General features: G+C 36.8%; 2 protein-coding genes and 1 pseudogene across 3 annotated transcripts; all 3 read right to left on the bottom strand.

Moving 5' to 3' along the window:
• Positions 1-8,664: 8,664 nt before the first annotated feature.
• Positions 8,665-36,042, bottom strand: LOC121977479 (uncharacterized protein YnbD-like). 2 transcript variants are annotated; one of them, XR_006110863.1, is made up of 4 exons: positions 35,729-36,042; positions 24,289-24,861; positions 24,124-24,196; positions 8,901-9,022 (listed from the first exon to the last, which is right to left on the bottom strand). XR_006110863.1 is itself a non-coding variant. In XM_042530031.1 (3 exons), the coding sequence occupies exons 2-3, from the start codon at positions 24,824-24,826 to the stop codon at positions 8,844-8,846; spliced, it is 717 nt and encodes a 238-aa protein (XP_042385965.1). In that variant the 5' UTR covers positions 24,827-24,861; positions 35,729-36,042; the 3' UTR covers positions 8,665-8,843. The 2 variants fall into 2 exon arrangements, 1 of the variants encoding a protein (XP_042385965.1); XM_042530031.1 differs by lacking the exon at positions 24,124-24,196 and having other exon boundaries at positions 8,665-9,022.
• A 26,669-nt stretch (positions 36,043-62,711) lies between these two features.
• LOC121977480 lies at positions 62,712-64,797 on the bottom strand (annotated as a pseudogene).
• Positions 64,798-66,001: 1,204 nt separating this feature from the next.
• On the bottom strand, positions 66,002-66,394 carry LOC121978182. The gene has a single exon (XM_042530557.1). The coding sequence runs from the start codon at positions 66,392-66,394 to the stop codon at positions 66,002-66,004; it is 393 nt and encodes a 130-aa protein (XP_042386491.1).
• Positions 66,395-72,089: the final 5,695 nt, after the last annotated feature.

Raw genomic sequence — 72,089 nt, forward strand, 5'->3', positions numbered from 1 at the left:
TATTAACTTAGGACAGTTGTCGTTGCAGTTGCACAAATTAAGTTTGATTTTTTTTCTCTTGTAAAAGGGCAGCATCGATAGGGAGTTCTTCCTGCTAAAGAATGACAGGATCATTAAACTTCACAAAGAAAGATGTTTTACTCAGTCATTTGATTTATAGCATCCTCTAATGCTACATTAACTTGGGGCAATTATTGTCATAGCTACACAAGTTCAGTTTGATTCTTTTTCTCTCATAAAAGGGCAACATCCAACTCCTTCCTCGCCTAGTTCCGTTGTTCTGTGAGAATCTTAATATATACGTGAGTTATATAATTATCTATGGCTTGACTAAGATACTTGTTTGAATAAATTTATACAGTACATAAATTCATAAGGAAAGAAAGGTATAATAAAAGGATAATACATACTGAGAAGCAGACGAGTTTACTAATAGAGATGGTCTTTCAAAGACAGAAGACATAGAGCTTGAATCCTCATCGATAAGGGGTTTTTTAACACCACCCTAGTGGATTTCATCTTCTTGCTAAAGTAAGACATGATACTTAAAGAGTTATACTAAAACTACTGTATAAGAGGAAGAAGGGCTAGGCAACGTGAAAGAGCGGGTTAGGTTGATAGATGATTTATAGGAAAAAAATAGTTCTAACAACATTAACTCTTGATAAAGACAACTCAAATTGAAGTGTCTTTCCGAGACTATAAAAAGCGTCATCAAAAGACTCACTACAACTCCTCAAAACCTGTGAAAAGATAAGATAGAGAGTAAAGACAAGGATAACTAATCATCGGCCCTTAAATCCTACCATGCATCTACTATGACCATGATCTTTCGGATCATATCGATGGGCAATCTACTAAAAAAAATTTCTGAAACCATCGAAAAAAGGAATCGAGTACAAGGAAGAGCTTGACCAAGATCTAGTCAAGATCTCTACTTAGACATCTGAAATAGCTCTAAGTTAGACCGCACCTAAAGTCCCACCAGGACTCGTCCTCACTAGATCACTCTCTCCTAGTGACTTATCTTCACTTACCATTAGCAGCAACTTGCCTTTCCTTTTGACCCACCAGAACTTTCCACTAGTTGTCAGGTTCGTAGGCCCAACTGCACTTCAGCCAGCTGTCTAGTCCCGCAAACTCAGCTGGACTTCCTGCCAGATATCGGGTCAGTCCTTGACCTATCTAAATTTCATGTCAGTTATCAGGTCCTCAGACCTAATTGGGCTTCAACCTAGTGTCAGGTTCTCTAGACCCATCAATTCCTACACACTCGATAAAGAAGTTAGACAACACAACATATAACTTTAATCTATTTATCATTTATCAAAATCTAAGTTTGACCATTGATGCTAACTGCACCAGCAGCTGCTACATGTTGTAGCAACTAAATATCCAAGTAGCTGTTACAATGTGTAGTAGCTAAATGTCCAAGTAGTTGTTACATGTTGTAGCAGCTAAATGTCCAAGTAGCTGCTACACATTGTAGACTTGTACATTATAGCATAAATCATAATAATATATATTAGGATAGAGGGAATTACAACTTAAATTGAAATGACTTACCATCGAATGAATTATGGGAAATGATGTTTGGCAAGTTTCTTGCAAATTATATAACCAAAAAATGATAAGAAAATATTGTTTGGATTGTCCAAGTAGCTGCTATAACGTGTAGGAAATAGCTGTCGAAGTAGCTACTATAACGTATAACAGCTAACTGTCTAAGTAGCTGCTACACGTTGCAGCAGCTAGGGATTTTATATTGTAGCATAAATCCTAATAATATATTAGAATTAGAGGGAATTACAACTTAAATTGAAATGACTTACCATTAAATCAATTGTAGGAAATTGAAATAACTTAAATTGGCAAGTTTTCTCAATTGTGGGAATTATGACTTAAATTGAAACGACTCTCGATGTAATGGAGGTAAGTGTTAGATTTTTATTAAAGTGTGCTTCAAAATCTCTTATTGCATCCTCTTTACTCTCGAAGGGCAGGTGTATAATGTCCTTAAAATGATTAATTTGTATAGATGCTTCTATCCAGGTGTCATAAACACCCGGCTGACGCTCAATAAAGACTATATATTTTCCCCTATATTAATTAAATAGATCATCTAGAATCATGTATAAATAATATACTATGATTAGAGGAAATTATAACTTAAAATAAAATTACTTACAAAGTAGCTACTGCACATTGTAGTAGCTAAATATCCAAGTAGTTGATACAACATATAGCAGCTACCTGTCCAAGTAGCTGTTATATTTTGTAGTAGCTAAATATCCAAGTAGCTTCTACAACGTGTAGCAGTTAATTGTCCAAGTAGTTACTACACGTTGTAGTAGCCAAATGTCCAAATAGCTGTTACAACGTATAGCAGCTAACTGTCCAAATAGCTACTACACGTTATAGTAGCTAAATGTCCAAGTTGCTGCTACACGTTGTAGCAGGCATCAAGTTTGTACGTTGTAGCATAAATCCTAATAATATATTAGGATTAGAGGGAATTATAACTTTAAATGAAACAACTTATCATTGGTTATGAAATGTGAGAAATGATATTTAGCAAATTTTCTACAAATTATATAACCAAAAAATTATAAGAAAAATATTGTTTGGACTGTCCAAGTAGTTGCTACACGTTGTAGCAGCTAGGGCTTGTACGTGTTGGTGTAATTGACCTCCAAGGTTTTAATGTCCGACAAATATGTTTAACTATATTTAATAGAGCTTGATTATGGAAAGTCCTAGTTGTAGGATAGGCAAGGGAAATCTCGGTAGATAGTAAAAGCCAGGTAGATTCGATAGGTCTGGAGGACTTGATCCCTGGGTAGCCGAATACTGAGTCTTAGTTATGCATGGAAAGTCCTAGTTGTAGGCTAGGAAAGGAAAATCTCAGTAGATCGTAGAAGCCAGGTGAATTCGATAGGTCTGGAGGACCAGATCTCTAGGTAACCGAATACTGAGGCAAGGGAAATCTTGATAAATAGTGGAAGCCAAGTGGATTCGATAGGTCTGGAGGACCTGATCTCTAGATAGCCGAATACTGAGTCTTGGTGAGTGAAACCAGGTGGAGAAAACCCTAGGGGGTGGTAACCTTAGGTTCTGGTGAGTGAAGTCAGATGATGAAAATCCTGGGGGGGATAACCTTAGGTAGCGAGAAGTCTTGGAGGAGTGAACTCCAAGCAAGGTTGATCAGATGGGTCGACCGGACCAACGAATCTCGGTAAATCTAAGTTTAGGTTTACCATAGTATTCTTTATTACTATTATTGTTGTTTGCTAATGTAGTATTACAAGAAAAGTCTTAGTGGATCAGACGATCAGACACTGAGCATGCAAAGTCCAAACAGGTCTAGAGGACCAATGTTTGGCAAGTAAGTTGAGGTAAGCAACTGGAGGAGCGACAGTGATGTCGTGTTCCTGAAAGAAACAACCTAAGGTTGCTTATCCAACTGAAGAACCGGGAAGGTTTCCAAGTTGAGATCAAGACAGTTGAACTATCTATTATTCTTACTCATGCATTAGATATATTATTATTGTACTAATATTTGTTTTGCAAGATTATTGTCTAACATTGTTTTACAGGTTCGGCCTGATCGGTCGATTGAACCCGGTGATCGGTCGACCGAACAAGGCCAACTCAGAGCAGATATTAGTTTAGACCAAAACAGAGCAAGGTTCGATCAAAGCTTGATCGGTCGACCGAACCAGAGGCTCGGTCGACCAAACCCTGATGACTTAGCACAGTTCAGATCGAGCAAAAGCAAAGAAGGAAGAGTGACTAATTGGTCAACCGAACCAGGGGATCGGTCGACTGAACAATCATCACTTAATTGCGCATTAATTCCATATCTCGGCAAACAAGGAAGGATCTATGTTCGATCGATCCAACAAGGGTATCGGTCGACCGAACACTTTAATGCCATTAAATGTCGAAGATCGAATCAGCATTAGATCTCGGTGAAGATGGAAGGGAGCTGGTTCGGTCGACCGAACCCAAGGATCTGTCGACCGAACATTGTCGGCTCTTATAAAAGTGAGCTCGAGGTCTAAGGCTGGGTAACGAAAACTGATCTGTTCGAAGTTCATCTCTACGCAAGTTGTTGTTCATCCTACTACTCTTCTACGCATCCATCAAGCAAGTTGTTGTACCATCCAAGAAGTACCGATCGAGCTGCATCTTCTATCTAAGTAATCGATATATTTATTTATCTTATTTTGTACTTAATCTAAAATAAGATAGAAGATTGTTACTATCTTACTCATTTCATTGTACGATCTGCTTCTCTCCGAGATTTTCGGAGAAAAGAGTTTTAGTAGATTGTCCAACGGTACGATCAAGGACCGCGGGCCTTGGAGTAGGAGTCGACCTAGGCTTCGAACCAAGTAACTGAAGTGTGTTATTTAATTTCCGTTGCATGACATTGATTTAAACGAGTAAAAGAAAAGTTTTTAAAAGCGTGATATCCCCCTCTTTCGCATTCTTTTGATCCTAGAGTATGTTGTAGGATAAATCTTAATAAAAAATATTGTACAGAGTTGAAAAACAGACAGTGGAGTGGAAAGGCTTACGATCAAGAATGGAGAGTGTGTTAAGCAAAACAATGTCGGTTATGTTTGCGGTGGCAATTTGGGGAACTTTTAGCCAGCTCGAGAACAGGCATGCGACTGCTTAGCTTGTAACGCCTTTGTTCTGCTTGTCAGCAGGAGCGAGATGGAGCGGAAGATGACAACGAAGGAAGGAGCAAGAATGAGGGAAATTTAGATTTGAAAAAGTCGAGAATAAGAGTTGAGGATAGGATTTTGAATAGAGGACGAAAGGGAAAAGAGAATAAAAGAAATTTAATAAGGTAAAAAAATCAAGTTGGCAACGGCACTTAAGCATGTCCCTCATGGTCACGCAGGAGTCATCAAGCATCATATACTATTAGAAAGCAGTTTTTGTTTTGTTTTTTTTATATAATTTTTATTTTAGATTATGATGTATGATATATTTGTATATATATATATATATATATATATATATATATATATATATATATATTAAAATTAATTTTAAATCTAAAGATAGTTTTAAATTTTTATAAGTTTAAAAATTAAATTTAAAATTAAAAAAAAATTAAAAATTAAAATTTATGTTAAAAGCTAGTTATAAATTTAAAATAATCTATTTTTTTCAAAAATATAATTTTAAATATTCCAGCAACATTTTCAAGATTTTTTTTAACATATTACAACATAATTTTTTAAAAAATATATATATCTTTGAATTTTTAAATAATTTTAAAATTTTACCTTTTGTTTTAAATAATTTTAAATTTTATTTATTTTTAAAACAATTATTTTAATAATTACTTTCATATTTTTTAAATAATTCCAATATTTTATTAATTAAAATAATTTAAATATTCAAACATATTCATTTATATTAATCAAATATTAATAAAAAATTTAATTAATATATACTTTATTTTAAAAAAGAAAAAACAACAGAGAAGATACGTACCAAAATCTTATCGTTTTGTTTTAAAATCGAAACTCTTATCGAAATTTTAAATTTTGTTGTAGTATAGAAATGGTAGATAGCTGTTAAGTACCCAGCAAAAATAGATCACACGAACAAATTTCAATTTTAAAAAATTATAACATATTTTTAAATACCCAAAATTTGGTCAAATTGTAATTTTCTCATATTGTTTATATTATATAACGTAACCCTACGTGTGACCTAAAAGTCTCTCTTTTTCTCCTGAGTTATTGGTGGCAAAAGGTGAATACGTTCACTCTTAGCGTCCCCGTCAACTCGTCCCAGGGCCAACACAGAAGAGATAAATCACGGACAGCTACTAGTCTTTGAAATAGTGACTAGCACATGAGGGAGGTATTTACCTCGACTTTATCGAGATTCGAACTCCAGACCTCATTTGTGACAATACCTCATGTGCTAACCATTAGACCCATCCAAAGGGACATATATCTTCCGAAAATAGAGCACATCCTGAGTTATGCTGATCTGCAAGGTGGCAAATCAGGGATGGATAGTGTCAGATATCTTGCGGCTGGAGTTCTCATTGACGAGCAAGTTTCTTTACTTCCTCTTTGATATCATGTTCCAGCGTGGTTCTCTACTTGATTTACTCTAAGGATTCTGAATTTTTTTTAGTCAATTTTAAAGGGACGGAAAGTATCAGATCCTAGTATCATCTATTTGTCTCGGTCTCAATCGTCGACATCGCTCTAAGTCTCAATCCCAAATCCCAACATCATCTACCTGATTTGGTCTTAGCCGCCAACATTGATCATGCTCAGTCTCAGATCTCGACTTCATTTACTCTCAAGGCCTCTCCACAATAATTTTATTTCCCCGTCTCCTCATCCTCGGATCCAACCCACACCTCACATGGTCCGCTTAAAGCATGTGAGGGGCAGCATAACCTCCTCATCATTGAGATTATTCCTTCAATGTCCCAAGGCACGTGGTGCTGGATGAATAGAGAGGCAGTTACAAGTTTGTTAGAGCTGGTCTCTTAAATGCTATCCTTCAAATACATGGTGCTTAACGAATGGAAAAACAAACTAACAATTGTCAAATCTAGTCTCCTCGCTAGCTCATACAAAGAGGATGGTAAGAGAATATGCAACGTCCACGTGGAGATGCTCTTTGGACAATTATAAAAACTCTAGAGACGGCCAATGCAAAGGGGATTCAAACTCTCTATAATTCCACTAGGTCATCCTCTTCTTCTTTTTTCTTCTTCCAACATACTACTTCAAGTAAATCCTAACTTGAACGATGGAGTGGCCTGTTGGAATTTCCCGACTTCAATCTAACTCTTTTTTGGAGTATCTTTGAGGTCTTTGGAGTGTCTTTAAAAAAAATTATCTTCTCTCTAAATTAATTTCTAAAATTCTTGTAAAATTAAGTTGGACTTTTTAAATTTTTGATTAAATTATAATTAACTCTTAGTTAATTATAATTTAATTCTTCAAATGCTAATCTCTTATATTAATCCTTAATTTTGCAATTAATCTTTCTGATTAAAGACAAATTAATTAATAAGATAATTAACCCTTAGTTATTTTAGTCCTTCCTTAAACTATATGCTAGATCTCGAGTCATATGCACATGTCATTCTAAAATCTTAAATACAGTAGTAGTGTACCTATGAAATTAAATTCTTTGATAGAAAAGCAGTCCAACCTTATTTTATTCTATAATAGGTTATTTTCGTAACTCAAATCTGTAACCTTCAGGTCACAGGACAACTTTACTATTACGTCAAGTCTCTTCTTCCATGAAAATCCTTTTCCATCAATTTAGGTAAATAAATTTTAAGTATCCTTTAATAATGCAATGAGACTACCTACCAATATCATGGCATTCTTAGGACTTGCATTAGTGTGTAGGACATCTAATTGTTATTTAACACAACTATGACTCATTGAAAGGAACATCAATATTAAGAATCCTTGACCAACAATTTCCACTATGTATAAATTTGATCCAAGTGGTTATTGGATCAAATTGGTTATTACTTAACTTCTTTCTCATTTCTATAGTGAAGACTAGCATAGTGCAGCATTACTTATTTGAACAATGTAGGTTCATTAACAACTTCTAGGTAAGGGTATTTAATGGTCTATATGTAAAGGGAAAAAAAGCCAACTAAGCATATGTGAATACTAAAACCTTAAGAAAAAAACATTCATTGTGCGACATTAAGGGAGATTACTTGAGGTAGTGTTATATAATATATCACTCTTGCAAATCACTTCCCTACAAGGAACCAGAGGTTTTTCGAAGGGTAACTCTCTCTAAGAATACATAGTTGTGGAGTAAAAAAAACAAGAGGGTTTCAAATTAAGAATTCATTGTGCAATATTTATTTTTTCTTATTTTTTACATTTGGCCTTGCAATAGAAAGAATTTGAATTTTCAAGTCAAACGTTATTCATTTCCTCCCTCCTCCTAGCCATTAGGTCACTCTTACATCAACCTTAACACTTATTACAAGTTTTATCAATGACTATTTACAACAAACCTAATTACATACTTGTTTAAGCATTACCATACTTATAGGGGTGAGACTACTATAATTATTGCTATCTCATAGCAAAATAAAGCTTGTATTGATCTGTCCATAACTTCAATGTCTAGTCTTTATGCTACTCCCTCTAAGGACTTAATAATATTGCTTCAAGTCTTAGTTGTCATCTAAGACATCTAATACAATCAATTGCTAAGAAGACAGTGTTTTATGAACTTCTATTTACAGTCCATCAACTTACACAATATAACAAGATGGCAAATAAAAGATTATTTTTATTGAGACATCTTGGACTTCCAATGAGTATAATTATCTCTAGGTCACCCTCACTAACACCTCCAGAGTATGCAAATTTGATAGTCAAAGCTTCATCTAAAATTAGGAAGAATGTTGCTTGGAAGATAAAAAAGAGACTTGGTTTCTCACTTAGATTTGATGTGTTCCTCTCTAGTCCAATCTTGACCTTGTATAGGCAAGTTCACATCCTTCGGTTGCGTTGGATCTCTTGAACAATATCTATCTAGGTTTATTCTTAGCCATCAAATAGTTGAATCGTATAAATCACATTATTTGGAAATATCGATTCCCTCAGACTTGTTAGTTTATTTGGTCAACTACTTGGGATGAAATTGAACTCAAACATAAAGAAATGGTACAGCAGAGTCCATCATTTAGACAAATAAATCAAACATCATGTAAACAAGATTAAAGAACTTTAGGGGGAAAATAAGGTACCTTCACTCACTCTCAATGAAACTATATTTGGCCTAATACTACCTCCCAGTTATTTAGTTGGTGATACAATGCGGCGTTTTGACCATTCTTCTAACCTTCTCCTGTGATGAGCATTCATTCTAATCAAAGGACGCTTCACGCGTATCATCTTTTCCGCATCTTTCCAACTTTCAGCCACTCCTAACTCAACGAGGAGTGCGCACATAACACAAACACTTCTGCCGTGGCCTGTTGTCGACCAATCATTAGCAAGAATCAAGTGGTGAAATAAGGTGAGACAAAGATTAACAATTGACAAACTGAACAAATATGCAGCATTTTTGGATGTGCTCAATATCTTCAAGCTGATTAGCACAAGAATTCACATATTCAAAAACTAATTCTCAAATCCAGGCATTCCAAAAGATGAAAGAATAGTAGTATCACTAGTTTTCATCAGTACTATCCCTTCTAGTAATTCAATCATTCCTGGCCAGAAAAATATCAAATTGTTATAAAAAAAATATTGTGAATTGCCAACTAAATGCGTTAGTCATTCTTTCATCATTTGGAATTTTATAACCATCTACTACTTTAGCTACATAGTGAAATAACTACTTTAGGTTATGATGATCTTCCTTGATGATATATTTCTTTCTAACATAGGCAGTAAATACTTGTTACCTTTAATTTGTGTTTCTTTGAGAAACAAAGGAGAAGAGAGGAAAATGAAAGGGGGGGGGGATTTTTTCCTTCACTTAGCAGAGGAAAATTTGGATAGAATAAAAAAGTGGTGAAAAATTATCATCCTTGTTCCCTCAAAATCTGCAGAAATTATCATCAGAAGCAATAGCTATTACCTCTATCTCAAACTAACCCAACTACAAAAGTGTTGCAACTAGCCCCCCAGGCTATGGTGCAACGGCAAGATGCTCAAGCAATTTCCCACTTGTCTGTTTGTCATTTGATCTTTGCATTTAGAAGAAGATGAGGGTATTCTATAACTATTTTTCTTCCTTCTTGTTTCGATACCTCCAAGGAAATAAACTACAGAAATACTATTTGTCTTTCCTTTCCTTCATTTTCTATCCTTTACTCTTTTCCCGCATGTATTTTTATCTTTCGAAGGTAAAACAACATAAGCAATGTGGGGTTGACGTTTTAGTGACAAAAATTAAAGTCGCAATCAATGGTAGGTTGAAGGTTAGGCATTCAAGTCTTTATATGGCATATTGGTGAAACCATAAAGAAAAACTCTACAAATATCATCTTTACTGATCCTGTCCGAAATCTACGAGGTGGTGCGGTGACTCCGGTGAACGGTAGTTTCTGATGAAAATACACTCCTGGGGATCTTGAAAAGCTTCTTAACAGTCCTGCGTACAGTGAGACGAGCCAACAAAGCATTAATCAACTATGACCGGAGTGGGGATCCCTGGCTAGGCCCTCCGACGCTCAAGTCAGTTCTCCTCTCTCGAAGGTGGAAGCAGAAGAAGAAGTACAGTAACGAAAGTACTTAGAAACAAAGTTTTAGATGCTATAGTTTGCGTACTTTGCCAACGGAGAGGATCCCCCTTTTTATACTACCTCATATAACTTTCGTAGTCATGAGGTGGTCCCCAGTTTGTTAGAGTTTGTTAGAAGATGTAGTCATCCTCTAGACTTCGTGTAATAATCCTTTAAGGAATTTTTTTTTACCCCAGATGTACTTTTTTTGTCGTTTGTGACTCATATTCATGATAAAGTATGCATAAGAACACGTCACTATAACTGAAGAAGCTTCTCGAAGATATTTCCCGCCAAATTTGTCAGGCTATCATACTTATGTACTTCTGTTAAATATGTCTCGACCGGTCATTCAAGTCGATCGTATATATAATGAGAATACCCTCTGTTAAGCATGTTCTGGCCGGTCATTCAAGTCGATCGCATATATAATGACCCTCTGTTAAGCATGTTCTGGCCGGTCATTCAAGCCGATCGCATATATAATGAGAATACCCTCTATTAAGCATGTTCTGGTCGGTCATTCAAGTCGGTCGCATATATAATGAGAATATCTTCTGTTGAGCATGTTCCTGCTGGGAATGTACTATAAGCTTTATAAGGCTGAGCACCTTTACGCTCAGTCGGGCTTCGTTCGGCCAAGCGCATATAAGCACATTGGTGCTCACTCGATCTTTACTCGACCGGTAATATACTAAAAGCTTTATAAGGCCAAGTGCCTTTGTGCTCGATCAAAATTTATCCAACCAAGCGCATGCAAGCACATTGGTGTTCGCTCGGCCTTTACTCAGCCAGTAATATACTAAAAGCTTTATAAGGCCAAATACCTTTATGCTCAGTCGGGCTTTGTCCGGTCGAGCGCATGTAAGCACATTGGTGCTCGCTCAGCCTTCACTCGGCCGGTAATATACTAAAAACTTTATAAGGCTAAATACCTTTATGTTGGGTCGAGCTTTGTCCGGCCGAGTATATGTAAACACATTGGTGCTCGCTCGACCTTCACTCGGGCGATAATATACTAAAAGCTTTATAAGGCTAAATACCTTTATGCTCGGTCGAGCATTATCCGGCCAAGCATATGTAACCACATTGGTGCTCGCGCGGCCTTCACTTGGCCGATAATATACTAAAAGATTTATAAGGCCAAATACCTTTATGCTCGATCGGGCTTTGTCCAACCGAGCACATGTAAGCACATTGGTGCTCGCTCGGCTTTCACTCGACCGGTAATATACTAAAAGCTTTATAAGGCTAAATACCTTTATGCTCATCGGGCTTTGTCCGGTCGAGCACATATAAACACATTGGTACTCGCTTGGCTTTCACTCGGCCGTTAATATACTAAAAGCTTTATAAAGCTAAATACCTTTATGCTCGGTCAGGCCTTGTCCGGTCGAGCACATGTAAGAACATTAGTGTTTGCTCGGCCTTCACTCGACCGGTAATATACTAAAAACTGTATAAGAGTAAGTACCTTTACGCTCGGTCGGGCTTCGATTGACCGAGCGCCTGCAAAAAGCCTTTTATTTGGTTATTCATTTTCCTATTAATCATACATTCACCAAGCTATATACCCCTTCTATCTTTCTCGACCATGACTTCTACTTCATTCGACAGGCCGGTCTATCATAACCTATATCACTCTAGCCTCCCCTTCAAGTCTAGTCGAAGGAAGTATGACCGACTGACTAGACACGAGTCTCAATTTTGTTTGTTTGTTCTACTCGTCTAACTTATTGTTTTATGTTTTCCTTTTCTCTTCTCTCTTGACTATACCTTGAGAGTCGAGCGATTTTTCAAAATTGTTTCATTGGTAATTGATCCTTCAACGGAAAGAGAATGTTGGAGATGCTCGAAGATATGACATCTTAGCATATGATTTGGTCTGTTCTGTCCATCATAAATGCCTCTGCATGGGTGAGCGCCACGTAGCATTTTTTCCTATTTCTTAAAGCAACCTTTAACATGCTTCTTTATCAATGCCCTATCACATTCTTCTTAGCAAATCAATGCTTCTCCTATCACGAGCCGTTTCAATTTAACAGTGATCCTTATACCGCCCTAAAACCCTAAATCTTTTTCATTTCTTTACTCTTCGTCTTCCTCAACTCACTTTCTGGCGATTCTCTTTTTCGACTTTTTCCAACAACCCACGCTTCTTCATCTTCCTTGACCTTCTTCTGCTACCTCCCTTACTTAAGGACCTAGCAAGTCGTCTATCCCTTAAGTATTTCTGTTTTTCGCAATGGCTGAGGAGTCACTAGTTCCTTGGTACGCTGAAACCCATTCCTCCTTTGATACTGCTGATCGAACTTCCATTCGTTCTCAGTATGAAATCCCTAAAGAGTATCGTATCAAGGTCCCTCAACCTGATGTTTATCCTTATCTTCCTCCTGATAATTATGTTACCTTCTTCAAGGATCAATTAGTGGCAGGTTTACGCTTCCCTATTCCTCCATTCTTAGCGAAGATAAGTCAATATTTTGTTATTCCTTTACAAAAATTTGCCCCAAATGCTTTTCGATATCTATGTGGGCTATACATATTTTGTCTTTTCAGTATCCCTCCTACTTCTCAAAATTTCTTCATGTTCTCCTACCCTAAAAAATCAGAACCAGGAGTATTTCTTTTCCAGTCTTGTCCCAAGATTGTATTCTTTGAAGACATGTCTTCATCCAATAAAGGTTGGAAATCACGCTTCTTCTTCATAAAATTTCATAGATCTATCACATGGTCTACCTCATGGCAATCTTCTTTCCCCCCTCTTCCTAATATAAAAGAACTTTATCAACAACCAGTATTCTCTAATTATTCCAACAGATTACTTGGTCATCGCTTTTACATTTACAAATGGATACGTAGCGATCTTCTATACCTTTTGGCCTGAGCCCTGTTCAAAAGAAATTGTGATGTTCCTTTGGTAAGTTATGATATTTTAACCATTACTTTTTTACTAACTAAAATACTATTTATTTGTTGTAGTGGATGTTGTATTTGAAGCTTTGGTTGACAAGGAAATCGGCCTAGAAGAGGAGGCATTATCGGCCAAGGAACAAGAACTCAATGCAGAGCTTAATGCCGAGTAAGATCAACCTTCTGCTGCTCCTTTGCCTGAACCCTCCATCCAGCTTGCAGTCGCTTCTATCTCTCAAACCATTCCCAGGGAAACACCTACAAATTCACCTCCATTGCCAGAAGACACTCCTTTGGAAACACAAGAGCAAATGCCAGAAGCTACTCCTAAGGAAAAATGCCCCGGGCGCAGATTAACCTTAGTGCCCCTCCCCAAGAAACGGACTATTTCTGTCCCTGGAAATATATCCAAAGGAGATGTTCAAACCACTTCTCCTAAACCCATCTTATATTCCTTATATCCTATTCTCTCTCCACCATCTATCCAGCCACAGGGGGACCCCCTAACTCATAGTATTAGCTCGGATCCTGAGTTTGTCATGACTTTCCCAGAACAAATTCCTCTACCTCTCTAAGAAACTCAGGATCCTCCTTTTCTTCTCTTCTCTCCGCCCTCACTTCACACTTCCTTATCATCCTCATCCACATCTTCTTCCACCATTTCAATATTATTAGGAAGTTCTTTAACAAAGGTTTGGGCAGAGACTCGCCAACTGCTTGAAAAGCTCACTTCCGCTGAGTTGGCCGATAAATTCTCTTTCGAGGAAACTAAGGAAAAATGCTCTTCTTTCAATTATTTTCTCACTAATGCACTTTACTAATAATTTTTCATTCTATAGCGCTGGGTCACTAATATGAGTATAGCCCGTCGACTATATGACTTGGCTGAGAGAATGATACATTGAGGCAGCAAGCTCCTGAAGCATCTTCTTCCCAAGCCTCAATAGAGATATTTGAGTTGTCCACACAGTTACAAGAGACTCGCAAACTACTTGAGGAGGAATCTAAAAACCTGAGTCAATCGAGAACCTCTGCAAAAAACTTTGAGTCTCAAGTTAAATCAGAGATCAATCTTCGCACTGAGCTGACATCAAGACTAGATAAGCTTACTACAGAGAATGCTTAGTTATCATCTCAGACACAAGCATTGAAGGATACTCATGCTTTAGAATTGGCTGCTAAAGTTTCCGAGTTACACTCTAAGGACACAAAGATAACCTCTCTACATTCATCCTTAACCGAAGCCCAAGCAAGCATCTCTTCTAAGGAGACTGAACTGAAAGCTTCTCAAGATAATCTAACAGACTATCAGGAGGGTGAAGATGACCGATTCGAAAAGAAGAAAAAAATACTTCTCGAATCTCCTGAATTCAATGCTCCTATCGCTGCTTCCATCGTCAAGGCTTTCAATCATGGGGCTGATGAGGTCATAGAACAATTAAAAGAAAAAGAATATCTGGCTTCCGACCCTCCAGCTAATTTCCTTGATCGTAGGAGATTACTTAAGACCTGACCTCCTGATTTGTTTCCTAAACTGATCGAATCCCCAACGTATCTTTGTAATGCAGAATCTTTTTTAACAATTTTAATCATTAGCCCTTTCTTATGATGTTTCAAATAGTTGCACAATTTGGTTTTATCCTTATCCATTAAGTATCTAGAAATTTGTATACTTAGATGAGGTTATGTTGATTTTTTCTGCAGTTGATTTGATTTTATTACTGAAGAATTGAGTTAATATTTGTTTTTTAATCAGAATTGGCATTCATTTAGCTTTTAATATTCGCTCGGATTTGTTCCATTGTCTTTAGGTTTATTATTCATTAGTCTTCTATAGGAGGATTACCTTTATTTTAATCCATACTTATTATTTCTCGATAGTAACCTTTGTCTGCCTTTTATTAACCGACCGGGTTTGTTTACTTCTGTATTTATTTTCGCTCAAACTTAATACTCGTCTGGCCCTTATCGGCCGACCGAATATATATATATATATTTTGAAATAACTTTAAGACTCGATTGGCTCATAATGGCCGATGGAGTTTATACGTATATATGTTTTGAATTGGCTTTAAGACCTGATCTACCTATTATGGCTAACCGAATTTATAATACAAAAAGCATATAACTCATGTTTTATATTATAAATATTTGGTCGTTCTTGGGATTTTGGAACTTTTAAGTTTAACCTTGGTAATGGCTCTAATATCTTGGGAACATAATCTTTTGTGTCGATTACCAATACTGTTTTCCTATTGGTGACACGTGTGTCCATGACATCTGAAGTGTACCCATCTCGTTATATCCGCCGCTTTATCAATTCATCCAACGGTTCCCCTTGCCCCCACTTTTTTTATCACCTCGATCTAACATTCCTACTTAAAACACCTTTTTCGATACCTTGCTAAGGCTTTTAAGAGCAAAAAAGAGGAAAATTCCTAACAATTCGTCTTCTTCCTCCAGTTTGCCTATTTATTATTCTTCGCCTTCCGCTAGCTTTTCTTCTTGTTCCTACTGATCCTGTTAACAATATCGACATCCGATGAATGATACACTCAATGTTCTTCCAGATTTACTGTACAAGAGGCCTATGAGCTTCAATGGAACTATAGTTTTCCTCCTTACCTAGTCGCTCCTACTTCAAAGGATCATCCTCACCTCCCTCCTTCGGAGAATGTGCCAATCTTCTGGGAACGGGTTTTAGGTTTCCTATTCATCCCTTTTTTATTGATGTTAGTAGATATTTTGACCTTCCCCTGAATAACTCATCCCCCAATCATTTTCTATTATGGTTGGTTTTGTTGTCATTGTAAGTGCAGCGGAGACCGACAAGAGGGGGGTGAATTGCTGAAAACAAAAATAAAAATACCCTCCTCGGATTTCAACTCAGAAATTAATGCAGCAATAAAATAATAGCAACTAAATTCAAAGAAACAGAAAAAGAAATAGAAACAGAAGAGACTAAGGGATTTAACCTGGTTACAACCAAGGAGGTTGTTAATCCAGGACAGTAGAAAAAGCGCAGTAAGAAAAATCTCCTTCTCTGAAGGCGGAGAAGCTTTTTACACTTTGGAAGCTCACTAGTTGCTTAGGAATTGCTTACAGATTGAATGCTTGAGTTGTTGTTTAATTCCTAGCTCCAGGGGCCTTTAAATAGCCTCTGGAAATTCTATCCCGAGGGTCCAAGGCGCCTCCAACAAGGTCCAAGGTGCCTCCAGCTCGGTGAGTGGATAGAATTCTATCCGGTGCTCGAACGGTCATTCTGACCTGGCTCAAGGCGCCTTCAACAAGCAATGAAGGCGCCTTCAATTTTCAAGGCACCTTCAAGCTATAGTAACTTCTGCTACAATAACTTCCTGCTACAGTAATTTTCAACCTCTTTTGACTCCTTTTTTTCTTCGCTTTGGCTTCCGAAGCTCCGTTCTTTTGGGTGATTACGGTCAACCGGAATAGGGCTCACCCGAACCCAATTCCCGGTCTTCTCCTCGAGCAGCCTTCCGTCCCGGTTTAACGTCCCTCGAACGCCGCGCACGCTCTTCACGCCCACCGGAGTACTCTTCCGTAGCTTTCTCGTCCTTCGGACGCACCGAGCCCGTCGGCTCCCTTCCTGTGTCGTCCTTCTCACTAGCTGCGTCTTCCGCTCGACTTCCTGTGCTCCTAAACTCCTGCACACTCAAACACAGGGATCAAACACAGCAGGACCTAACCAACTTGGTTGATCACATCAAAATTACCACGGGGTCCAACAGTCATTTCTCACTTACTTGACTTTCCTTTATCTCCTCGCCTGTTCCACCATTTCTTCATTCCCCATCAAGTGGAAGATAGCTTATTTAAGTTTTAATCACGCCTAAAGCCACTCTATTCCATAGAATTCCACCTCAAGGAGAATGGCGGGACAATTTCTTTTTTATGCACCTTCCTTCTCATCCACCATATTCGATAACCTGACAGCGAAACCTTCCCCCCTATTCCCCAATTAGGCAATATTTTTGAAGATCCCGTCCTTCGCTCTTCTATGGGAAAATTGAAAGGTGCAAAGTTTAACCTACCAGCCTTAATCGCAGAAGATTTATTATTTGTCTTTGGTCTCAACCCAGCCGACACAGCCTTAGACGTCCCCTTTGATAAGAATATTCTCCTTATATATATTTTTTTGTCATTTTCATATTGTTCCTAACATGAGTTTCTCTTTTCTCTAGCCGATGCTATCCTTCCCGCTTTCATGTACAAGAATATTCGTCTAACAAGAGCAATCTTGACTAGAATGGGGGAAGACTTATTAAGGGATCGCTGTCTCAATCATCCTTCCTCTTCTCTTGGTTTACTACCTCCATCTGCGCAACTCAAGGAATTCTCAAGCTCATCAGAACAGGAAGATCCCTTCATTGTGAAGCATAAGAAACCCCGTACCTCATCCTCATGTCCACTTATCTCCACCGTAGCTACTTTTGAGCAGATTCCTATTACTCCCTCCGAAATCTCCTATACTAGAGGTAAGGAATCTGCGCCTCCTACATATGCTCATTCCAGTTCTACACTCAATATGATAAGATCAGGGCTTCTCATTCCTATGTCTCATGGTATTCCTCCAGTTGTTCCTTCACTTGAGGCGACCCCAATTGTACCTGTGGCTTCATTGCCCCTTCTTCAGGCTTTAACTTCTTCTCCCACCAGACCCCATGCCAAAAGAATCCCTTGCAGGAGATCAATCATTCTTGGCCCTATTGAAACACCCATTGAACAAGATCCTTCATCGAGTGACCTTACACCTCCTTATCCATCTTCACAAGCTTCCTTGGCCACTTCTGAACTCCCTCCTTCTTCTTCTTCACAACCCTCAATTTCCACCAGCTCCTCCATACTTTTTAAACAATCTCATGGTTACCATCCTAGCTTCGTCAGACACCCATTCCTGCCTCAAGTGGGATACTTCGGCTAAAAGGTATCTTAGCTGAGTCATGGATGCATTCTCAAACACATATGAGGGAGTGCACCATTTCTAAACGTGCTGATGATCACAACCGCCAAGCTACTGCAGTAAGTTTGTAATTGAATTTCCTTTGTCCATGGTTATAAAGTGTAACATCTATGGTTATAAAGTATAACTATGCTGCTATCTTATTTTAGTTCTACACCTCGAGCTTACATTTGGGTCAACTAGCTGCGGATTTGGAAAGGACTAATCGAGTTTTAAAAGACAAAGTGGAGGAATTACACACTACCTCCAACCTCCCTAATGATGAACTCAATCAGCTACGAGGCAAAGTAAATTCACAAGCTGAACTCAACGCTTGCCTAGAGAAAGCCTTATAAGATTGTCGTCAATTACTACAATCTCGAGAAGAAGAAAAGAAAGACTTGGAACTTTAATTACAGCGGAATACATCTCAACTCAGGGTAGAGAAATCTCTGAAAGACAAAGCTCTCTCAAATTTATCCTACAAAACTACTCTTTTTGAATAATTACAAGCATCCCATGACTCTATGTCTCCTGAGCTAGCTCAAGAATTAATCTCTAAATATTTTACCTTGTTTCAATAACAGGAAAGACTACGAGCCCAAGATTCGCAGATAAGTTCACTTTTGAAAGAGCTAGAGAATGTTAAAGCAGAGAAAACTACCCTACAGGGAGAAAAGGATAGCCTACAATCTGAACTCCAGACATATAAGGCAAGTGAGGAGGAGCGCTGGGAAAGCAGGTGCAGATCCTATTTAGATTTCCCTGAGTTTGGTAAGGAATATACTCAGCCCATCGTAGGAACCCTTACCCATTCTGTTGAAGGGGTAGTTCGACAATTAAGAGAGGGGGGCTACCTATCGAGAGAACCTCCTCCCTTATTTGTAAATCACCGACGACTAAACAAGGAGCTCCCAAAAGACTTCCTGAGTATATTTGAATGAACTTAAAATCTTGTATTTATACTTTCTTATCATTTTATTACTATTGTACACTACTTGTTATATATCAAATATTAATAAAAATTTGCAATTACCTGTCTTTCCTTGTGTAGCTTCCCATGTCTTCGGAACCACACAAGTATCCATATAAATCAACTCCTTCAATATATTCGCCACATATATCTTGTAGAAAAATCCCATAAAGAAATTATAATCAAAAGAAGTAGACCTCATAGTTATCTCCTGAGTGGTATATAATGCTGAATGAATTCTTCCTCGTGATCTCCGGGCTTCTATGATAGGCTAAACGCTTTGTTCATATAAAGAACTCTCAACCTGTCTAATAAGTCGGTCAAGCATATATTCCCAGACAAAGTAACTATACATGATGAATCGATCGGCCTTATACCACCGAAAGAAGTGAGATAAATATAATATTCACAATCCATATGCTTTGATTAACTTGTTGAGGGTTTAAAGTCTCCGGTTCCCTGCCCGATCACCCCTTAAAGTCCTCGATCGACTAACTGGAGGTTTAAAGTGTCTGGTTCCCCTTATGGGAGTCTATCCAGTCACCCCTTAAGGTCTCCGATCGACTAACTGAAGGTTTAAAATCTCTGGTTCCCCTTAAGGGAGCATGTCCGATCACCCCTTAAGATCCCTGATCGACTAAATGAAGGTTTAAAGTCTCCGGTTCCCCTTAAGAGAGTCTGTCTGGTCATCTCTTAAGGTCCCCGATCGACTGCATGAAAGTTTAAAGTCTCCGGTTCCCCTTAAAAGAGTTTGTCCGGTCACCCCTTAAGATTCCCGATCGACTGCATGAAGGTTTAAAATCTCCGGTTCCCCTTAAAGGAGCCTGTCCAGTCACCCCTTAAAGTCCCCGATCGACTGCATAAAGGTTTAAAGTCTCTTATTCCCCTTAAGAGAGTCTGTCCGATCACCCCTTAAGGCCCTCGATAGACTGCGTGAAGGTTTAAAGTCTCCGGTTCCCCTTAAGGGAGCCTAAGTCTCCAGTTCCCCTTAAGGGAGTCTGTCCGGTCACTCCTTAAGATCCCCGATCGACTACATGAAGGGAAACCAATATATTTGTTCAAGAAAATGTGTATATTTCCTCATAATAGCATTCGTGCTTTCCATTAATTACACCAGAGAACTAAACACCATGTATAAATAGATCACAAGCATTCTTGTTATGTTCAATAAGGCTGTAAATGGTTAACACTCCAAGGTTGTTCAAGATTTCTTCCATCTACATCTTGGAGATAATATGAGCCCAAAGTAAGTTTTTGTATCACTTTATAGGGTTCTCCTCATTGCGGCTCTAATTTGTTAACATACCCGACTGGTTTGATACGCTTCCAAATTAAATCACCTACTTGAAAGAACCTGGGACTAACCTTTTTGTTATAATTTTGCCTCATTGGCGGTAGGATATAAGCCGAGTTGCTACCTTGTCCCGCACTTCTTCTACCAGATCGAGCTCCATAAGGCGTCGCTCTGAATTATCTTCATCATACAAACGCCTTCGATCAGATTCAACTCTGATTTCAATTGGGACCACTGCTTCACCACTATATATTAAATGAAACGAAGTTATCCCTGTCAATTCTCGAGGAGTCGTACGGTATGCTCATACAATAGAAAATGGTCCCACTATATTCATCCCCCACTAATCAAAGGGACATGGTCTTCAATAATTCAGTGGGATGATGACGAATATTCTAATGTTTCTGACAAAATAAACATGTTCTTACAAGTTGAGCAGCATCCGCTTGTAAGTTGGCTAAAAATATCCAGCTAATAATATTTTTCTAGCAAGAGATCGCCCTCCCACATAATTACCACAAGAACCCTAATGCACTTCATGTAGAATATACTGCATATCATCTAGTCCGACACACTTGAGTAGGGGACTAGAGAAAGTCCTTTTATATAACTGATCCCCTACCATAGTATATCGACTAGCTCTCTTCTTAAATACACGTGCTTGCTCTCCGTCAGCTAGCAAGATACCTTACTATAAAAACATGATGATTGATGCCCTCCAATCACCTTATATCTCCACATCAGCTTGTTGCTCAATACAAGATACCAACACTGTTTGCTCCACAGGTCTGTATTATAGAGGAAGCCAATTTAGCTAGTTCATCTGCTACTTGATTACCTGATCGGGCAATCTTCTGTATATTTACTTCTTAGAATCCAGCTTTCAACTTATCAAATGCTTCTGCATATAATTTGAGTCTCTCACTATTGATTTTAAAATTGTCTGTTAGTTACTGTGCTGCCAACTGAGAATCAGAATAAATCAAAACCCGAGTGACTCCTACATGCCTTGTAGCTTGTTAATAGTATAAATTTGAGTCTCTCACTATTGATTTCAAAATTGTCTGTTAGTTACTGTACTGCCAACTGAGAATCAGAATAAATCAAAACCCGAGTGGCTCCTACATGCCTTGTAGCTTGTAATCCTACTATTAACGCCTCATACTTTGCCTCATTGTTAGTAGCTATGTAATTTAATCGAACAGATAGTTGCATTCGATCTTCCCTTGGTGATATAAGAAGAATTCCTATTCCATTGCCTTGCTGGGTAAAAGACCCATCAATATATATTTTCCAAGTCTCTACTTTTTTTAGACCTTGTATTTCTGTTATAAAATCGGCTAAGGCTTGAACTTTGATTGTTACTCGGGGTTGATACTGTATATCATATTTACTAAGTTCAGTTGTCCATTTAATAAGTCGTCTTGATGCCTCCGGGTTAATGAGCACTCGACCCAAAGTGTTGTTAGTTAGTACTATGATTGGGTGTGATAAGAAGTAAGGACACAATCTCCGAACGGCCAGAATCAATCCGTAAGCCAATTTCTCGAGTGCGGTGTAGCGACACTCGACTCCTTTTAATAAATGACTTAAGAAATACACAGGTTGTTGTTCGTTTCCCTCTTGCCTCACAAAAACTGAGCCAATAGCATGCTCATTAGCTGACAGATAAACCCATAAAGTCTCTCCCACTATTGGTTTGGCTAATACAGGCAAAGTAGACAAATAATTTTTTAATTCTTTAAACGTCTTGTCACAATCTTCATCCCATTGGAACTTAGTAGCCTAACGGAGTATCTTGAAGAAAGGAAGACTTCGATTGGCCGATCAAGAGATAAAGCGTGATAGAGCAGTGATCCGACTGATTAACCTCTGTGCCTCCTTCATGTTACGTGGTGGAGCCATATCTTGAAGCGCCTGTACTTTGCTCGGATTAGCTTTCTATCCCCCGCTCAGTCACCATGTATCCTAAGAATTTTTTACTTTTGGCTCCAAATAAATATTTGTAAGGACTGAACTTAAGTTCATACCGCCTAAGAGTTCCACAGGGGAAGTCGCAATACTCTCAATATATGTTGATGATATATCAATGCAAAAAGATGATGTGATTCACTATAAACAAGGCATCTTTATCTCCCAACATAAATATGTTACTGTCCTTAAACAGATAGACAAGATAGCTCACTCTAAGCAAGACATCTTTATCTCCCAATCAAGGTTTAAAATGTCGTGTCATGTCACCCGATAAGGGAGAAATATTTCGTTTTGCCCACCGACCAAAACCGGTATCAGCACGCCTGAGGTACCACGACAATGGAGACGTCGCACACTCATCGCGCACGCCTCGCGGCCGCTATAGAGGCCTTGTAATGGTTGCGCGATGGCCTTGAGGCCACCGCGAAGGCCACAACGGGCCTCGCGCCCGCTGCAAATGCCACACATGGGCCTCTGGCCATGCAAAACATGGCACGGAGCAGGACAAAGAAGGTTGAACAATAAACTTAGCTTTTAATTTAAAAAAACTTAAGTTAATAATTTCAGTCAACTCCTAACTATAGTTGGAATAATTTAAATAGTCTTAATCAAACCCTAATAAAATTATCCCATTAATTAATTAATATATATATATATATATATATATATATATATATATATATATTAAAAAATATTTAGATTAATTGTTTATTTTTAGTTTATATATTTTATATTTAAAAAATATCAAAACTATATCGGCATAATACAATACGGTATCGAAAGTGTATCATTCTAGTCCAGGACCAAAACTTTGACACGGGTCAAGATTTTAAACCTTACTTGAAATAGTAGAGAAAGATGTCATAGGAGATAAGGAAATGTATCAATGGTTGCACCAAGTATTATATTATTTTAAAGGAACAACAAGAAAGGCTTTTCTATTCAAAAGACATGAAGGAGTAAGATATAACATTTGGTAGTGCGGTTTAATACAAAGGCAAAATTGTGAGCAATGGCTCAAGGTGTGTGCAAATTATTTTGCTTAGAAGACTTGAAAATCTAAGTAAGATGACCCAATGAAAGTTTATTGAGATAATAAGTCTGTGATTCACATAACTCATAATTTAGTACAACATAATCAAACAAAACATATTGAAATTGATTGTCACTTCATCAAGGAGAATAGAGAGTAGACCTTTTACATATCTACACATGGACAACTTGAAGATATAGTTACTAAAGGGTTAAGTAGATTAGTGTTTTAAAGTAATATATCTAAGCAAGGAATGATAAATATCTATTTACTAGCTAGAGGGGAGTATGAAAAACATATTTTATAAAACCATATATAGGCTGAAACATTTCATAAATTATGAGATATACTAGAGTAATAAGTTCCGTTTATTGTTCTAAAATAAGTTTGTTTAGAAAAGTATATTATTTTATGGCAATAAGTCATCTTATCATTCTATATAAAGGGGTTAGGATCCCATGTATTAGACAAGTTTTCAACTAATATAATTTTCAACAAGTTTATAAAGGCATTCAATTATATTGAACTCTACAAATGCTTCCAGATGGTTGTGACTAGTTTAGGAGGCCATGAAACTTAAGGCTTTGATTTAAAGGAATTTGTGAAACTTACCTAATATTATACATTAGATAATATATGCACACACATACTTAACTGCTTTCATTTCTCAAATCAAAACATTCCAAGGAAAACTCACCTAATGCCTGCCCAGTACATTTTCATATTGTTTCTCTTGATGAACGAATTTCCATGCTACAAACTAGCGCGCTCTATGTTCAACTAAAGCATTATTAGATAGATTTCCTACGTGAAAGAAATCAGCATTGCCAAATAATTAAATGAAAAGGATGCAATAACTGACCATTTGCACAATGGATGTAGACTGGTTTCTTTTCAGATCTCTTTTGGCATCCCCAATGGACAGCACATTCAATTTGCGTTGGATCAGGAGACCTTGAATCCCACAAAGGGATGCAAAGATAAGATTCTGCAGGAACAAAATAGGTCCTCGGTAATTCACATGTGCAATCGATAACCACGGGGTCACCCGGAGGCAAACGACTCAATGAAGTAGGCCACCCTCCAAGATAGAGTCCCTCAACAATTTCATCATACAATGACTCCCTCCTCTTCATCCTTTTGAAAACAGTATATACTCGAACTGTCAATAGATATGGGGCAAAAAGAAACTTTGACCAAAGAGGGAAACTCCCATGGGAGCTCTTTCCAAGGATTAAAGGCAAATTTACAGCCGGATGAGATGCAATCGAGACTGTGTACCCAACCAAAGCACTTAGTAGAAGTGGCACTGCTGTGTAAGTTCTGCCGGATTTCTTGAGGAAGACAGATGTAGAGAGGAGAATTGTTGACACACATCCCATAACCTTCGATATTCCCATTTTCTTTATTGAGCAACAACCTTTGGTATTTTTACCTAAATAAAAACAAGTGTGTGTAATTAAGTAAAAGCAATCACATGGAAACAAGAAAGATATCTTTTTACTCATAAAAATAATAGGAAATGAAAATTATGACAGAAAATCCCCATCGATAAGTTTGCTAAGGAATTTCTCTACATTACAGCAAGTAGAGATGAAGAAAATATTACAAGACAAAAGCTCAGTTATAAAGAACATATTCGATCACAAAAACCAAAAAATTGTGGTAATTTTTGAAAGCAAAAGCCTCAAAAGGATTTTTGAAACAGGAAAAAGAAAAAGAGAGTTCATGAAGCACATGGAAAACTTGCACGTGATTTGTCTCACATTAGGGAGATTACGTGATTTGCCACAAATTAAGTGAGATTATAATATTTAAATATGGATGCACTAATAAAGTTGTTCCACATATAATGGAGGCATGTGCATCACACACGACAGATACAACACACATAGCGCTCACAGTTATACATGGTAAAGGCCTACGTGGTGCACATGTGACGCAATATAGCTTCATTGACATACTCTTCACTTTGTATCTCTGCAAGTCAGGTTGAAGCACACATTTAATTTATTTCCACAAACATTGACCTTCATCTAGAATGCCATGTAGAATAATCAGTTGGCCAATCGTTTGCACACGCTAATGGTCTAGTTTCGGCCCAATTGATCTCAATGAATCAATTCTTGATCTAGTGTAATTTGGATATCCAAGTAATCCAAGTTGTCAAGATCAAAATAAAAGGGTGCAGCCAAAGATATATAGTCCCACAAAAGAGTTTGAATGAGTCTATTTAGAAACTAGACTGGGTTATGTAGATTTCAATCAAATTAAATTGATTCACAACAAGCAACAATCTTCTGCTTCACCTCTAGTCGTCCTCTCCTTCCTTGCAGAGTTGCAGATGAAGCTTTGCCCAGTAGATTTGCACATTCCAACGGCTGGATTTTAGTGATCTTATTTCTTCTCCATGTTGACTATGAGCTCATACTCAATAGTACAAGCCATAGAGGGTCGAGTGAAGAATCTAGTCCTATCCTAGAGGTTGGGGTGAGCATCTATAACTCCAAACCAATACACCAAATGAATCATTCAGTTTTTTAATTTGGTTTTTGTTGGAAAATTAGGATCCTAATTGCATAAAATTAGAAAATAATTTCTGGAAATCAGGAAATAATCTTTGAGATAATGATTACATAGAATCAAGAAAGAATCTTGGGAAATCAGGAAATAATTGATTTTAGCAATTTTCATTTCTTATGTTTCCTTTCTTTTATTTGTTCCTATTTCAACACTTTGTATCTTCTATTTATTGATGTAATGTCTAGTTAAAAATGAAGAATAACAATTTCTCTTTTCTAATTTTTTTCTTCAATCGTCCCCGTTTTCTTCATGGTATCAGAGCCCTAGGTTCCATCTAGGGTTTATTTTTTTTCATGGCAAATCAACATTCATGGAAGACTGCCTTAATCGGCACCACGAGTAGAGATTTGATGGTGTTTGGAGAAGAAACGACTGTCAACTCAAATTTAAATCCACTAGTATCTTTCAATGGTTCGACAGAGATATTCTCTAATTCACTCCAAGTTAATATTCAACGTCTTAACAGGAAAAACTATATAGAATGGTCACAAATTCTGCGCCTGGTTTTAGAAGGGAAAGGTAAACTTGAATATGTTACGGGAGAAGTGATAAAACCAACTGATGGAGACTCTAGATTTAAAGGCTGGAAATCTTAAAATTCACTCCTTATTGCATGGTTAGTCAATTCTATGAAGCCCCCTATCGGAAAGTCATTTATGTTCCTACCCAAAGAGATGTGGGAGGCAGCTAGAGACACTTATTCAGATTTGGAGAGCTCTTTGCAAATTTTTAGCCTAAAATCAATGCTATGGCAAGCAAAGTAAGGGGAACGTGATGTGACTTCTTACTATAATGAATTCATGACATTGTGGCAAGAACTAGATCTATGCTATGATAATATTTAGAATTGTGTTGATGATAGTGTTCGTTTTATGAAACCGCAAGAGAATGATCAGGTGTTTATTTTCTTGGCGGGACTAAAAAAAGATCTAGATGAAGTAAAGGGTCAAATCTTGGGAAAGACAACTCTACCAACGATCCGTGTAGTTATATCAGAAGTCCGAAGAGAAAAAGCTTGACAAATGGTTATGCTTAACAAATCTACCTTAGTCTCTACTAATTCATGTTTGGAAAGCTCTGCCCTTGTTACTAAAGGTTTTCAAGAGGACGATGGCAAAAGTTTTGGAAAACCATGGTGCGACCATTGTAAACACCCATGGCACATACGAGAAACATGCTAGAAAATCCATGGGAAGCCCAAAAATTGGAAGAAAAGAACTGATAGTGAAGGTCGTGCACTTCAAACTATTATCTCCTTGAGTCTTAGAAAAACCATTCTTGTTCAATTGCTCAAAAAGGTAATTGCATGACAACAACCTTCCTTAGTGTTAATTCTAATTGTGTCTGGATCATTGACTCAGGTGCAACTAATCATATGATAGGAATGTCAAACCTTCTCTCTTCATATAGACCTTGTGCAGGTAACCAAAAATTAAGATTGCAGATAACTCTCTTTAGCCATTGCAGGAAATAGTTCTATTGTAGTATCGCCTATGTTCACTCTAAATAATGTTCTTCATGTTCCAAAGTTGTCTTGTAACCTTTTATCTATCAGTAAATTGGTTCATGATCAAAATTATCAAGCTAATTTCTTTTCATCTCACTATGTATTCCAGGATTTGACCTCAAGGAGGATGATTGATAGAGTACTAAACAGAGTGGAGGACTCTACTTCCTTGAAGATGGATCTGAATCAAGAAAACAATCTCAACCAAGAGGTTCCTGCTTTAAATCTATTTCTATTTTGAATAGTAATATTATGTTATGGCATTTTAGATTAGGGCATCCTAGTTTTCTATATTTAAAGTACTTGTTACTTAAATTGTTTCACAATAAAGATTCATCATTGTTTCATTGTGAACTATGTAAGATTGTAAAACACCAGCACACATTCTTCCCTTCATAGCCATACAAGCCATCAAAACCATTTACCATAATTCACAGTCATGTTTGGAGTCCTAATAAGATAAGCACCCCCTCTAATAAGAAATGGTTTATCACATTTACTAATGATCATACTCCGACTTTGCTCGGTGTATTTATTAAAGGAAAAACTAGAAGTTGAACAAGTCTTTAAAAAAATTTTCAATCTAGTGCAAACTCAATTTCAAACTAACATATAGATTTTTAAAAGTGATAATGGGAAGAAGTATTTTAACATGATCTTAGGAAATTTTTTCCTTGAAAAGGGAATAGTTCATCACAGTTTGTGTATAAATACATCTCAACAAAATGGTATTACTGAAAGAAAAAATAAACACATCTTGGAGGTAACCCGATCATTACTTTTTTCAACCAAAGTATCGAAATATTTGTGAGGTGAAGCTATTTTAACTGCTACATATTTAATTAATAGAAAGTCATCTAAAGTTCTATAATTTAAGACTCCATTCAATACATTTACAACATGTTTCCTACTATTCATCTTTCAACTAATTTACCATTAAAAATATTTGGTTGCACGGCTTTTGTTCACAAACATAGGATAACCGGAAAACTTGAGCCAAGGGCAAGAAAATGTGTCTTCGTGGGTTACTCCCCTACGCAAAAAGGTTATAAGTGTTATGATCCGATATAAAAAAAAATTGTGACAATGGATGTCACATTTTTTGAAACACAACCTTTTTTAAGGACATTCACTTTCAGGGGGAGAGTTCAAGGGAAGATTCATTTACTAGCTTTAATGATATAGTTTTGTCAAATGATATGTTTAAATTTGAATCTACTACCTCTGCACAAATAACAAATGGTGAAGAATCATTCTTTGAAACTCCTCTCATAATGAGCGATGTTTCTACTAAATCCAGGCCTACATTTGATAATAAAAAAATCTAAAAAATAAAATTGTGAAAACCTAGTACAATGCCACAACATGTGGAACTGCCACATCAGCGGCCCCCTAGAGCCAACCCCACGGATATGGAGGGAGGTAAATATAGGTACACAGCTGAAAGCGTATGGCCAGGACGCTAACCCTAGGTAATGGCACGCTGAGGACCGAGCCCTGGACCTCTCGGCCAAGAAACCATATGCCCCCAGCTGTGCTATGCCTTGGGGCCTAGTACAATGCCACAACATGATATGATAGGTAATAGATTCAAGGAAGGAGAACAAACTTGTAAGGGAATCGTCTACTTGAGAAAGAAATCATCAGAAAGGAAAAGATGAATCATCTCTACAGCATAGCCGTGATTCCGAGCCATGATTCTGAGCCAAGGAAGAATCTGCATCCTAGTACTGATAATTCTCTTCCAAAGTCTGATAGTCAATTTGAGTCTAACATCAATAGCTCTTAAAAAAGGTGATAGATCTTGTACCAAACATCCTACATCTAAGTTTGTGTCATATTCCAATTTGTCTTCATCTCTTGTCACTTTTTGTTCTCAATTATCCTGTATAGACATTCCTAAAAATGTACAAGAAGCCCTACAAGTTCCAAAGTGGAAGGAAGCTGTGCTTAAGGAGATGAGAGCTCTTGAAAAGAATAATACTTAGAAGATTGTCACACTGCCAACAGAGAAAAGAACTGCGAGATGTAAGTGAGTTTTCACTATGAAGTATAACTTAGATAGATCAGTGGAGAGCTATAAGGCTAGATTGGTGGCCAAAGGGTTCACTCCAAAGTTTAAAATTTCGACCCATGCCGACGTTTCGGTCCTGGACCGGAACGATACAGTTTCAGTATCATCTACCGTATCGTGTCGTGCCGATATAGTTTCGATATTTTTTAAATATAAAATATATTAATTAAAAACTAAAATATTTAATATAAATATTTTAAAAATAAACAAGATAAAAAATAATCTTTTAAAAAAAAAGAAAATATATGAAAATAGATAAATAAATAAATAAAAATTTTATTATAATTTTTAAATTAAAATAAATGAAATATAAAATTAATTAGATAATTTCATTAGGGTTTAATAAAGTCTCTTTAGATTATCTCCACCATAGCTAGGAGTTAATTAAAATAATTAACATTAGTTTAATTAAAAAAATCTGAAATCCGACACTACTCGCGAGCCTGCACGACTTCGGTGTTGTCGCAGGGTTGCGCGACCAGCCATGGCTGCGGGGATTGCATGACTCCTTCGGTGCGACCACATTGGTCGCGTGACCCCTCTGCTATGATCGCAGGGTCGCACGATGTCTCCACGGCGGCAACGAAAGACATATATTATATATACACACAAGATTACTCTATATAGATCAAATGTTGGGTCACTGTACAGACACGAGAGTTAATCCAGGCACCTGAGTTGGCGGAAGGTTTATTTATTTATTTAAAGTATATTATATGTATTTAACTTTTAAGATTTTAAAATTTATGGGTTGAATTATAATATATTTGAGTTAATAAAATTTCTCTTCTAATAATTTACGATTTTAAAATTTAAAAATTAGATTATAATTTGTTTAAGTTAATAATTTTTTTAATGTTTATAATATTTTTAATGTTTATAATATTTAAGATTAATAATTTGGATGGTGACGTATAGTTTTTTTTTTTTGAGAAAATATTAATTTTTAAAAATTATTAATCCAGACACCTGCATTCAAACCGCGTCTAATAATTTAGCACGTACAATCTCACGTAAATAGATTTTTTTTAGAATAATGAGACTATTCCAATTATAATATTCGTGGAGAATGAACTACAATAAATATAAAAAGAGAATATTTTAGATTCAAGAGTGAATTATTTGGACCAAGATTTTTATATGGACGAGATAAGGTATCAGTATATCGGATGGATAATTTAAATGTAATAATTTATCCTCTAAAAAAATGTATTGAATGATTAGATTGTAAATTGTGAGATTTTGATATTTCTTTTTCTTCAAAGGAAGATATTAGCTGCAGTGTAAATGGAATTTCTACAATGACCACAAAAACTTCATATAAAATATGAGAAAAAAAATTAAAATAAAAATAATTGTTATGCGACCTCTCCGCTACTGTTGCAGGGTCGAGCGACCCCTCTGCTGTGACCACGGGGTCACGCAACACGTCGCACCTGTTGTGGGTCTGGTGTCGGGGTCGTGCCGGTGCCGGTCGTCGAGCGGAACGAGACGTTTCGCCCGTTTCGACCGTTTCGGCACGGCACTTTAAACCATGGTTCACTCAAACCTATCGTGTTGATTACTCTAAGACATTTGCTCTTGTTGCAAAACTAAATACGGTGAGAGTACTTTTATCTATTGCTGCTAATCTAGACTAGTCTTTGATGCAATTAGATATATAAAATGTCTTCCTCAATGGTGATTTAGAAGAGGAGGTGTACATGGATAGTCGACCAAGCTTTGAGGAGAAATTCAGCTCAAAGGTGTGTAAATTAAGAAAGTTTTTATACGGTCTCAAGCAGTCTCCGAGAGCTTGGTTTGTGAAATTTACTTAATCAATCAAGAAGCAAGGATACACTCAAGGACAAACAAATCATACATTGTTCTTAAAATTTTCCACCGAAGGAAAGATTTCTATACTGATACTGTATGCAGATGATATTATTCTCACAGACAATGATGTGATTGAAGTGGAAAGACTGAAGAAAAGCTTAGCAGTTGAATTTGAGATTAAGGATTTGGGAACATTAAGGTATTTCCTTAATATGGAAGTCACTCGCTCTAGAGAAGATATTATTGTCTCTCAATGGAAGTATATCCTTGATCTCTTGGAGGAAACAGGAATGAGCAGTTAAAGACTCGCAGAGACTCCCATGGATCCTAATATAAAACTCTAGGAAAAAGGAAGTGTTCCTGTTGATACCATTAGATACCAAAGGTTAGTTGGGAAACTAATTTACCGATCTCATACTCGGCCAGACATTGTTTTTCAGTCAGCATTGTAAGTCAGTTCATGCATGCACCATTTAAAGAACATCTTAAGACTGTTTATATAATTCTGTGATATTTGAACACTACTCCTGGAAAAAGTCTAATTTTCATAAAGGCTAATCAAAGGAGTGTTGATGTATTTACTGATGTAGATAGGGCAGGGTCGGTTAATGATAGAAGATCCACTTTAGGATACTGCACCTTTGTATGGGGAAACCTAGTAACATGGAGAAGTAAGAAACAAAGTGTTGTACTCAGAAGTAGTGAAGAAGCTGAGTTTAGAGCAATGGTTTAGCGAGTTTGTGAGGTGTTGGGGATATACAAAATCCTTAAAGAGCTCAAGAAACCTATAGAACTTCCATTGAAGTTATACTGTAATAATAAGGCCGCAATAAGCATTGCTCATAATCCAATCCAACATAATAGAACGAAACTCATTGAGATTGATCAACATTTTATAAAGGAGAAAATTGAAGCGGGAACCATTTGTACCTTCTAACCAACAAATAGCTAACATCTTGACGAAGGGACTTGCAAGTCTCAACTTTGAACAGTTAATAAGCAAGTTGGACATGATTGATATTTATGCACCAACTTGAGGGGGAGTGTTGGAAAATTAGAAGATCTTGATTGCATAAAATCAGGAACTAATATTTGGAAATCATGAAATAATCTTTGGGATAATGATTGCATAGAATTAGGAAAGAATCTTGGAAAATCAGGAAATAATTGATTATAGTAATTTCCATGTCTTATGTTCCTTTCTTTTATTTGTTCCTATTTTAGTACTTTGTATCTTCTATTTATTGATGTAATGTCTAGTTGAAAATGAAGAATAGCAATTCCTCTTCTTCTAGTTTTTTTTCCATTTAATCTTCCCGGTTTTCTTCAATTTTGTTCTATATACTAGTAAAATTATTAGTTTCAATTTGTTTTTGGTTTCAACTCGCACAAATTGTTATAATCAACTTGATCAATCAGTATAGCTTTTATAATGTGTATATATATATATAAATAAATTAGTATGATCATTAATATGATTTCAAATTGTTATTTGCTTTTTTATATTCCAAATCCTTAAAAAATCTTAAATTATAACAGTTTTTAGTATTAATCCCAATAGGCTTGGTGCTCAAAATTAGTTTTTGCTTCATTTATATTTATTATTTACTTAATGGTTTGAAAATAGACAAAAATGAAACTAAATCAAAGATTTTGGTTTCGTTTCAAACCGAGTCAAAATGGTTTTAATTCAGTTTGAAATTTTAAAAAAAACAAATGGTTTGGTTTGGGGACAAGATCATAGCATGTGCGAGCTAGTAGTACTCTTCATGGTTTTAGCTTTATCATAATATGTTTATACCTTAATGATATGTTTACTAATGCTAATGTTAAAATTTTAAGAAAACTAAATTATCTTTTCCATTAGCTTTGAAAAGAAACATTTAAGAGAAGATAGTGTCAGATTTGGCATTAGGAGAAAATAGTAATATTATGTAGACTAAATGTTACACTCCGCCAAGGACATGCTTTAGAATCTTCATTTCTTTAACTGCACACCAATGAGTAGTTTGACAAATCCAGCAATTAAGCTACTTCATAATAATGGAGTGGAATCAAAAGATGAGCATTCAAAGGTGTTTAGTTATTTGATGCCATGACATGAACTCCATCGAATATCATGTTTACAGTAGGCAGTTTAATAACTATACTAGAAATTTTGAACAAGTTCATTGAAATGCTATTAAAATAATGAAATCTCTAAAGAGGAAATTGGACTATAAGATGTTATGGTGAGGTTTCAAAAGCATTATAAGGTTACTCGAATGCAAGTTAAATAACCAATTTAGAGGATCGTGGGTGAATTTTCAACCTTGATAAGGACCCCAAGTCAATGGCCATTTGAAGCGGGGATGGGGCCGGGGATGGGGATTTAATCCCCGCGGGGTTGGGGATAAGAGTTTCCTGATTAGAAATCATAAGCTTTTCCTGTATTGGGGCAGGTTCGAGGATGGGGATAGCATTCTCATACCCGCCCCAAACTCGAACCTATACCAAAAAATTTCCATGAACTCGAACCCATACCCAAAATGTCTCCCCGAACCCGCCACCGTTTTGGGTTTTCCCCACGGGCCCCAAGCCCGTGGGGAAAATTGTCATCCCTAGTCATGATATTGATGTTTGTGGCATTATTAGCAAATGAAAGGAAACATAATGGCTAAGAGGTCTACAATTGGATATTCCAATTTACCCTAATCTTATATAACATATCTACATTTTGATAGCTTACCTATATTATCTACAACTTATTTCAATGTATATAATGGTAAGTCTAAGAATATTAGACTAAGACACCGCAATGTGAGAAATCTAAACTAGGATAATATAATTATCATTGATTTTGTTAGGTTGGGCTAAAATTTGATGGATCCACTAATAAAAGGTCTTACAATAAATGAAATCCAAATGACTTGTGCTAGGATAGTGATGAAGCTCACTGATTAAATTTGTCAAACAAAGAAATCAACTTATAAAAACTTCATATCTTATAAGTTCAGTAAGTGGAAATAAATCAAAAGAGTGAACACAAACATTGAAAAAATATCATCCAAACTAACTTGCTTGGGTATTGTAGGATAAAGAAAGATCAAGTCGTTCACAATGAAATTCAAACAAAATGTCAAGTATAAATATCTACAAGGATAGTTTTGGTATAGCTATATGAACGTAGAAGTGCATCCACTTCAAAGATTAAAAGGCTTGATCTTAATCAATCATGAAAGGATGCTGACACATAGTCAATGGCATTTTAGGTGTCTAATTTAGAGCGTCACACTTTGTGTAAGTTCTCAAGTTAGCCAGAAAGAGTAACTAGTTCAAGACTTGTGCACAATGCAATTCATCTAACTTTAAGCTAGCTAGCTGTAACATATATTCAAGTTGCAAGGCATTTGTGCCTGCACAAATAATAAAGAAGTCCAACAAATGTCTAACGACAAATTTTAAAATATATATGTATATGTATATGTAGATTTAGAAAAATGTCCGGGGATCATCAGAGTTTTTTGAATTAAAAGATTTTTAAGGCACGGAGAAGGAAGAAGGGAAAAAAAATGGTCTAAGAGTTGTTTATATACGATTTTTTTGTCATAATTAAATTGCTATATTTTAAATTCTTTTGACGACTAGTTGAATTGAACCGAATAACAAATTAGATTTCGGTCGTCAAGTTGAAGTTGAATTGCATTTAAAAGGCATGGTGTTTAGAGTTATATGTGTTTAAACTGGGAGCAATTTGGATTTGTTTGGGCCAGTTTAGAGTTGAAGCAAATTTTTAAATGGGGATAATCTAGTTTAGTCATGTTGAGACAAAATAGGGGAATTTTTAAGGAATTGAGGGTTATATTTATTAGTGTAATCATGCTATATGTGTTTGAGATCGAATAATTGAATAATACTTGGGGAGAAAAAGGCATTGAGGAGATTGTTGGTACTATCACACTCAAGTGCTTGAGTCCGACTTAGTAGTTTTGATGTTTAGACAAAGGTTTAAGTTAAACTCAAATAATCATTTCGATCTGCCAAAAATTAATTTTCAAAAATGATTGGTACTACCATTCAAATGGATAGAATTAGTTAGCAGACAACACCAGCTACTTCGTTTTGACAAAAACAATCCAAGTTCAAAAGGTAGATTAAATCATTACAGGCTTAATGCATTCTTGTTTTCATCCCATATATTTTGATCTAACAACAGAATACGCCGAATGACAAGATCAAGCTGCTTATTTACACACCGACAAAATGAAAACCTGAATCAGTCAAAACAACAGAATGCACCCAATCTCAAAATCAAGCTGCTTATTTTTTGAACTTGTAGCGTACCTGAAAAAGCAGTTGAAAATCACGTCGACGATTGAGCCGGAGTAGTTCACTTGGCGAAATGGGAAGAAAAAAAAACGAGCGATTGAATGGCTAAAAGCAATTTACGAGGAGGAAGAGGAAGAGGAAGTTGAAGAGGAGGAGGTGAAGAGTAAGCCGTGGATCCCTGTGTAAGTGCCGACAGGCGTGGATCGCCGTCCGCAGCACCGGTCCACCGCGAGCTCCCCTCGTATGCTGTCGGATGCCCAGAAACGGTGGACGTACAAGTGGTTGCCTTGCCCTGAAGGCACTTGGATTCTTCTCCTTTTTTGTTTTTTTTTTTTCTATTTTCACGATGAAGGCAAAGATATGCTTGGCCTGGCTCCATTTGTTGGATTATTATCATCATTTCAAACATCCTTCAAATAATAACAATTTAAAGCGAACTGCACAGGGGCAGTGATGGATAGGACGCATTCTTTAATTTCGTTAAATTATTTGTTTTTAATAGACCATTTATTTAAGAATGTTTTGACTGATCCGGCTATTCATCGTGAGTATTATTTAATTTATCCTAATAATGGATCAACCTACATGAACTAGGAAAGTAGATGGACTAATGCCACAGAAATCGCCCTTCAGGATATATGGTGTAACGATATGGCACTTGGTGGATACTTAGAGTACCACAATTTGATTCTCGGCTAAAGCACACATATACTCTATTTGAATGAAAAATGGTGGGAAATAGCAAAATTCGATTACCTAAATGGAACGAGGTGACTCGGAGTAACCGTATTTGCGGCCCACGATTCTAGTACCTAGGTGGAGTATTACGGCCTACGATGATGGATTGATTGTGGAGATCGGTTATCGGTCGTCTTTAACTCAAGTATTTTCTAGATTTATTTTGATGGTCGATAGTAAATTTTCATGGAACTAGATCTGTCATCTTCAAAATTAACCGATTCAAAGAATAAAAAATGAAAAAGATTAAAGAAAAAATTGAAAGGAAGTGACTCAAGAGGAGAGGAGAGGAGAGGGAAAGAAATTCCCATGGCCACAATAAAAAATCTAGCTAATAACGAATTATTCGGCAATAATTGAACTATAGCTTTGCGACTGTCACACCATCCTTTTGGCTATTGTAGCCTTGTGGTCATGAGCGAAGCTTACCTAAGCCTAGTGTGGGCAGCTGCCCACACCGGCCCAGACAAAATTTCAAGTTCAAATCTTAACTGGTTGTTAAGGAATTCTAACTCCTTATGAAACTTGGCCAAGCTGTTAGTTAGAGTCCTAGAGCCAATCATATGATAATTGTTGTATGGACTCATTGTATCATATTCCTATGTATATAAAGGTATTTGTTTTGGTTATTATACTTACTTGTATTGGTGTCAAATAACTAAGTATAATAGCGTCCTTGAGTAGAAGGTTCTTACCTATATCAATCGATTGGTTGAATCGATAGTGGGATGATATAGGGAACGCTACTCTTAATCATTCCTAGTCAAGTATTAACATTCAGGGACAATGTTAATGCAATGAGACTAGCATGTAGGTCAACTCGATGACTTGATCTCACAAGTCATGGATATAGAGATATCAAGTTGACACATGGGTATGCATCGGAGAATGTCTACTGAATGACCCGCCATGAAAAAGTATCATAGATCGTTATATGAGTGTCATATACTTTCTCATGTGGCTATTAGTATGACTATTAGTCCTTGGACCTGAAGTCACCATGGTTCCCTACATAAGGAGTTACATACTTTGGCTTTGTCAAACGTCACCCGTAACTCGGTGGACTATAAAGGCAATTACTATGTAACAAATTATGCGGAGGGATGTGAGTGATGTAGATGAGATCTATCCCTCTTATATAACGGGAGTGACATCATTATTCTTGATAGAGTGAGACCACTAAGTGCATGGTCATGCCCAAATGAGTCAATATGAGATATGAAGCTCATTTGATTATAGTGAGTCTACTTGGAGTTCAAGATTTAGATTGATCAAAGGATGACACCGTCTATGCCTCAAATTGATCAACCTAGATGTCAAGGATAGAAGGACACTTGTCATATATTGTGAAGAGTCACAATTAGTAGTCACAAGGTGATGTTGAATCTCAACATTCTTGTAACTTGGGTAGTAATAATGTGTTGCTAGATACCGCTCATTACTTATGCTTCTAAATGGGTTTAGGAGCATTACCAATGTTACAAGAACTTATAGGGTCACACACAAAGGGCAATTAGATGGAGATTAGGTTCATTTGATGAACCAAGGATTAGGTTCATGTGATCCAAATTAGATTAAGAGTAATCCAAATTAAACTAATTGAGTTGGACTCGATTTGATTCATGTGTTCAATGGATCTAATTTAGATTATGTTTCATTGAATCAATTTAATCAATGAATAGAGATTCATTATATTAAATTGATTTAAATCAAATGGTTAGATTTGATCAACCATGGGAGAGAAGTGGTCAAGTTTGACTTGACTTGAGAGGGAAGATGAAAGGTCAAGTTTGACTTGACCATTGCCACCTCATTTGTGAGTTGACATTAGGTGGGCCAATGATGATGTTCCACATCATCAAGTTTGGCTTATGCGTGTGCCACATCATGAGGGAGATCAAGAGTTGTGACTCTTGATATCCCATGGAGGTTTAAAACCTCTCCTTGAAGTGGCTGGCCACTTAACTCATGGCGAGAGTTTCAAATTTTTTTTGTAACTCCATCTTCTTCCTCCTTGCTTTCTTCTTCTCTCCCTCTCCTCCACCTTAGCCGAAACCTTCAAGGGTGCTAGCACACTCTAAGGTTTTTTCTCCACCTAATCGTTCGTGTGGATACACATAGAGGGGTGTTCACTTGACACCCTTGAGATCCAGCGAACCTTGGACGAGCGGGATAAGCGAAGGGCTTCGCTACAAAGGTATATCTTTCTTCCATGTAGATCTAGGATTAGAGAAACTTGTACACGAAATTACGAAATTTTTATCTCCGCACGGATCCAGTGGCATGGGATTTCGGGGTTTCCGCAACGCAAAAGCAGATTTTGCGGCTCGAAAATCCCAACACAAGCTTCTGTGATTTCTTGATAACTATCTATTCCTAGTATAAAGGCTAGTTAAGTTTTATCATTTGAGAGGAAAGCTATGTTTCAATGTCATTGATTCTCTTCTATATTGTGTTTTATGGAGCAAATGTGCCCAGTGGCTAGCATCAAGTTATCACTTAGGTATCTACGATTTGATCATAACTATGATGCATGTGTAAAGATTTTTCTTCCAAATAAGATGCATAACCACGAGATGTTGGACTATTGGGTCATCTACCATGCACACTTCCTAATTTATCCTAACATCCGTGGGGACAGGTCAGTCGCCCTAAGTTCTGTGTTATTCAATTCAATATTTTTTTTCTATGGAATAAATGTGCAGATGTTGTCCTCCCAAAGCGGTTGACTGTCGAGGAGTCCACTATCCTATTTCAATTTTCCTATCGTAATCTTTTTCTTTTGTTTCTTTTTAGATTCTTTGTTTGAATTTGTTTTCTAGTTCAGAGGACACAAACAGAGCCAAGTGACGACATTCAGCATAAAAAAATAAAAATCCTTTCTCTGTGTAGACTAAAACTTGAACTAAGGTTATTTTTTTCCCTTCTTTTGGTAGTGTTGTTATTAAGATTTTGAACCAATAATATGTGATGCTTTAGATTTTTTTTTTTTCATTACTACTTACTTGAGGAATGAAAAGATGATTTATTTCGTGTCATTGATTCGTGGTTTTAGAATTTGGAGTGTTTAAGTTTGGATTGTTAATTCATTTTTTTATTTATTTTTATTAGGAAATGACTATATCCAGGGGCGGATCCAAGGGAGGGCGGCATCGGCGGTCGCCCCCCCCCACGGTGCAATCCATAGTATTATGGTGAAAATGGAGGATATCTCCCCTTGTTCCGTGTAAAAGTTGGTTGCGCTCAGCTCAAATCATGATCGCCCCTCCATGCTTAAATTCCTGGATCAGCCACTGACTATATCTATAATGCATAGATTTTTTAAAAGAAAAGATGCAGAACCAAAAGAACAAAATATTGGATATGTTAGAGTTGAAGAATTTAATTTTTCACAATTATCGATAGATTCTGGACTAATGACTCCAATTTATGTTTATAATACAAACATTAGGGAAAATTTAGAGTAAGACAATTTAGACGATTTATTCCTCCATGGTTTAAGGAATTCAGTGATTGATTGAAATATACTATTAAAAAAGATATCACGTATTATTGGTATTACTATCTGTTCAAGACAACTAAGGGAAGATAAATAGGAGAGTTTTTGTTAGCGAAGGATTCACAGGATTCACAAATTGAAAAGATAGGTTAAATATTCATGTTGGCTAGCATGACAGTAAATATCAAAAAACTCGAATGAATTGTGAAGTTTTGATGAATTAAGATGAGCACATTCAATCAATTTTGTACAAATAGTCTAAACAAATGCAGAATGATTATCGTATCTGTCTCAATGCTTTGATTGATTTTATTAAATTTTTGTTGCAACAATATTGGAATTCATTTCGAGGTCAATGATAATCTTATTGTCTATAAGAGAAAAATATATCTTTAATAGTTGATAAACAAGTACAAAAGTTTCAAAATATGAAAACTAAAAAAGATATTTGTAAGATAATTATTTTAGGATGTTTTATGATTATAAAATTTTATATTTGTTTGCCTAGACTAAATCAAAATCTTAGCTCTGCCCCTGCTTATGGTGATGGTACAACTTTGTGACGAGGTCTTGACCTCGCGACAAGTCCACGATTTCAAATTTGTAGTTGACTGTCGTGATCGCAAATTCACATCCTCACAACAATGCTACGTGCGAGTTCATCATTTTCATAGTCAAAAGGGTGAACAATTTATTGACTATTATACAATCCATCTCTTTGTTTCTTCCCCACCTTGAAGTAAATAAGGTATAAGAGATGTTTATTATAGAGTGAAAAGGCTTCTAGATATATGAATAGAGAAAACTATACTAGCCCTTTTTCATTAACAATAATTTTCTATTGCATCAAATGCTAAAATATCTAGGTAATATTTTCAAAAAAATCAACAAAGCATTAAATGCATCCTCATGTGATAAAAGACAATTCGCTCGGTCCCAACACCCCCGCTAACCGGTCCTTAGGCTAACACGGAGGAGGTAAATTACGGATGGCTACTAGCCATTAGTGCAAGTGACCAAGACATGGGGGAGGGCATGCTCGAACTTATCGAGTTTCGATCCCAAGACCTCATATGGCAACACCTTATACCTCAACCACTGCACCACCCCGAGGGGACTCTTAAATGCATCCTCATGATATTTAGTGAAGAATATTTAGGTGAATTTATTCTTTAATATTAGATACATCAATACCAAGTATTTTTCTAAATACTATTTAAATAACTCGTCATTGTTTTAATAATTCAGATCTCAATTTTGTTCAACTAATCTAGAGGTAAATAGCTTTTTTCCTAATTCACCTACTAGATAAATCTTGAACATAACATAAATAACAACACACCTAGAACCCCCCCCCCCCCCAACTTACGCTTCAATTAAACAATAGCAATGTTATGTTTCTAGTTTAAAATTTTAGATTACTCTAAACCTTCTATGGATGAAGTTTTCTTCTTTCTATATTTCACCAGTGAATCTCACCTAGTAGAGTGCCTCAAGAACATTTGTATTCACTTCTTAACTCTTATCCTGACTTTTTCAGGTCTTACGGTCATCAATTTTGTTTGCCTTACTTAGCCCGCATAGGTTTTATAGAGTACAATAGAAGTGAACAGTTCTATCTTCTTTCTTAGCTAGTTACTGAGATATACTTCGAAAAAGACTAAGGATTCTTGATATAGAAAGTAAAAAAGAAATAGAGCCCCAATGGCTTAGAAAAGTTTATTTAAGCAGTCATACAAACTAAGTACAGGTTGTTTTATATAACATAAAACATTTATAGAAAAGACTAAAAGAAAACTTACAAACCGTAGGGCTTATACAAACTGCTTACCAACTTAGGGAGAAGAAGAAGAGAAGAAGAAAGATGGTGTAGAGAGCTCTTGTAGGAAAGATACTCAAAGGAGAGGAGATAAGAGAGAATCTTGTTATTGCTATCTGATGTGATGGCTGATGTTTCTATAGAAGTAGTGTCGTCTAGTGCTGTCTGACATCATCACTGACATTTCTGTAGAAGTAGGGCATCACTATTTATGTCATAGTTCTATCATATTAATTAAGTTTGCTTCTTCAATTGATCCCGCGGATGGTGGTAAGGTGGACATAAATGTTGTTAAAGAGGGAGTTTTATTTTTGTTTTGTTTTTCAAACCATGTTGTATTTTTCTTCTGGTAGAAGTGATAGAGGTTTAAATGCAGGGTGGAGTAGGAGAATAGGAAGAATTCCGTTCTGATGTTTTTTGGTCAATAGTTTTTTTTAGTAAAAGTTTCTCTGACCAAAGTATATTCTAAGGAGTTCTAGTAAGGATCCGAAATCCAAGAACTTCATTGGATAGAAGACCTCCAATATTTAAGTTGTTCTTCAATTGGTTTAGCAGAAGTTCATTCTTTATCAAGGTGAGAAGGATATTCCTCAAAAGGAAGAAGTTGCGCATTAATTCCTTGTACGTCTAATTTTATAACATGCTTGGTTTGTTTAATTCACAAGTGTATCCATTCTGGAGAACTGTTAAAAATACATAAGATAAAAATTTCTTTTTCTTCTAATATATGTTGTATAGTTTTTCCAACTTTATTAAGAAAAAGTTATATTGAGTCCAAGTCATTAACCTAAAGTTATTGTAGAAGACCAAAGTCCATTAAGGTGAAAGGAGTAATAAGTCTTCCTCTATAATCTTTATGTTCAAATTTTTCATAGTGGATGTTGGTTTTTCTGAAAGAATATATAGTAACTGACATCTGCACCCTAAATCTAGAGTTTTTGGAGTAGTATAATGAGCCGCTTATTTTTTCAATATCTTTAAGATATGGTCCAACATAATTAAGTTGACCAAGAAAAGATCTAAGGGTTTTGATATCCTCTATTTTTAGGGAAAATTTAATAGCTTAGTGGCTATATGAGTTTGGAGTGAGATATTTCCTTGACCAATGATATTGCCAAAGAATTCAATATGGGAAACTACTAATTTCAATTCCTTCTGAGACCCATGTTTTTCAAATAAGTTGAATATCATGTGGAGATGAACATAATGTTCTTTCTTTGTTTGGGACAAAACTAATGCATCATCAATATATACACAAGTGAAAGAAGCAACTCCTTTAAAAATATCATCCATTTTGTGTTGGAAAACTTGGGGAGCTACTTTGAGTCCAAATGGCATTACCAACCATTCAAAATGTCCTTCGGGGCAGGAAAATACAGTCCAAGATATAGAGTCTGATGGATCGAAAGCGCTAGAGGGGGGGTGAATAGCGCTCGTGGCTATTTCGTTTTTCGAAATCGTAAAAGCTTGTTCAGAAATAACGCAGCGGAAAGTAAATAAAGTGGACACGAAGGATTTACTTCGTTCGAAGCCTGTGACGACTCCTACTCGAAGGCCCGCGATCCTTGATCGCTTCCGGTGGGCAACAACTATAATTCGTAAAAGCTATTACAAGCTAAGTACAATTTAAGCAGAAAAGAATATTGTACCGACAATAAAAAGACTAAAACTAAAACTCCGGGTTGTCGTTGCAGCACTTCTGAGTCGAGACGTTAGCAGCTTGTCGCACGGAGAATGCTTAGAAGATTGTCTTTAAAGCTGCACCTCAACCCTCCTTTTATATGAGGTTCCAGGCGCCTGGGACCTTTCCGGGCGCCTGGAGTGTGACGTGACCAGCCAACCAGGTTGCTCCACGTCGCGAAGTCGCGCAGGGGATAAAAGTTGGTCCCGGGCGCCCGGATCCATCCCGGGCGCCCGGACCTCCTTTTTCCAGGAGCCGCTTCTCCTGCAAAACAAGGTTAGTCCGATCAATTGCATACCCTGCAAGACAATGCTAGAATGTGATAATTCATAAGTGAAAAAGAGCTGACAGTCTTCGGACTGTCCGAGTCTGACTTCAGATTTCCAACCAGAAACCCTAGGTCGACCCGACGCCTACTGTTCCCTCTACGGGGAACGCGTCCTCACCTACTCCACTCAAGAGATTTACCTGATGCCAGTCCGGTCCTCCAGACCGACTGGACTTTTCGCCTAGGGTTACCACCCCTAGGACCTAGGGTTACCGCCCCCTAGGGTTTTTCTCCACCTAGGGTTACCGCCCCTTAGGGTTTTCCTCCACCTAGGGTTACCGCCCCCTAGGACCTAAGGTTACCACCCCTTAGGGTTTTTCACCTGCCTAACCGCAGCTAGGACTTTCCTGAAACACTCATTCAAACATGTTAGATCACACACTAACTTAACCTTAAATCCTTTGCCATTATCAAAACTAAGGTTCGATCGTCGGATGCTTCCCGCACCAACAATCTCCCCCTTTTTGATAATGGCAACTGAAATTCAATGTTAAGTAAAAAATATGCAGTTATGTATAAGCACAAGAAACAAGATAAGAGTGATAGCAAGATAAGCATAAACATAGCTCCCCCTTAATATAAGTTATTCTCTTTAAATTTTTTTTTTACTAATAGCCATAGCTCCCCCTTAATACAAGCTCCCTTTAAAATATTTTCTTCTTTAAAATATTTACTTTGAATTTCTCTACTCTCCCCCTTTACCATATATAAAAAATGAGCTAGTTTTGAAAAACTTAACTTTTCAAGACAAAATTTAGCAGAAAACATTTTAACTTAGACAAGGAGCAAGTGAAAGGCAACACCTTAGAATTGATTTTGCTTGAAGAGATATAGCAAAAAGGAGCTCCTTTAACTTAGTGTATTTTGAGGAGTTTCCAAAATTTTCACAGAAAAATTTTCAAAACACAATTTTCAACTTCAGAAATTTTCCAAAAAAAAAAATATTCAGGTTTTTTAAAGAAAATTTCCAAGGAAAATTTTCAACTTAATGAAGTTAATTGCAGCTTAAATTTTTTTTTTCAAACTTTAAAGAATTTTCTAACTTAAAATTTTTTTAACTTAACGAATTTTTGAAAGAGTTTCAGCTTAAATAATTTTCTAACAAAATTCCAAAAAAAAATTTCAAAATAGAGGACACTTGAAAGTTTTAAATTTGGAGAAGTTTTTGAAAAGCTGTTTAAGGCATGTTTTTGAAATGAATTTCAAGAATACTTAAGGCAAAGGAGAAGCGATAACCTTAATGTTTAATAGCTTGCCTTTTTGTTTTAGTAAGGTATTAGAGCCCTAAGATCCAAGCATGAGTTAAGATTTGTTTTGATCAGGTATCAGATCCCTTAAGTACAAGCATGCTTAATCTTAATATTTCCATTTCCTTTAGTTTGAGAGATACTTTTAGCTAAGATAAGGTTATTTTTGTCTTTAACAAGTAACTAAGCAAATGTTTGTGATATCACAACACTTTAATTTCTTAGTTTTTAAAGAGGGAGTTTAGCAAAAAAAATTTGATCAAGACTCAGTTTAGCTAAGAAAAATACTTTTATCAAAGACTTAGCTAAACTTATGGAGATAGTAGTTTTGTTAAGTATTTAACCTTAAAAAGACTTATGAAGATAATTGTTTTGATGAAATTTTGAGAATGCTTTAGAAAATACTTAGCATTTTCAGCAAAACTTAGCATGTGAAAACAATTTCTTTGAGAAAACTTCTTGCCAAATAGCTAAGTTTAGAGTATAGTCTAACTAAGCTTAGTTAAAGAAGACTTGATTAAGTACTTAGCTTAAAGAGGTTTTACATAAAGGCTTAGCTTTGAAAATATTCTAGAAGAGTTATAATTTAAAAGCCAGGTCATAAATAATTTCAATTTTAAAGTTAAGTTAAGAATAACCTTAATTTTTTAAGATAAGTAAAAATTAGTTTTTAATTTTGAGGTCAAGTTAAAATTTTATTTTAACGAAAAACTAATTTTAAAACCAATTTAAAATCACTTTCCCTTAATAAATGTCATAATAAATTCTTTGAGTTCAGGAGTCCAAGCATGAGAGGTTAAAAAACAATTTTCCTATCTTTCCATCTCACTCATTCTAGATAAACAAGCATGTTTAGCATATGAGTGAACGTGAGATGGAGTTAACATTTGCAATCATAATATGATTTGAGAATTAAAGATTTTTAAACCCTTTTAAATTAATTGAATAACATTCTGAAATTAATTAAATAATATTTTGAAATGCATTTTCAAAAGATTTTTGAAATGAATTTTCAAAATATTTTTCAAATAATTTTAAATGATTTTTAAAAGAGTTTTTTTTTAAAATAATTTTTAAAGGATTTTTAAAATTCGATTTTAAAAGATTTTTAAATGATTTAAAAAGAATTTTCAAGAAATTTTGAAATTAAATTTTAAAAGATTTTTAAATAATTTTGAAAAGATTTTTAATGGAATTTTTTAAAAGATTTTCAAAAATAATTTTTAAAGGAATTTTAAAATGCTTTTCAAAAATAATTTTTAAAGGACATTTAAAGGAATTTTTAAAATGATTTTCAAAATAATTTTTAAAAGATTTTTTAAATGAATTTTAAAATGATTTTCAAAATAATTTTTAAAAGATTTTTTAAATGAATTTTAAAATTAAGTTTTGAAGTAATTTTGAAATTAATTTGAATTTCAATTAATTATCAGTTTGTTTTTAATTACTTAGTCATCTCAACCGATCTGAATTTTCAATCAAGGAATCCTAAAAATTTTGTAAGATGAATTGAGGTTCAATTTAAGGGTCTGGTTTAACTTTGTGTTAGATTCAGGTTTAGCTTTGGGTTCAACAAGTAAGCATTCTTTGGATAAACTTCTGGGCTATGGTGAGTCACAAGGAACTTATTAAAGTAACCATGCCTTCGAGGTTTTCCAAATAGCCCTACCCATTGAACTTAATACTAAACCTTGGTCTAACTAGTTAGGATCCATTTAAGGGTAGCTTCGGTTAGTTCCACTTGGCCAAATGCACCAGGTCGAAGTCATATCTTCCTAGACATGTGATGCCCAAGTTTTCCCAACGTACTATCATCCAAAAACTTCACCAGTACTGTGCTTCCAGTTAAAATTTAACCCTTTTTAATCTATCCTTATTTACCCATCCGGGTAATCTACTCTTGTTTACCCATTTCGGGTAGATTAAGTTCGGTTACCCTGTAGGGTAAATAGATTTCGGGATTGTCAGCTATTCTGAACCCTCCTTGATTTTTAAATTTAATTAGTAATTAATTTCGAATTTTTGAATTTGAATTTTAAATTTTAATTACGAATTTTGAACTTGAATTTTAAATTACGAATTTTGAACTTGAATTTTAAATTTTAATTATGAATTATAAAATTTAAATTTAATTATTAATTACGAATTTTGAACTTGAATTTTAATTACGAATTTTGAACTTCAATTTTAATTATTAATTTTAATTATTTTTCTGCTAGCTCCCCCTGGATCATAGCCTCGATAAGGTTTATCGAGATAATGTATTTGATCCTTAGGAACCGAATAATGTCCAGGTCCTACTTGATTGATCAGGTTGGACTTGGCAACCCAAGCTTGGACCGATTTACTGTTTGGTTTGTTTATTAAGGATAGGTAAGATTTATATTTCTTTTTATATCCTAGTCCAGTTCGATTGTAGATTGCCCTTTGTGTTCCAAGAATCAAGTCAAGATTCTTGGATCCCAAGGAAAATCGTTCTAGGGTTGTTTAAAATCCTTTACCTGACTTTTCAGATTGGAATTCTCTTCCTCAAGTTTTTGAACTTGAGTTGAGGTTCCAGTCTGAACTTGATCAGTTAAGGATTCGTTGTTAGGCGTTTCTTTAAGGAGTGTTACCTCCTTTAGAAGCGATTTGATTCGAATCTTGGACTTAGCTACTTTATGCATTAAATAATTAATTAAGCTATATAAACGATTTTTACTTACAGAGGGGTTCGGTCCTTCGGAAACGGATGCGGATCCGTGGCTTCTCTCGGACTCGGCTTCCGATTCGTCCTCACTTCCGGATCCGTTGGTGTAGTCCCGGGCTGTCAAGGCGAGAAAGTTCGTCTGTTCTAGTTCTTCGTCGTCGGATTCCTCGGAAGAAGACTCGCCCCATGTTGCCTTCAATGCCTTCTTTCTTTTGGGTTTCTTTGGATCCTTCTGGTTCGGGCAATTTGCCTTGATGTGATCCTTCTGATTGCACCCGTAGCAGGTCACTTCGAATTTACCCTTCGAGCTTGGTTGGGCTTCTTTGGACTGGATGGCCTTTCTGAGATCATTTTTGTTGAAGCCCTTCTTTTTGCAGAGCTTCTTTACTAAGTTGACTATCTCGGTTGTAATTTCATCATCGTCTTCCGAATCTGGTTCTTCTTCTGACTCAGGTTCGGTTCTCCGCTTGATTTTTGACTCACGCGATCTCCCTGTTCCTGCAACCAAAGCCAACCCTTTCTCGGTCGGGCATGCATTAGTCTGTTCGTGAAGTTCGATTCTGCAAAAAGTTCATCTAGTTTAATGGTAGATAAGTCCTTGGAGACCTTGTAGGCATCTACCATGGATGCCCACAAGGTGTTCCTTGGAAAGGCGTTTAGAGAATACCTTATGATGTCCCGGTTGTCTACCTTCTGTCCAATTGCATGAAGACCATTGAGCAGATCTTGAATCCGGGCATGGAGTTGGGCAGCTGTTTCACCTTCCTGCAATTTGATGTTAAATAATTTATTAAAAATTAGGTCTCTTTTACTTACTTTGGTGTCGGATGTCCCTTCGTGAAGTTCAATTAGCTTCTCCCACAACTCTTTGGCACTGTTGAAGGGGCCGACGCGGTTGAGTTCTTCTTTTGATAGGCCACACTGGAGGGTGCAGGTTGCCTTGGCATTAGCTTCCACCTTCTTGATCAAAGATGCATCCCAGTCCTCGTACAGTAGTGGTTTGCCGGCGCTATCAGATGGTAGTTGGAATCCGGTTTTGACAATCATCCAGACTTCAAAGTGAGTCTGGAGATATGCCTCCATCCGACCCTTCCAGTACCCGAAGTCGTCTCCGGTGAATAGTGGAGGGCGGGCTGTACTATAGTCTTCTTGAAGGGCCATTTCAGATTAACCTAAAACGAAAAACAACCAACAAAATGTCCCAGGACTTGGTCCTGGCTTAGTAGTGCGGAAGGAGAAAAAAATGGATCACGAGCTCGGGTGGTGTTGCACCAATTCCGAGAAAAATCGATTCGAGGAAAAAAATTAGAATATAGCTATGAGGCTAAATTCTAATCGACTCCGAAAATCTAAAAAATACCACGAAAAAATATTTTGAATGGTGGTTGCACCGATTCAAAATGACCCCGCTCTGATACCAATTGATGGATCGAAAGCGCTAGAGGGGGGGTGAATAGCGCTCGTGGCTATTTCGTCTTTCGAAATCGTAAAAGCTTGTTCAGAAATAACGCAGCGAAAAGTAAATAAAGTGGACACGAAGGATTTACTTCGTTCGGAGCCTGTGACGACTCCTACTCGAAGGCCCGCGATCCTTGATCGCTTCCGGTGGGCAACAACTATAATTCGTAAAAGCTATTACAAGCTAAGTACAATTTAAGCAGAAAAGAATATTGTGTCGACAATAAAAAGACTAAAACTGAAGCTCCGGGTTGTCGTTGCAGTACTTCTGAGTCGAGACATTAGCAGCTTGTCGCACGGAGAATGCTTAGAAGATTGTCTTTAAAGCTGCACCTCAACCCTCCTTTTATATGAGGTTTCAGGCGCCTGGGACCTTTCCGGGCGCCTGGAGTGTGACGTGGCCAGCCAACCAGGTTGCTCCACGTCGCGAAGTCGCGCAGGGGATAAAAGTTGGTCCCGGGCGCCCGGACCTCCGGGCGCCCGGATCCATCCCGGGCGCCCGGACCTCCTTTTTCCAGGAGCCGCTTCTCCTGCAAAACAAGGTTAGTCCGAGCAATTGCATACCCTGCAAGACAATGTTAGAATCTGATAATTCATAAGTGAAAAAGAGCTGACAGTCTTCGGACTGTCCGAGTCTGACTTCGGATTTCCATCTGGAAACCCTAGGTCGACCCGACGCCTACTGTTCCCTCTACGGGGAACGCGTCCTCACCTACTCCACTCAGGAGATTTACCTGATGCCAGTCCGGTCCTCCAGACCGACTAGACTTTTCGCCTAGGGTTACCACCCCCTAGGACCTAGGGTTACCACCCCCTAGGGTTTTTCTCCACCTAGGGTTACCGCCCCCTAGGACCTAAGGTTACCACCCCTTAGGGTTTTCCTCCACCTAGGGTTACCGCCCCCTACGACCTAAGGTTACCGCCCCTTAGGGTTTTCCTCCACCTAGGGTTACCGCCCCCTAGGACCTAAGGTTACCACCCCTTAGGGTTTTTCACCTGCCTAACCGCAGCTAGGATTTTCCTGAAACACTCATTCAAACATGTTAATCACACACTAACTTAACCTTGAATCCTTTGCCATTATAAAAACTAAGGTTCGATCGTCGGATGCTTCCCGCACCAACAGAGTTTGGATGTATTTTAACTTGCCAAAATTCAGATTTCATATCAAATTTGGAATACCATTTAAAATTCTAAATTTTATTCAATATCTGGTCTTTGTCTGGTATCTTGTAACATTCTTTATGACAATTGTCATTGAGATGTTTATAATTAAAGATCATTCTAGACTGACCTCTCTTTTGTTCTTCTCCTTTGTTAACAATAAACCCAGTGCTCCTATATCTATAATCAGATCATTGTATGACCTTAAGTGTAAGTAATTGGGAAATATAATTTTTACATTCTTCTCTATCCCAATGTATTTTAAATCTTATGCTTGAATAGTCATATCAGGATTAATGATGTTTAATTTACAATAGATTTTGTCTCATTCCCAGTATTTGGTAGGATTTTCTCCTATGATTTTTAATTTTTTCGAGTCTAGAGATTACTGTATCTAAGTTTTCTTGTGTTTTAAGTAAAGCACATAAATATGTAGGATTTAGACAATCCTGATAGTAAGTATCTATGTCTTGATTATAGAAATAACATGTGATTGAGTCTTCTACTTTTGTATATGGGATTTCAATGCCAAGTATAGTTAGTTTTCCTGAAGGTGGACCTTCTCTTTGTTTTTAATTTTACATGTGTTTTTAATAGGGCAAGGACAACTTGCGGTTGGGTTGAAAGAGTTAGGAGGAGGAGGGTTGTCACCACTCTAACAAGCATTAACCTATAAAGGACAGACAAAAAGGATGGGAGAAATAACAGGAGTAGAGAGAAAACCCGCATAATCTTTAGGAAGTAAGAGAGCAATATCAAGAGAAATGAGAAAATTGAGGCCCAAAATCAAGGGGCTATTTTTATGTGGCATAGGGCATATCCAAAGCTGAGAAAGTAAAAGAGCAGAACTAAAAACACCACAACTAGTGTAGAAACAAAGGTGCACATTTTTAACGAACTTGTGACAGCTAAGTTGTTGGCCATCAAATTAGGTGCTGACAAGAGGTGTATTAGTAGATTTAATCAAAGAAGGAGGTTAGAAAGAAACTAACAAATGTTCGTCTATAGTGGAAGTAGTAGCACTACTATCTAAGAAAGCATGTAGAGTAAGTTTATGGCCCTGAATATTAAGTGTGCATTGAACACAAATATCTATAGTGAGACCAGAATTACATATGCTTGGAGTTTGGATAAACACTAAGTCAATGTCATCAAGATCCTCAGTAAGAATGAGTCTTTTACCTTTGCGTTGATCTAGACTAAGATGACTACCAGTCTAATCATTAAGTTGAGCTATTTCAGTTTCTAAAAGATTTAAACGAGTTTCTAAGATAGAAACCCTAGTTTTTAAAAGTGAATTCCGAGTACTATCTTTAACAGTATGAGTAGGAGGAATAATAACCTAAAAGATGAGATCTAAACAAAGATTACAACATTGTCTTTTACAGAGCCTACAAGTTCCTCGTTAGAATATGGAAGGGTAATAACCACATATAAAATAGGGGACATTATTCGTGTAGTATTGAAAGCGCTAGAGGGTGGGGGGGGGGGGGGGGGAATAGCACTCATGGATTTTTCATATTTTTGGAAAATACTCGCATAAAGAGTAAATACAGCAGAATAAAGAAAGAGACGAAAAGACAACGCTAACATGATCAAGTTTTACTTGGTTCAGAGCCTATAGCGACTTCTACTCCAAGGCACGCACATGAGAGTGCTTTCATTGGGCAATTACTATCAGTTCAAAATAGTACAAGTAGAGATTCACAACTTTTGAAGAACTGAAATAATTTAAATGTTCCGACAATCTACATATTTGAAGAATCGAGTCTTCGATTATCGAAATAGTGTTTGGGCATCGAAAAGCATTTTTTGAGCAACGCGCAGGAGAAAAACTTCTTTGAACTGATGTGTTTGAGCTACTAGTCGAAGTCTCCTTTTATAGCCACATCCGGGGGCCTAGATCCCCTCCCAGGCGCTTGGACTATGCTGACGTGGCGAGCTCTCATCAAAACTTCATCCCTGAAGTTTATCCACGTCCTGGCTCCCGGACCCCCTCCAGGCGCCTAGACCGCTAACGTGGGTCGGCCAATCGTTGAGCTCTACCTTAGCGTGTCGATGAAATTTTAGTCGTCTGGGTGCTTAGAGCACCTCCAAGCGCCCAAATCGCCCAGGTGTCTGGCCAGGCACATGCCCAGGGGGCCTCTTTATTGGCGCTTATCTAGGCACTCGAAGCAACTCTAGGTACCTAGACCAGCTTTCTGCAACTTCTTTTTCATGCAAAATAAAGTTAGCTCAGATAATAATATATGAAGCATAATAAGCTTTAACAGCCTTCGGACTATCCGGTCTTGACTTTGAGTTTCATTGAAACTCTAAGTCGGACTGACGCCTACTGTTCCCTCTTCGGAGAATGCGTCCTCACTACTCCTCTTAGAAGAGATTACCTTTTAATTACCAGATCGGTCCTCCAAACTATCTGAATTTTTACTAAGTGTCCGAGACATCAAGACTTTATGCTGGACGCCCGATCCTCCATATGTTCAGTCTTTCACCTAGTGTCCGTGACCCCTAGGATTTTCACCTAGTATCCTAGACCCTAGGATTTCACCCAACGTCCTTGACCCGCCGAGACTTTGCCCAGGCCCCCAGACCAGGACTTTGTTGCCTAATCGCAGGTAGGACTTTTTATCTGTCTAGTCTCAACTAGGACTTTCCTTTATCTAAGATCACTTAGGACTTTCCTGTACACTTAGTTCAACTTATTAGACTACAAGAAATCTTAACTTTAAACCCTTTGTCATAATCAAAACCTAGGTTCGATCATCTAGTGCCTCCTATGTTGGGACCGAAAAGTAGCTAGAGGGGGGGGGGGTGAATAGCTCGTCGTGTGCTTCGTGGTTGGTGTTGCTTGTTTCTTCAAAGATGTGCAGCGGAAATGTACAAGAAACACAATACAACACTAACAAATAGATTTTACTTGGTATCCACCTCACAAGAGGTGACTAATCCAAGGATCCACACACTCACGCACCCTCCACTATAAAACACACTCCTCTACGGTAACTACCGAAAGCGGAGAAGCCTTTACAAACTCTCAATACAAGAAGAAAGGAAAGGATATGAAATACAAGCAAAAGCTTACAATAAACCCTAACCCTAACTTCTCTTCTTGCTTCTGATTCGCCTCTTGACTTGGAAGAACCTCCAAGAATCTTCAAGAACTGGCGATCTGAACTTGAGAGAGAGTTATGAAGTCGTTGGTGAAGATCGGAGATGAATTGTGTAAGCACTACTGAAGGAAACGCTTGCCTGCAGCTAAATACGACGCCAACGGTCGGATCCCGATCGATTGGATTGCTCCCAATCGATCGGGGAGGCTTTGGATCGATCAACCGATCGATCCAGAGTGCCTCTGTGCTCTCTGGAATAGCCTGGATCGATTGGCTGATCGATCCAGGGCTTATCGCGCACAAACAGCAACTCCCAATCGATCCACTGATCGATTGGGACCTCTGGATCGATCCACGGATCGATCCAAAGGGGTTCTATTCATGGGGACTCACCCGATCGATCAGCTGATCGATTGGGCATGATCCAATCGATCGGCTGATCGATCCAGATCTGCTGGATCAATCGGCTGATCAATCCAGATCTTGATTTTTGCCCAAAAACAAGTCCAAAGCCCCCTAAACCAACATCCAGTCAACCATGACTTGTTGGTACATAAAACCTAGCATCCGGTCACCCTTGACCAGCTAGGACTCTCTCACCAACTGTCTGGTCAATCCCTTTGACCAACTTGGACTTTTCTCCTCTTGCCAAGTATCCGGTCAATCCCTTTGACCTACTTGGACTTTCACCAGATGTCTGGTCAACCTTGACCCATCTGGATTTCCCCGTGCCTGGCTTCACTCACCAGGACTTCCCTTCTACCTAGCTTCACTCACTAAAACTTTCACCTTGCTTCACTCACCAGGATTTCCCTTCTGCCTAGTTTCACTCACTAGGTCTTCTCATCTGCCTGGCTTCACTCACCAGGACTTTCACCTAGCTTCACTCACTAGGGTTTCCTTCTGCTGGCTTCACTCACCAGGACTTTCACCTAGCTTCACTCACTAGGATTTTCATTCAAGTATCCAGTCAACCTTGACCTACTTGACTCTCCTTCACAATCTCCCCACATGAACAATTGCACCTACAATGTTCATGTGTTGTCTGCAAGTATTGTCAAACATCGAAACCAAATCATCAAGACTTGAGCTTGACTCACTTCAAGCCCAGTCAAACATGTCAACCTTGACCTAGGGAATATTGCACCAACATCCTATACCAACAATTTGTACCTTCTTTTAAAAACCATTCACGGGGACAGGTGTGTTGGTCAAATCAGAGATTTGTTAAGTTTGTGGGATGAATTAATGATACATTAGGGTAAACTTGTTTATTTCATTAAGTGTATCTTCAAAAGTAAGGGTATCCTCCTGTGTAAGTGGGAAAGAAGGATATAAGAAAGAATTGATTAAGGTATAATTGGATGAAGAAGAGATTTCGTCAAAGTCATTTACTGAGACGATAGAGTATATCGAAGAGTTGTCAGATACATGTGATTGGACTTCTATTAAATCTAAGTTGGTATAGCCAACTAGTCGTGCCTTGCAACTGTATAGATTTTTTTGATTTGGGCATGCTGATGAAAGGTGTCCAAGTTCATTACATGCAAAGTAAGTGATAGTATTAGCATAAGTCTTTTGGGGTTTGAATTTTCTTACATGCCTATCTTTGTTTAAGTAAGGTTTATTTTCCTTACTTTTTCGAACATAATAAATCTTTTTGGATTTCATCTTTGGTTTTGGTAGAATCATAGGTTTAGTGTGTTTTCGTTTGTGTTTATGTTATTGTGTAGTTTCATACTGTCGTGGAGCATAAATCTAACTTTAAAACTCATATTGTTAATTTTAAAGTTATTTTTGGATATGAATGTATGTGCATTTGTCTTTAAGTGTAGCTAAAATGTGTTGAATTCTAATACCTATATTATCATAGAGTGCTAGTATATGTTGATCTGTCCAAGATTTATAGATTTCTTTTCCTAAGTCTCCTAGAAATTTACTAAAAGTCATTCTCCTAGGGATGAATTGCAATAATTGTTTGATATAGTTGTTAAGGCTAAGAAATCATTATGAAAAGATTTAATGTAATTCTAATTAAAAAGTTAGGGTTATTCTAAATCTCTCATGACTTCTTTTGTTTGATGTCTAAACCAGTATTAGCATCTCAAGCAGTTAAGAGTGTTTGGATAGCATAACAAAAGTTAAGTATATTGTTTCCTTGTGAAGCAATCCGAATAACTTCTTCTAGAAAATAAAGTTTAAAATCTTCTCATGCTACTCTAGCAACATCTCCTAAGTAGTTTTCACTTGCTCTTATCATAGTATCTCCTATTTTTATATATAATTCATGTTTTCCTTGATAATCTCATTTTACAGAGACTATCCATTGTTTTAAGTAAGTATCATATAACTGAGGGTCACATTCAATTATATTTAATAAAATTGCATCTTTGCCAAAAAAAAAAAATATTACTTCTGTGGGTCGTCTTTTGTCTATGGTTTTGACTAGAGGATTGTTATTTGTGTAAGGCGCGATCCTAGTTCTAGGAGGGTGTCCTTATCCATAGTCTATAGTTCTCATCGTACTTTCAGGTAGTCTGACTTCATATGGTTTTGAAGTAGTTGAGGACTCAACTGGATTAATAAAGTTTCTAGTTAAGATAGGGATACTAATATCAGACAAATTATCTGTATTCTTAGTTGGTTGGGTGTTTTGGGCTATTATATTTTGATCTTCATCAAAATATAGTGTCTAATTGTTGGAAGTTTGTGAAGTTGCTGATTAAAGGGTTCCAATTCTAAGAGGTCTTGATCAGTTAAAGCTAAGGTAGCCTCAGAAGGCATATAAACATATTCATATAAGTCACTAACAAGACTATGAATTGTGTCCGTTGCATTCATGCAATTATAAGTTATAGTTATAGTACTGGCTTGTTTGATCTTATTTCTTTGTACTAATTGTAGATGTCTTTGTTCAAGTTGTCTCAAAATTTGTATACAATCTGAAATATATAACATTATGTTTACATTGTTGGGTTTAGATAATTCTTCTATTTCAGTGGAGGAAGGATCAAGAATAAAAGGTTTCGAAAGTTGAGAGGCTCAACATTTGAGGATGAAATTAAAGAGGCATCCAATTCAAGGATTAAGGGAGAGCATAATGCATTGATATTGGAACAAGAAGAAGCCTCTACATCTAGATCAAATGAAAAATCATGTATCACCCCTATAAGTCAAGAAGGTAAAATAATTTTAATTTGTAAAAATAAAAATCATATCATATGCTTTGAGTGTAGAGAGAATAGATACTACAAGAGCAAATGTCTAAAATTGGCCAAGAAAAAGGCTTAAGTGATATCTAAGGTCAAGGAAAAATCAAAGGAGGTTGGAACCTTAGTAGGGAGGGGCAATGAGCACATTGTGTGTTTCTTGTGTAATCACATTATCAAAATCAATGTCCAAAGAGGAGATCCTCAACTAAGAACAAAAGAGGAAATTCAAGTCAAGGGGGAGCTTCTAAGGCCAAAACTAAGATACCATTAGTTAATGGTACTTATTTAAATCATGATAAAATGCATGCTAGAAATAACTCTCATCATTTTAGTGCTATTTATCATGAAAATGGAAACCATGAAAAACCTATGAAAAATTACAAGTCATTTCATTCTAGAACTACCTTACCTAAGTATAGGAAGGTAGAAAACTAAGTAGGCAAGAACTCTAAGGAAATTAGATATATGTCTAAAAAGAAAAATATCCAAGGTCATCAAGAAAAATCAAAAGTTGAGGAGTTAATGATGAAAAATCAAGTCTTGATGTCAAGACTTAATAAATTAGAAAAGACCCTTAGGAAAATGACAAATAATATCGAAGGGTCTAAGAAACAAAACCTAGGTTTAGGAAAACAAGGGTTATCTATAGACAAGAAGGGTTTAGGGTACAAATCCAAGTCCAAGGACAAGGTATCCTCACATTATAGAGTTCCATATAGTTTTGGAACTAACCCTAGGTCAAGAAGTCAAGTAAAGGTTATAAGGGAGGCTATTCCTGGAGTTTACTTTTAGAAGACTAGTGTGATTGAGGCTTCAAAATGCCTAGGAAAGTCATTAGGAAGGTATCTATAAGTACCTTGAGTTGATTTTAATATGGTCAACTAAGTCAAGTTAGGTCCTGTTGTGTTGATGCCTTGTGTCTAAGTGTGTAGGAGCTTAGGAATATAAGAAGTTGAGCACAAGACGTAGAGGATGAGAAGGATGACACAGGAAGTGAGTCGACGGACTAGGTGCATCCAAGGGATGAGAAGTTGTGGAAGAGTACACCAGTGGACAAGAATGACGTATGCAATGTTCAGGGGATGAGAAGTCGAGAGAAAGCCTACTCGAGGAGAAGATCGGAGTTAGATCATCCACGTGAAGAAAGGACTTAGGAGCTGCCAACCCAGAGTGAAGGTGCCTCCAACGTTTGGAGTTGCCTCGAGCATCGACAGCGCAACTATTGCTTTTGGGACCTGAGGTGTCTCAAAGGAGCATGAAGGCTCCCTCACACCTATTCGAAGGAAGGAGCCCTCAAGCATATGGAAGGTGCCCTTGTGCCTTCACCAGAGGCGTCCTCAAGCTGGTTGGAGGCACATCCAGTAGCCGTTGAGAGAGGATAAAGTCTTATCGCTAGAGGATAAGCTCTATCCTCTTGGAGGTGCCTTGAACCTCCTTAAAGGCACCTCTGAGCGATGAACATTAATAGATACTTTATCCTAGGAGGCTATAAAAAACCCCCTGGTGTTAAGAATTAACACAACAACTTGTAATCAATTTCTATACTACATACTGAGTTGTTAACGATTGTAAGAGGATTCTCCACCTTCAATAAAGGAGATTCTTATTGAGCTTTCATTTGTCTTGGATTAACAACCACCTAGGTTGTTACCAAGTAAATCCCACCTCTTTTTTTTTATGTTTTTGATTAATTTATTTATAATTGTTTGATTGTTTATCCTTGTTAGTTCGAAAAGTACAAGATTTTTATAACTCTATTTTTAGGGAAATTAACCCCCCTCTAGCCAGCTTAATGTGAACCTACAATTGGTAGCAAAGCTTAACCGCTTCAAAAGGACTAACTGCTTGCTAAAGCAAGAAGATGATGGTCGGACCAAGCATATACTCACCAAAATTTGAGAGGGAGTTCACACTCTGAAAACCCTAGATGGAGGTATTTTTAAAACTATTTTAAAAATTATTTTAATAATTAAATATGATTTTGTAGTACCCAAATACCAACATGGAAAAGAAAATGAAGAGCACTTGTGGAACAAGAAGGAGCATAATGACTTCGTGATAAATGAGAAAATTGAATACCACCTCCTAAGCGCTCTTCCACCCCATGAAGTCAGTCAGATCTGGAGCTACTACTTGGCAAAAGAAATCTAGGAGAAATTTCTAGAGTTGCACAAAGGTAGCTTTGAAGGCAAGCTCACAAAATGAGACTTACTCCAGAATCAACTGACGAGCCTCAGACGGAAAGGAGAGATAGTTGCTCAACTGCACGCCAAACTGAAGGAGCTGATCATCGAACTCTCAAATCTCAGAGAAATGGTAACGAATAGAGACTCCCTAAGGTATGTTCTTAATACTTTCTCAAGGATCCCAGATTGGACGATAATCAACTCCTGCTACATTTTGAAGGATTTAGAGGTAAGTATGTTAGAAATTTTATTTTCTATATTAGATCTTTACGAATCTAGATGTATAGGACTAAGAAAGGAGCCGAGTCAGGACATTACCCTAAAGGCAAAAAGGGTTGGACCAGACTTCGAAGCCTCTCTTGACGAAGACGAAGAAGCTTTTCTGGTAAGAAAGTTTTCAAAATTTTTATGATCTAACAATTTTGACAAGAGACAAGCAACAAAATCCCTTCGGAGTAAGAGGAAAGTTTGGTGCTACAATTGTCAAGAAGTGGGGCATATCAAATATAACTGTCTGAAACTGAAAAACAAAGGAAAGGGCAAAGGGTCAAGCAGATTCAAACACAAGAACCTAAAAGCAACATGGGATGAGTCCTCATCCGAGTTTGAGATAGAAGAATACGCTGGATTAACACTACTGGAGGATCACCAAGAAGACATCGAAAGCTCGCTCGAAATGAGCATCGATGAAGGAAGAGATACGTCAAAAGAAAGTAGCAATGCAGGGAAAACAACGGACTACGAGAACAATACGGTAAGTAAGGTATATTCCTTACCTCCTAAAAAGTTGTACGAATTCATAAAAATACTGTCTAGAAGTATGTATAGATTAAAAACCAAGCATGCACAATTAAAAATAGAAAATGTCGAATTAAAAATTATCTTAGCAAAAGCATGTCCTTTAGAAAATTTTGATAAACTAAAAATTGAAAATGATAAACTAAAAGATCAAATAGAATTACTGAAAAAGAATGATGTATGGTCGAATTATTTAACTTCAAAATCTAGAAACAATGTAAGACCAAACTGGTATTTTCGATATCACAATGGCCAAATTACAAAAGTAACATAAAAAAATATTTTAAAAATTTATCTTGTTAATCTAGTAGGTAGAAACTTATATTAGGTGTCCAAATCATGATTAGTTTGATTTAATTAATTTTTATGCATGCTAAAATAAAAATTTAGTTTAATCTTGTTATTGTTTAGGAAAATTAATTATTTCATATACCTATTATTCATGTCTTCTATTCAAATATCTTTATGTTATAATCAAATTCATTTTCTATTAGATTAAAAAAAAAATTTGAGATTTTTTGGTAATTAATTGATTATCTATGTTTTTTTTAAAAAATGTAATTTAAATTTTAAATTTTTTCATAGATTAATTTTAAAATTTTTGATTTTATGGAGATTATTGTTGTATTTTTAAAAATCAGCAAGATTTTTTGAGTTAAAAATATATTTTTAAATATTTAAATTAAAGAATAATTATTTCTGTTTAAAAATAAGTATTATAGTTAAAATAAAAATAATTTTGTTTTAATTTTTTTCCCTGATCATACTTTTTCTCTTTAATTATGACAAAAAATTTCAGCAATTGTTAGAACTTAAAATAATTTTTAAATGATTTTTTCTAAAACTAAGGTTTAATTGATAAAAATTATTACTTTTGAAAATTAATTTGGAGAAAAAAATACTATTCCTAAAAACTCTATTTTAAACTCCAAAAAATTTTCTATAAGTTTTCATATTTTTCCCTTATTTTTTTTATGTGATCAAAGGGGGAGAAAATGTAGGAGTTAAGTTTAGGGGGAGATATTAAAAATATTTTTTTTTGCATATTATGTTTGCATTATTGCAATTTTTTCTATATTTAATAATTGCAAATTATTTTATTTCATATGTTATCTTTTTTTGTTACCCTAATTTAACTTAGGTTGATGCACATTAAGAAGAGGGAGATTGTAAGTACCTCGGGTTGGTTTTGATGTGGTCAACCAAGTCAAGTTAGGTCCTATTGTATTTGATGTCTTGTGTTTAAGTGTGCGGGAGCTTAGAAACACAAGAAATCGAGCGAAAGATATAGCAGACGAGAAGGATAGCATGGGAAGCGAGCTGACTAGCTCAATACATCTAAGGGACGAGAAGCTATAGAAAAGTACACTGGTGGACGAGAAGAGCATACACGACATTTGAGAGGTGAGAAGCCGAAGATGAAGTTTGCTCGAGGAGAAGGTCGGAGTTGAGTTCGGGTGGGCTCAATTTAGGTTGACCGGAGCATCACCCACACGAAGAAAGGACTTAGGAGCTACTAGCCCGGAGTGAAGGCACCACCAAGGGTTGGAGGCACCTCGAGCATCGATAGTGGAGCTACTACTTTCGGGACTTGAGGTGCCTCGAAGGAGCACGAAAGCACCCTCATGCCTATTCGAAGGAAGGCATCCTCAAGAATATGGAAGACGCCCTCACGCCATCACGGGAGGTGCCCTCAAGCTAATTGGAGGCGCCTCCAGTAGACATTGAGAGAGAATAAAATCTTATCACTAGAGGATAAGCTCTATCCTCTTGGAGGTGCCTGCGAGTGATGAACAACCACTACAACAAAAACCCTCATAGACATCGATTTTCCACCGGTGTCTATTACATTTTTGACCGATGTCTATGAAGGTGATGTAAAAGGTCTGCCATTTAGACATCGGGTTAAAACCGGTGTAGTATCACTTAACGACACCGATTTTCGAATCGGTTATTAACCGGTGTAGTATCACTTAATGACACCGTTTCATCAACGGTGTAAAATCGATGTAATATTATATGGTAATAACACCAGTTTTGGCAGGGTATACAACCGATGTAATATTAGTTAATGACACCGGTTTTGCAGCGATGGAAAACCGATGTAATATCAGTATTTTTTACTAACACATTTGATTTCCGAAATAGTGAAAAACTGACAATAACCAAGAAAATACACAAATATTCACAAATTACACAAATATTCTTCATTCAACAGTATCCATAAAATACACAAATATTCACAAATTACATAAATATTCTTCTTACAACAGTATTCATAAAATACACAAACATTCTTTTTACATCAAAAGCTAATAGATATCAGAATCAAGGTAGAACATTCTTTTAACAACACATCAAGGTAGAACATCGTGAGTCAAAAATCAAGCTGAGACTACATTAAATTATGAGAATCAGAATCTGTTCAACTTGCTATACTGCTTCATTCTTCTTGCGCCTTTCATTTCCCTAATCTCACCACTTTTCACCTTCAAATGCCTAGTTTTTTGAGTTAAAACATCCACTGTTCTAATCTGTCAAACAAAAGTATCATTTGGTCTACTTTACTACAACAAAGAACAAAAATAGAAGAATAATACATGCAGTTAATAATGCATTGCTGATGTAGTTTCTGTCAATACAACTCAAGGAGAAGATTGAATTTGACTTACCAAGAAGATTCAAGATACAGCCTGTGTCAAAACTTAGGAAAAATCTGTGTCAAAATTTGAGAAAGAGAATTCTACCTTGAACAATCAAATTAAGTTGAAATCAATGTTGAGCAAGTTCACGTTAGGAGACTACCTCAAGAATACATTCAAACTTTATAAATACTAAAATTCTATAACCATCTTCCAGTATTGACCCAATTACCACTTTAAATTAATTATATTAGCTAACATGCATTGTCAATTAAAATATCAAGACCAAGATTTTAGGTGGCTCTGGCTATCTGAAACAACACCCTTGAACAAGTTTAAGTAAGCATATGACTATTCCTACTGCCAGTGTGTATATATTTATGTATGAGCACTGATGAGCTTACATTGCACTAGATGTGCAATTTTGAGATACAAGATCATGCACTGTAGCCATGGATAAAGGGACTCCACTTAGCTGAGTTGTAGCTTCCACAAACATTACCACAAGCTTCTTCCATCTCATCCTTCGAGACACCCTCGTTACATATGTTTGCGAAAGCTCGCATATACTTCATGCCATATTGAGTGAGCGATCCACAATGCAACTCGAATGTTTGGACCTAAGGTTTTTTGTTAACACATGGTCATGTTTAATAAAATAGATTGTGAAGATGAATACGCTAGAGCACAATATTTACCACTATTTTCAAGCAAACCCAATCATCAACCAGAGCCTGACCAGATGGCCTCACGGTTTTGAGGACTGAAGGTGCAACATCCGATCCAAAAATTAGATTGTCGATGAGTTCGATGCTACTGTCAAGGTGTGCTCTGTGCATCATCATCTCAGTGATCTCCGAGAGAATTTCCTTCTTTTTGTTTGACCCTTCCTCTAATCTTTCATACTGAAAGCAAACACTAGGTTGTTAAGATATAAGAACAATGCAAGGGGTTAAAAAGGTGCTCCAAAACAGAATCTGCAGTGTTGAAAGATGGAAACTGCATGAAAAGATCGACAAATGGGTCTAAATCAGTTGAAAGACAATACTAATAGTTAAAACCAATTGAAACTGCCATGTTTCCTACTTACATATGAAATCCGTGTATATAGTTTTTCTCTCCACTGCTCCAAGTTCACAGGTTAAATATAACATTATCGATCAATATGCTAGAAATCAAGGTCACTCACACATCCCTTGGTACTAGGCCCTTAGAATGGTACCAAAGATACAATGTTCTTATTAAATCATTCAGTCTCCAAGTTAAATCATTGCCATGAATGGAAATAGCATAAAAATAATAAGGGAAAACGAAGTGTTCTTCACTCACCATGTGCCATAAGAATAGGAGGTCAGCATCTCTCTGATTGATGACTCCCATCTGCTTGCTGAGGCGAAGTGCATTCTCAGTTAAATTGGCATTGGCAGGGTTAAAGCCCTGGTAAAGGTACAACTTCTCAGGTTTTACATTCTTATCACCATACTCCATCACATGAGACCCTGCACTGTATGTGTTCTGGTTTAATGTCCTCATCTTCACCTGAACACATTATCAGAGAAACCCTTCAAAAAAATAAGAAGAGGACTATAATAGAGATTAACAGGAACTTACTGACTCATACTATTTCCCAACCGTTTCCTCCTTTAGATTGTGATTCTCACTGCCATAAATATAATTAGAAGGTTAGCAATGCCATCATATTGAAAAGGCTCCTATGTTTGGAGGATTTCTACCCTTAAAAACAGGAATACCATTACAAATGGAAGTTCTGGCTCCTCTTTATCTTTTAAATGAGTTAGCACACCAGGCTGTGTCAAAATTAAGAACCAAGATATGACTTTTGTAGCAGTAAAATTTACATTATGTTATTGTGACAACAATAACCACACGCTAATTTCTTGACAAAGTTTTTCAAGAAAGACCAAGTTATGGCTTTGAGAAGAGTAAAAGGTAAAAAGCATTTAATGTCCAAAGCAAAATTTTCTTGGGGAAATTTTAAACAAATAAAGCTATGTCATTACCAAGACTTAAAAGTGTATCTATTCTATAATGCACTAACATCTTGTAATTAAAACTAAGTTACTAATCAGAAAATTCAACAATTGAACTTGGATTCGATGCTCTAATCCAATTTGTTGTACTTCAGTGTCTCTTTGTTGTTTCATCTCAAAAGAAACAAAATCACTGAAGAAGGAAATACATTTTAAAAAAAAATTCCTTAGCGGAACCAAACAATCTAATGTCAGCCCATTAACATGAAAAAAAATAAATCAAATGCAATAAAATGTTTAGACCTTTTGAACTTGACAACAGATATGACTTGTTTAGGTATAAAACTCAAACCTGTCTTCCATCCATGCAACGCTGTACAAGTCACCAGGGCAAGTCATATATTCTGGTGGTGGTGGAGGATCCATCCCAGGACAGTAGGTTCCCCAGCCGCTTTCAACAGCATTGGATGTTGTTGTCACATATGCATTAAGGTCTTCTAGCATTAAATCTTCAAAGATACTGCCACTCTCACATGCTTCCACATAAATAATCTGTTCAAACGAACACCAACAAAGATCAGCAATTAACTTGGTTATAATACACATTTTGTAATCAAAAGTTACCCATCAGCTACACTCACACAAATATAGAATTTACTACTACCTTGTTTCAAGGCAAGTCATGAGAATCGTCAGATAAGGCACATAAACGTAAACAATAATCAACAAGTCACAAGCAGCCACTGTAAAGTGTCCAAGTACCAAGTGTATGTTAAATATGTAAAAGAGAGACAAAAAGGAAAATCATCATAATTACTCAAAAAGCAAACCTATTTCACCAGGTGGATCGGATACATTCCTTGCCTCATGGCTACATGCCATTATTTTACCTAAAATTAAATTTATCAAGGTTGTACAAATCATACCTGGAATCTTGTTAACCAATATACGAGCTTTTTCTGCACGTTTGAGATTTAAATGTGCACCTCTACTTGAGTTATATCTGTTGTCATCCTGAATGAAAATTATGTACGATAGAGATTAAATTATGTTAATTTCAAGCATTTTTCCAAGGGAATGAATAGTGCATGACAAACTTACATACTCCATGGACAAATTGAAGTTCACCGACTAGAGTGTATAATGAAATGCATAAAGCAGTATATGTAAAATTTACAACTCATGTTGATTGCAACTGCTTTCTTACAAAAATTCTTGTAAAAAATGGCAGTATGGTTCTTTCTTTCACATGACTTGCTCAAAGTTGGGGAACAAAAATATTCTGAAATGGAAAAAAATGGTTCAATATATAACCAATAACAAAATTCCCCATCATAGACATACTTGCATAAAATAAAGGGTTAATTAATAAATCTATTACAACCTATGGAATTCCATATCTATGAAAACATTAAAAAGAGTTAATTAATAAATTATTTGTGAAGTTGGCAAGGAAGGCAAAGTCACCATTGAGGTAATACGCCAGTAGGGAGTCAAGCTAGATGTTGTTGAGGCTGGCACCAGCAAAGTCTCTTTGACTTTGCTACTTGGAAAGTCTCTCTGACTCATGGACTAAAGTAAATCGATTGTAAACGCAGAAACTACATAGTGGCATTACCTCGAACGCTAAACGGACAACCTTCTTGGCGCGCTGAAACAGAGAGAGATTCCCTCTGCAAGAGTGTATGTGCTGGAATTGGTCAATGCCGAGCTTGCGAGTGACCTAGCCGAACTGGATGTAGACGAAATCGAAGTAGGGGAGGTAGACCTTGATGTAGCTGACGCCGTACCAGATGAGATAGCTATGGATCTGGACACCCTCGAGGTTGGAGATGGAGTCATAGCCGAGGAAGCCAGACATGCGCGGGGCGTAGTAGACGACGTACTCGAAGTCGACATAGCACTCTCCGGAGAGATCGATGACGAAGTAGTCGTTGGAAGTGACGGAGAAAGACTTGACGGTGTCGGGGAGGATGCCGGGAGGGAGGTTGTACTCCTGGAGGATGTCGTAGACAGTGGAGCTGTTGGACGGCGAGGCCGACGATTGGGCAGTCACCGCCGCGGAGAGGGAGGAAGGGAAGAAGAGAGAAAGGAGGAGGAGGAGGGAGGAGGACATGGCGATCGGGAAGGAGAAATCCGACGGATTTGGGAAGGCAAGAAGGAGAGCTAAGTCTTTGACTACGGAATATAAAAACAAGTGTTGTGGAAAAAAAACATACCAAAATGCGAAGAAGGCTTCCTCTTCTCACCCAAAGGGAGGAGTTGGAGGAGATGCAGTGTGATTGGACGGAGAAGCAAGGGCATCGTGTCTTGATCCTGATCGGGAGAGGAAGGGGCATCGATCTAGGAAGGGGAAGAGGGAGATGAGGTTGAGAGAGATGGTCGGAGGTTTAGGTTTAGGTTTAGGTTTAGGCTGAGAGAGATGGTCGAATGAAGGGGCGGGATATAGGTTTAGGTTTGTAGGGAACTTCATAGTGTTGCAAATTTTGGCAAGTGGGAAAATTAAAATATTTTATTTTGGTTTATTAACACCGGATTTTAAAAACCGCTGTTAAAATCGATGTCTATTAACAAAAAAAAGGCGCTCATAGACATCACCTAAAAAATCGATGTCTATGAGCGAAAATCTGCGCTCATAGACACCGGTTTTTGGAAAAACCGATGTAAAATACTCAAAGACATCGGTTTTTGCTTAAAATCGTTGTTGTTCCACCGATGTCTATGAGAGTTTTTGTTGTAGTGAACAATGGATCCTTCATCCCAGGAGGCTATAAAAAGTCCCCTAGTGCTAAGAATGAACACAACAACTTGTAATCAATTTCTATACTCCTTACTGACTGTTAATGATTGTAAGAGACTTCTCCACCTTCAACATAGGAGATTCTTATTGAGTTTTAACTTGACTTGGATTAACAACTACGTAGGTTGTAATCAAGTAAATCATGCCTCCTTTTTTTATGTTATTGATTAATTTATTTATAATTATTTAATTGTTTATCCTTACTAGTTCAAAAAGTAAGAGATTTTTCTAACTCTATTTTCAGGGCTATTAACCCCCCTCTAGTCGACGTAACACGCACCTATAGTATCAAGAGAAGTTATCTCTAATGAATATCTAGAACACCTATGGAGAACCAATGGGTATTGGGTTCCTAAGAGTATGTTCTTTACACCCTAGATGGGGTTGAAGTGTGTCAACTATAAATGGAAGGGTAGTTAACCCAACCATGATGAAGTTGACACTTTAGGAAATTTTTAAGGTATTGTGATATCTTGAAAATAAGAGTTGATTGTTACTCTTGAAGAGTAAAAAATGTGCCAATCAATTTTTTTAAGTATTGAGCTTGATTAAATTGATACAAATATGATAGAATTCAAAAGAATGTCATGTTGAGACTTTGACATTTTTCTAAAGGAGATAAGGCAACTTAGGTTTATTTTGACTTAACAATTAGTTGAAAATCCTTACATAAAAAAATCTAGGTAATTTTTCTTATGAGCTATAATTGCTATGTTTTTGTGTGCCTCATCATATGCTATGATATCATATACTACATTCATATTTTTATGAAAATACAAGATGTCATGTCACACATACCTCATTTAACTATGATAATTTTTCTTTTGAAAATATACATGCATGTCATAGCCATTTATTATGCATTGTTTTAAATTTATTGTAATTAAGTACAATAGCATAAATTGGCATACCAGGTAGAATGAGCAAAGTTGAAATACCTAGATAGAAATGCATAATCCCTTAGTTTAGAAAAAATATATTTTACATCTTATAAAAACTATAGAGTTGACTTGTATGTGTATTGAGACATATTTGATACAAGTAAGATGTTAGGAAGATGAATAAAACTCAAGATATTGATTTGATGTATATTTTGAGTTTTAGTTTCATCAAAATATATAGATTTGGCGAAGTCCAATCATGGGCAAAACTAATATACAAGTCATGTGTATTTGACCCAAAGATTATGGGTAGAATTTTGTTTTGAAAATCATTTCAAAATTTTTTTAGAAAACCTTGGTGAATTCTGTTTGTTAATAGGAATCACCATTACTTAGTTAGATACAGTATTAGAGTGAAATATTGAAGTTTTCAATGATTTTTAATTTTATGTCATTCTTTGAAAATAGGATATATTTTCATAGAAAATTATTTTCCCATGATAATGTATGACACAAGTAATATCTACATGATTTTTCAATAATTGTAGAATTACTTAGGTATTTCTGAATTTCAGTTTGAATTTGATTTCAAAAATTAGAAATTTCAATTGATTAGGCACTGTCACCAATCAATTGGTAATGGAAGCCAACTCCAATCAATTAAGACATGCTGGAATCGATTGATAACTGAAACCAATTAATTGACATGACTATTTTTTGTTGAAATGGTCTGATTTTAGTCCATTAAGCCATGTTTAGTTAAGTTAACTATTCCTAACCCTATGAAATACTTTGATAAATAATTAAGGGTAATTTTTTTTGATGAAAACAAGAAGGAACGGTTAAAGAGGACTAATTTGGAGTTAAGGGGGAGGTTTAGATTCAAGATTAAACTTGTAACCTCATAACTTTAATTTTAGGATTTTCTAAAGGTTTTGAAACTTTAAATCATTATTGGTGTAATGATAGAAGTAGGATCATGACTTAAGGGGGAGTTACACTCTAAAGGCATGATTGGGATAATTTTTTTTAATGATTTATCCTCAAGGTTGAGCATATGATACAATAAAAGGTATGAGACTTTTATTGAGTTATTTTGAACAAATTGACTTTGAGAAGAGTTGTTGATGTGTACCAAAGGGGGAGAATGTAGGGTTTAACACTACAAGAAAAACGTCATTCAACAACACTCAAACGACAACGGTTTTATACCAAACCGTTGTCTTTTTGCCTTTTAACAACGGTTTTAACCAAAACCGTTGTCTTTTAGCAATTTTTTTGGCCTACGACAACGGTTTTTAAAAACCGTTGTCTATTTATGTTTTTTTAAGACTACGACAACGGTTTTTAAATGCTACAACAACAGTTTTTGAAAACTGTTGTCTATGTGCGCTTTTTTTTGGGATTACGACAACAGTTTTTAAAAGCCGTTGTCTTAAGTGATGTTGAATACTGGTGTTTTTTTTCCTTCGCCGTTTTTTCCCCTTCGCCAATTTTTGCCCCGCTTTTTTTCTTTCCCTCTCCCCGAAAGTTTTTTGCCGCCGCATTCCACCCTTTTATCTTCTCAATCCGTCCCTCTTTTCTCTTTTCTCACAATCTCTCGCTCACCGGAGCCGCGTAGGAGCAGCAGCAGTCCACGAATCCATTAAGGACGCCCTCACCGGCAAGACCTCCGACATGAAATCCACTAACAGTAAGTGTCCTCTACTTCTTCCTCCTGCATCTTCTCGTCGAAAACCCTAGATACTCCTGCATCTTCTCGCCGTCCGTGGTACTCTGGGCTCGCCCTCTTCGCATTCCTCTATATAAAGCCCCTTCTATCGTCTTCTTGCTCCACACTCTTCTTCTTCGCCTCCGCGAAGGCTCCCCGTGCCACAAATCCTGGTCGTCGAACCCTAATCCTCCTCTTATCTCGTTTCTTTCCTGATTCTGCCAGACTCTTGGAGGAGCGAGACGTGATAATGGGAAAGAGAGCGGAGGAGCTCGATATCGATAATCTATTGGATGAGATTCTCCATCTTCGTCATCGTGGTGTCCTCGATAGACCCGACGGTGCCGGTTTCCACATCGCCGATGAGTTTCCAACGTCGGTCCTCCATGGGGATGGCGGTGGGTGTATCTGGTCTGAGGGGGTTCCGAGCTCGTTAGCGGAGCGTTCGCTTCCGTTGGAGGAGACCCTCCTGCTCCAAAACCTTCGCAATGTCCGTCTCGGCACCGACCGAAATGGACCGATCGATCGTTCCCTGCCCCATACCAACCATCACCGAGTGGGTTGTTTGTTTGGGTCTTCGCTCGACTCTTTTGGACGGGATTCTTTGGTAAATGGGAATGGGAACACGTCTCTGCCTCAAATCCGGCAGCGTTATCCTGGAGTTGTAAACTTGTTTGGGAATCCCTCTTTTGGAACAAGAGAGCTGAAAATTGGTCAAGTTTCGCGACCAAATACCCCTTTCCAGGGAAACGATTCTGGCAATTTTAGTCAATCTGGTAATGGGTCTTATCCAATATCTGATATGCTATTTCACTCACAGATGATTAGAGGAGAACCTTTCTTGGTTTCTGGCGATCAGCTAGTGACAATGGCACGGAAGATCTCTAAGGGAGACTCAATTCCTCGGCAATTGGGGGGGCTTCATTCTCCAAGGAACCAAAGGATTGTTCAGGGAACCATTACAAAGTGTCTCAGCTTTTTCTTGATCTGTTGTAGTGTCGCTCTGAGCTTGTGCGAAGAGGAGGAATAGATGCGGGTCAGTACGATCAGAGCTGCACGCATGTGATTGTTTGCCGTCGCGTTTTTGTAAGTCTTGTACTTCTTCTGATATGAGTTGTATTGTTGGGTTGAAAATTAAAGAAGTTGAAGGCTGAAAGAATATTGCGTGCAGGATGATCCTATATGTGATACTGCTCGGAAGGATGGGAAAATACTGGTGAATGAATTGTGGGTTGATGATAGTTTGCAACATGAAATTATGGGTGATGCTACCAGGGTCAGTTCTGAGTTTTTTTTTTGTCAAGTTTTATGAGCTTGCATTTGTTGCCCTTAGTGTAGATATGTGTGGTTTCAAGAAATTTAAAGCAAAATGATAGAGAAAGCTATAAGTCATTTGAGAAATTAAGCACCTGTTTGATTTCCATTATGCTCCATCATGAGTATCCTTCTGAGAAATCAGTCCTTAGTTATGATTGTGGCATTTTCTGCAGATAATATACAGGCCTGTAAAGGATCTGAGTGGTATACCAGGAAGTAAATATTTGCACATTTGTTTAACAGGATATCAAAAGCAAGAACGAGAAGATATCATGGTAAAAGTTTTGGTTTTCCCATCCATTTGGTGCATCTTTAAAAGAAATCTCTCTTTTTATTTTTTAAAATGTTTTGGGTGTTTTATGAACTATGGGCCATGTCGTGATGTAAAAACATGACACTTCTGCTAGGTAGTTGTCATGGGAAAAGTTATCATTCTTATTGTTAGCTAAAATATTTTAAAATTGTTTTATATTAAATTTGTTTGTTTAGTTTCAAATTGATGAGCTTGAATGCAAAGGAGAAAATAATCTCTGAGTTGAATATGGAGCTTCATAACATAGAATCCACATTATTAAAGGGGAGGGAGCAACATTTGAATGAGATAAAGAAGTTGAATGCACTAATCAATGAAAAGGTTTCAGTTCTTTGTTTATACCTAATTTTTTATACGATAACTGATATGAAGTATAAGTTGCAACATTTTGGCATTTGAGATGACCAACAATTATAGTTCAATTAAAATTTTATCACAATTTCTCTGCACAACAATATGATCTTGGACATGTTTAAAGCTATCACATCCTTTATTAACACAATTAGATTTGATAAAATAGCAATGCTTACAGTTCCTAATCTCTATATCTCTATTTTCTTGTAGGATAGTGCTCTTTTGGAGATAAGAAGAGAACTTCAAGAAAGACCAACCACAAGATTAGTTGATGATCTGCGTAAAAAAGTTAAAATTCTTCAGGTCCATAAAATGCAATTGACCATTGGATTCACCTTCCTAACATTTGTGCACATGCATTCTTCTTTTGGATTCCTTTATACTGTTTGATATTGCATACTCAAGAGCCACGCTTAAACAATTTTGCAATATAAC

Source organism: Zingiber officinale, chromosome 4B (genome assembly GCF_018446385.1).
Source record: "Zingiber officinale cultivar Zhangliang chromosome 4B, Zo_v1.1, whole genome shotgun sequence".
In the NCBI taxonomy this organism is placed as follows: domain Eukaryota; kingdom Viridiplantae; phylum Streptophyta; class Magnoliopsida; order Zingiberales; family Zingiberaceae; genus Zingiber; species Zingiber officinale.

Bases quoted from the DNA above. Each gene is read 5' to 3' on its own strand.
- LOC121977479 (XM_042530031.1), bottom strand. From the start codon at position 24,826: ATGGGAATATCGAAGGTTATGGGATGTGTGTCAACAATTCTCCTCTCT. The intron at 9,023-24,288 runs GTCAGTTATTGC...GGTCGACAACAG, and splicing joins CTACATCCATTGTGCAAATG to GCCACGGCAGAAGTGTTTGT.
- LOC121978182 (XM_042530557.1), bottom strand. From the start codon at position 66,394: ATGTCCTCCTCCCTCCTCCTCCTCCTTTCTCTCTTCTTCCCTTCCTCC.